General features: G+C 38.9%; 1 protein-coding gene and 1 pseudogene across 9 annotated transcripts in view; both read right to left on the bottom strand.

The window, feature by feature from the left end:
• Positions 1-692: 692 nt before the first annotated feature.
• On the bottom strand, positions 693-31,410 carry LOC114701628 (annotated as a pseudogene).
• An 11,585-nt stretch (positions 31,411-42,995) lies between these two features.
• The window catches only part of Inpp4b (inositol polyphosphate-4-phosphatase type II B), a 726,443-nt gene continuing 697,349 nt past the window's right edge, over positions 42,996-72,089 (bottom strand). For 8 of the 9 annotated variants that reach the window (XM_037206136.1, XM_037206137.1, XM_037206138.1 and 5 more), the window contains one exon: positions 44,429-45,805. In XM_037206136.1, coding sequence (XP_037062031.1) covers positions 45,631-45,805 — 175 coding nt within the window. In that variant the 3' untranslated portion in view covers positions 44,429-45,630. Of the gene's footprint in view, positions 44,395-44,428; positions 45,806-72,089 lie in introns of those variants that run through there. The other variant, XM_037206141.1, reaches the window with a different exon arrangement.

A 72,089-nucleotide genomic window follows, 5' to 3' on the forward strand; every position in this document is an offset into this window, starting at 1 on the left:
CTTACTCCAAAGTTCACTGTTTTTTTACTCTATACAACAATCCAGTGTTTTGTTTTGTTTTGTTGATGTATGTATATGTGTTTATGTTTGAGTCTGTATGATTGTGTGTGTACCTTGTGTGCATATAGTATGTATGATATATATACACATGTGTGTAAGGTTGTGTCTTAGTTAAGGTTTATATTGCTGTGATAAAGCACCATGACCAAGTGCAACTTGGAGAGGAAAAGGTTTATTTCAGCTTAGAGCTCTCAGATCATGATCCATTATTGAGGTAAGTCAGAGCAGAAATTCAAGATGAGAACATGGAGGCATGCACTGAAGGAAAAGTCCTGGGGTAACACTGTTTCCTGCCTTGCTCCTCATGATTTGTCTTCTTAAACCACACAGGACCACCTGCTCTGGAGTAGCACCATCAATAGTGGGTTGGACCCTCCCACATCAACCATTAATCAAAGACATTTCTTAACATGTGCCTATAGGCAATTTTATGGATGCATTTTCTCAATTGAGGTTCTTTTTTGCCGATATAACCAGTAATTGATGGATACAGTGGATGAGCCAGCCTTTTATTTCCATCATTTTCTTTGGGTGACTTCACTTAAGTTATTGATATGAGCCTGCCTTGAGTTTCTGTCACAGTTCATTGATAAGGGCAAAGCATTATTCTAGGAGTTAGTACAGGTTATCTTCTATCCTCCTCCCACCCCACCAATCATGTCCATCCCAGGGTCCTTGTCTTCCTTAAGAATTTCTGTCACTATAGCTTCTGTTGTGGCTAACTGAGAGGCCACCTTATCAGCAGCCAGTAAAGCTTTTCTTACAGCCTCTGTTGAATAACAATTCCCTTTCCCATTGTGTTCACAAAATCTCCAAGCACAGCTTCATAACCAACTTCTGAGGAACTTTGCAAGAGCATCCTCAATGAACAAAGGTTCCTCAACACCTGAATTCTTAGCAATGGTCACTGCAGAAATCTTGAGTGCTTTTGAATAATTTCTTTAGCTATTTTCTGATCTTCATTAGCAGGATTTAATGAGGCCAAGACTGTGATGGGATGCACTGATGTGGCATGCAGCCCCTCCTAGAACAATGGCCTTTTTAGCAGCTGTTCTTGTAGCATTGAGGTCATCCAGAACTCTTAACTCTGTGTTCTCATTCACTGGACATAACTTGTTCCTTCAGCCCCTAGCACAGCTAGTCCTTCTGAAGGTTTAGTGAGTTTTCCCCGTAGCCTTACCTCTTCATGTGCACTAGTTGGGATGTGTGATTTCTTTAATACATTTCTCAATTTGAGCTTTTCCACCTTTTCTTTTCAAAACATGACATCATTTTTGATGACAATGACCTCTCCAACTTCTAAGTATTGAGCCTGAACATCTTCAAGACTTAGATTCAACCCCACCTTCTCTAAATACTGCACCACCAATAACAATAGTCATAATTTCAAGGTGGTTGTTCCTATTCTCCCCAAACCCTGGAATTTTGACAGCTACAACCTGAAGACCAACTTTTAGCCTGTTTAAAGCCATTGTGCTTAGAGCATCTGCATCAATATCTTCAGCAATTTTGACCAAGGGCACCCTTCCGATGAGCATTAGCATTGTCAAGAGCATGTACAATGGACTGAACACTAGACATTTTCTTTCAACTCAACAGAACACAGGCATTTTGGAATTTACATTTTTGAGCTTTTGATATATTAATAAAATGTGGTTAAATGTATCCTCCATCTAATTTCATGCCTGCAATAATTTCCAATTCATAATTCAGGGTTTTCCCATCCTTCATTGTGATGATGCCCTTTCTTCCAACCTTTTTCATTACATCAAAAATGATGTTTCAAATGTCTTTGTCTCCATTTGAAGAAACTACAGCAACCTGAGAAATCTCTTTCTGATTGTTATAAGCTTAGACTGCTTTTCAAGTTCAGCAATTACAGCATCAGCAGCCAGCATCACACCTGTCCTGATTCCACTGGATTAGCACCTTTGCTGTGATTCTCGAGTCCCTCCTAGGCAATAGAGCATGGCAGAGTAGTAGCAGTCATGGTGCCACCCAGCTTCTTCATTTGTTAGTAGTAACATCTTGAACAAGTTTAGCTCTGACATTGCAGGGGACCATGGGAATATACAGCAGGTGACGACTAGTGTTTGACAAGTCAACCCACTAGACGTATAACTTTCTGATGGGGAGCCCCACCTGGCAAAGCCAGAGGGTCACTGGCTGTGGAAACCGGTTGTTTTCTGTCTGTAACTTTCTCAGGTGCCACCATTATACCACCCTATAAGAACAGCTGTGGGGTTCCTTCCACAGTCCATTGATAGTGTGTTTTACATCTTTGGGCATACTTACAGTTGTGGATGGTCAGGTTATGATTTCTGTTTAAGATGTATAATTCTGATGTATAAATTAATACCACAATATTCTTCTTTACTGACACAGGAAAGAAACAGCTTTGTCTGTTTCAAAGACAGCTAATTTTAGACTTTAGAACAAATTTAAAGCAGACTAAATTGCCCCTGCAGAAAATACAATAACTCACTCTCAGCTGTTGTTTATTGCTAAATCAAGACCAGGCAGTTTACACTGAGATATAGCTCCTTGCAGTAGTTCTCTTTCTGCATGTACCCTGACTGCCCAAAGTTCAGCCAATTGTTTAATGCCTGGGATCCCTCACCAACTTAGAGCTAAGTGCATGAGTCAATGTGACATCACTATCCTAAGAAAAACTATGTGACTTATTTTGTGTTTTGAGAATGGATAGGGCCCTGAAAATGTAACTTATAATTGTCCAGAGTTTGGCTGTGAGGCAACCGTGTTGGTGTGGAGAGAGACAGCTGTGTAGAGCTATGTGAGACCCGCTGCAGTGTGTGTGTGTGTGTGTGTGTGTGTGTGTGTGTGTGTGTGTGTGTGTGTGTGTGCTGAGTGAGAGATGAAGAAGAAGCATAAGAGAAGTGTGTAGATGGAGTGAGTGGGTGAAAGAGTGAGTGAGTAAAGAGTGAGTGAAGAATGCAGAAGTATGTGTGAAATATGTGTGTGAGTAAGTGAGAGAGAGAGAGAGAGAGAGAGAGAGAGAGAGAGAGAGAGAGAGAGAGAGGTGCTGCAATGCAGAGGAGCTGTGCCTAGGAACTGTGTAAAGTGCTGTATGGTGGCAGAGCTATATAAATAAGATGTTTAGCTGTGGCTGGGTGGAGATTTGTAACTGTGTGGAGGCAAGAAAGATGAAGCTGTAGAGAAAAGATATGTAGAAGAGAAATGTATGTAAAAGAGAGATGTGTGGCCATGTGAAAATGTGTGTAAAGATGTGTAGCTGTGTGCAGGCAGCAGTGTGCAGATAGATAGCTGTGTGGAGTCAGAAACCATTCCTAAGATGGTGTAAAAGAGAAAGTTATCAAGAAAGCATGTGTTTCCCTATTATTTACCTCTCAGACAGAAAAAGGCTAGCCTTCAGATATATAAGAATTTTTCCTATGCCCTTGCCACATTTGAGGATTTTCTTACAAACTCAGGAGGTGACCTTGGAACAGGTTCTCCATAATGCCACTGATATGATACTTTTATGTTTATCCTTTAAATCAATTCACTTGACAGCTGTAACTCCTCTTGGAGAATACTATTTTAAGGTGTGCTGCTTTTGTTTATGTTGCATTTGTTTAACTCTGTGAAGCTGTGTTACTGTGCCTGTCTAAAACACCTGATGGTATAATAAAGAACTGAATGGCTAATAGCAAGGCAGGAGAAAGGATAGGTGGGGCTGACAGGCAGAGAAAATATATAGAAGGAAAAATCTGGGAGAGAAGAAAAGAGCAAGAGAACAAGGAGGAGGACTCCAGGGGCTAGGCCACCCATCCACTCAGCCACCCAGCCACACAGCTACACAACCAGCAAGCCACAGTGTAAGAGTAAGATTTACAGAAGTAAGAGAATGGGAAAAGCCCAGAGGCTAAAGGTAAATGGGATAAGTTAAAGTTAAGGGAAGCTGGCTAGAAACAAGCCAAGCTAAGGCCAGGCATTCATAATTACAGCCTACAGAATGGGGAAAGATCTTCACCAACCCCACATCTGACAGAGGACTGATATCCAGAACATAATTTTGTTTTGTTAAGGTTTCTTTTTTTTTAATTTTATTTTTCCTTCTATTTTATTTTACAATACCATTCAGTTCTACATAATAGCCACAGATTCCCTTGTTCTCTCCCTTCCTGGTCCTCTATCTTCTTGATTAGTCTATTATTTCCAACATCTTGGGGCACCTGGAGTAGATTAATATTATTAGGTAAAGTAATGCTACATATACCTTGAGGTAAAACTTTACTGGAAGTACAGGTGGGTAGGGGAACCGAACCTTAGTCCTTTGCAGGAATAGCAAGTGCTTTTAACTGCAGAGCCAGCTCTCCAGCTCTGATTATATACTCTTAACTTGTGAACCGTGTCTTATGGGATCATTTTGGAGAATGAATTGTATTGAAGACCTGTTCATACAAAGAAACAGAGAAAATTGCAGAGTGACATTTAAGGATCTGGATTCTATGAAGAATCCTTCAGCTTTCACCATGAAATTAACTGCTTAGAACTCAATCCTCTATGTTCTTTTTTATCATTTTTTTAAATTTATTTTACAATACTATTCAGTTCTACATAATAGCCACAGATTCCCTTGTTCTCTCCCTTCCTGGTCCTCTATGTTCTTGATTAGTCCATTATTTCCAACATCTTGGGGCACCTGGAGTAGATTAATATTATTAGGTAAAGTAATGCTACATGTACCTTGAGGCAAAACTTTACTATTATTGTCAGCAAACCAAAGACTGTCTATGAGATCAGGTCTGTGTCCTATCTCATGCTTTACCACGTTCTTTATGAGAGAATGAATTCACTCTGAGAGTTGCTTTGTCTTTAATGAGATGGGGAGACCTGTCTTCTCATATACACATAGCTATTGGAGACCACCAATACTCAAGGAATGGACTCTAATAAAGGAGGCTGACCAAATTGACTAAGATTAAGTCAAGAAAAAAGGTCAAATCTTGGTGGTGTATGATCCTTAACTGTGCCGTTAACTAAAGGGCATTTATTTCTCTTTCACATTTACTGTCTGCTTTATTCTGAGACTTGGTCTTACTATGTAGCTGAGGTTGGCCTATACTAGTTATCCCCTTAAGCAACTATCCTCTTGAGGGCTGGGGACATAGCCTGACTTACTATTAGTACCTTTATGTCACCAAAAAAGATGTGTTTCTGTCAGGTTCTTACATAATTTCCAGGCTTGATTTTGGATACATTTGTACTTGTAGTAGGTATCTTCAGAGATTGATAGATTTCCAAGAAACTTTCATGTTCCTGATCTACAGAGCAGTGCCCCAAATGGCTAAACCCACAACATACTGAAGCAAGATTTCCATTCAAACTTGAACAAAAAATGAACGTCTAAGATTTAGGATATGACCCTTCAAAATATCCTCATGAAAATCACCAAATGTGCACCCTCAACATTATTTTCAAGGCGAGTCATTGGGTTATTAGGCCTAGAAAACTTCCGTTCACATTTACTGTCTCTGGTGGTGGAGAAATATAGAATAGCTTCTCAATTTCTCATGGCTGTAAGTAGAGTTAGCTTGGCAGAGAAGTCGGTTCCCTCATATGGGACCTCTGAGCTTGATAAAATGAGTTATGTTAGCAGATTTTTAGCACTGGACTTAAATAGATCAATTTCACCAATGGGAAATCACCTTTAATCAGTACATACACATTTGGATGATATTTGGCAAAAGATTTGACTTAGGGCACAGTCTTTGAGAGCAAGCAGATTTTTATTTCTACAAATATCTAAAATCTTAATAAAAAACATATTTCTGAAATCTTGTGACTCATTCCTAAAATCTGGTATTATTGTTTGTACCAAGGCTAGAAGAACATAACTCTTCTTAGGTATTGGTGGTTAAAGAAGCCTGCAGTAATGCATTCCAATTATATACAAAGAGGAGGTCAGCAAAACAGTAGCCAAATGAAAATAAAATGTAACTTTTAACTTGTTCACTTAAGTACTGCTGGAAAGAGAATACACTTCTAAGGCTACTCAAAACCTACTGACTTTTAATGTGAAAAGAAGTCTATGAGAAAATTACATGGTAATTATGAATAAAACAAGTTCTGGATTCAGACTTGATGATAAATTTCAAATTTTCCTCTTTCCAGTTAATATCTACATCAAGCAATTGTTTTGAAGATTCAATGATATAGTTGACATTAAGTGTTTAAGACAATATTTATAATATTTATATGACTATAATAAATGGATACTTCAACTCCCATTCCAATTTCTTTAAAATGGAATTATTTATTTATTTCAATAACTTGGATTTTTTCATGAGTCTTATTCGCTTCCTTATGAGGAGTCAACAAATCACTGAGAACAATACAAAAACTAAGGATGTGGAAGAGAAGCCCTGCTCTGAATTCTTGTGATGTAACTGACAGTAGGCCAAGTAATCTTTGTGTTTCATCTCAAACTTGTCCTGAAAAATTAATGAAGAAGACCATAACAGCAGAAACAGCTGTTCAACAATCATTAGTAGATTCTCCCATCTAAGGTGTCTACTGGGGGATAAGAAGTCTGTTATAGACTCCTCTTTATTGCTGTTGTTATTTGGAAAGTCTTGGAATCCACCTGCCAATTAAGTATCTCCAGGCTTCATAGGCAGAGTGCATATCCACTATATTTGAACATGTGGCTCTATAACTCATTATGTAAGCTTGATTGTTTTCTCTCCGATATGTCTGAATGCTCTTCTACACCATAGAACTTCAACAATGCTATTTCCTTTACTAATGATGTCCAAACATGTTAAAATAAATTGCAGGGAGACACAGTGGGAAATGAGGCTTACCAGGTGGAAGATCAAATGGAATTAAGCTCTTGACTAAATGTCTGTAAAATTGATTTGACTTAATAAATTTGATGCAAATTGAGTTGTATCTTTTGGGGGGGTGCGCACACATACATGTCTTTAACTTGCCAAGTACATCTTTCCACTGTCCTCTTAGAAAATCTCATGAATAAATAAATATAAATTGGTCATTTTCATTTTAAGAATTCACACTTTTATCTGCAATTGAAAAGCAAGTATAAGGCAGCCTGAGTGCGGACAGACTTTAAAGGCCATGAGGAACTGAGGCTGCCCAAAGATAGCTCTGATTGTTAGGTTGACATGTTGTTTTTGAAGTTAGGGTTACTCTAAGTTCATCTCAGGTTTCTTTTAACATCTGTTTATTTGTGGAGGGAGCAAGCATGATATGGCATGAATGTGGAAGGCAGAGGACAGCTTGCCGGAGGCAGTTCTTTTCTTCCTCCGTGTGCACTGAACTCAGGTCTTCGGGCTTGGTGTCAAGTGCCTCTACTTACTGAGCCGCCTAACTGGCACCATCACAGGTTCTTCATTAAACCCGATTACTTTCCCTAAACACTTTTTTGCTGGGGAAGGAGAAATTCCCATACTTGTGTAGACCTTCAAGTTGTACAAAGAACTCTGGGGTTTCAGTTGTGAAACATCTACCATTGAATCCTCTGTGTTCCCGTGAGTATCCCCTCATTCATACTCCTATAAGTAGCACCACTAACCTCATTAAATGACCAAGTTTTACTTTGATAGTATCATTTCTCTTATCTGTCATTGGTGCCCTATATGGTTTGAATAGTGCTCTTTTGTTTCTTTGTTTGGTTTGTTGTTGTTTTTTTTTTAATTTTTAATTTTTTTTGTTTCTGCATTCCAACCAATGTTTCCACTCCCCTCTCTCCTGCCAGACTTCCTTCTCAGCTCTCCCCCACACCATCCACTCCTCCTCCCCTGTTTTTGTTCAGAAAAGGCAGGCCTCCCATGGATATCAGCCAGCCATGGTATAACAAGTTGCAATGAGGCTAGGCACCTCCTCTTCTATTAAGGCTGTAGGAGGAATGGGTCCCAAAAGCAGGCAATAGAGTCAGAGACAGCCCCTGCTTCCACTGTTAGGAGTCTCACACAAAGACCAAGTTACAGAACTATAACATATATGTAGAGGACCTAGATCAGTCTCATGCAGGCTCCTTGGTTATCTGTTCATTCTCTGTGAGCCTCTATGAGCTTAGGTTATTAGGTTCTGTGAGTTTTCTTGTGATGCCCTTGACACAACTGGCTCTTATAATCCTTTCTCTCCCTCTTTCACAGGATTTCCCAAGCTCAGCCTAATGTTTGGCTGTGAGTCTCTGCTTCTGTTTCCATCAGTTGCTGGGTGAAGCCTCTCTGATGACAGTTTGGCTAGGCACCAGTCTATGAGTATAGCGGAACATCATTAGGAATCCTTTCACTGACTTTTTTTCTAGTCATGTTTGGTTCTATTCTAGATCTCTGGGGTAATATACCTCTTCATCCTGGCCCTTGGGAGTGAGTTCTTTCTCTTGATATGGGTCTCAAGCTGGGCCGATCATTGATTAGTCATTCCTACAATTTCTGTACCATCGTTACAGCACATCTTTTAGGCTGGACAAACTGTAAGATGAAGAGGTTTTTGGCTGGGTTGGTATCTTAATGCCTCACTGGAAGTCTTGCTTGGTTACAGGAGATGGCCAGTTCAGGCTCTGTATCCCTCCTTGCTAGGTGTCTTAGTTAGGGTCACCCTCATAGATTTTGGGGAGCTTCCATTGCATTAGATTTCTAGCTTGTCCTAGAGATGACCCCAGAACCTCCTAGTACTCTCTTACTCCATCCTCCCTATACCTGATCCCTTATGTTCCCATCCCAATCCCTCCCACCCAGACTCCTCCCCGATCCATCAGCATTGTCTATTCTATTTTCCCTTCACAGTAAGATTCATGTGACCCCCTTGAGCCCTCCTTGCTACTTAGCCTCTTGGATCTGTAGATTGGAGGATTTATTCACTCTTTAGTGGGGGACATCTAGGTTGTTTCCAGTTTCTGGCTATTACAAATAAAGCTGACATGAATATAGTTGAGCAAGTGTCCCTGTGGTATGATAGAGCATCTTTTGGGTATATTCTTAGGAGTGGTATAGCTGTATCTTGAGGTAGATTGAGACCCAATTTTCTGAGAAACCTCCATATTAATTTCCATAGTGGCTGTACAAGTTTGCACTCCCACCAGCAATGGAGGAGTGTTCCCCTTGCTACACATCATTTCCAGCATGTGCTTATGTTTTTGTTCTTAGGCATTCTGACAGGTGTAAGATGGAATCTCAGGGTCCTTTTGCTTTGCATTTCCCTGTTGGCTAAGGATATTAAACATTTCTTTAAGTGTTTCTCAGCCTTTTGAAATTAGTCTGTTGAGAATTCTCTGTTTAGATTTAAACCCATTTATAAATTGGATTATTTGTGGGTTTTTTTTTTTTTTTTGGTCTGGTTTCCTGAGTTCTTTACATATTTTGGATATTAACCCTCCTGTCAGATGTGGTGTTGATGAACATCTTTTCTCATTCTGTAGGCTGCCATTTTGTCCTTTTAACAGTGTCTTTTGCCTTACAGAAGCTTTTCAGTTTCATGACATTCCATTTATTAAATGCTGATCTTAGTGTCTGCACTATTGATGTTCTGGGCAAGGAGTGGTTTTCTGTGACAAAATTTCAAGGTTATTCCCTACTTTCTTTTCTATCAGATTCAGTGTATCTGGTTTTATGTTGAGGTCTTTGATCCACTTGGACTTGGGTTTTGTGCAGGGTGGTAGATATGGATCTATTTGCATTCTTTTACATGCCTCATTCAATTAGACCAGCACCATTTATTGAAGATGCTTTCTTTTTTCCATTGTATTGTTCTGGCTTCTTTCTCAAAATCAGATTTCCATAGGTGTGTGGATTTACATCTGGTCTTAGATTTGGTTCCATTAATCAACTTGTCTGTTTTTACACCATTAACATGCAGTTTTTTATTATTATTGTTCTGTAGTACAACTTGATATTATGGATGGTGATAACCCTAGAAGTTCTTTTATTGTACCTGATGTTTTAGCTATCCTGTTTTTTGTTTGTTTGTTTGTTTGTTTTTCCATATGAAGTTATGTATTGTCTTTTCAAGGTCTGTAAAGAATCGTGTTGGAATTTTAATGCAGATTGTGTTGAATTTGTAGATTTCTTTTGGTAAAATGGCCATTCTTACTATGTTAATCCTACTGATCAGTGAGCATGGGAGATCTTTCCATTTTCTGATACCTTCTCCAATTTCTTTCTTCAAGGACTTGAAGTTCCCATCATACAAGTCTTCCACTTGCTTGGTTAGAGTTGCCCTAGATATATTATGTTATTTGTAGCTATTGTGAAGGATGTTGTTTTTCTGATTTCTTTCTCAGCCCATTTATCATTTGTATTTAGGAGGGCTACTGGCTTTTTGAGTTAGTTTTGTATTCAGCCACTTTGCTGAAGGTGTTTACCAGCTATAGGAGTTCCCTAGTAGAATTTTTCAGGTTGCTTATGTCTACTATCATATCATCTGCAAATAGCACAGCAGTACTTTGATTTCTTCCTTTCCAATTTGTATTCTCTTGATATCCTTAAGGTTTTTTTTATTGCTGTAGCTAAAACTTAAAGTACCATATTGAATAGATATGGAGAGATTGGACAGCCTTGTCTTGTTCCTTATTTTAGTAGAAATGCTTTAAGTTTTTCTCTAACTGATAAGATGTTTGCTATTGATTTGCTGCATATTGTTTTTATTATGTTTAGGTATGTCTCTTGTATCCTTGATCTCTCCAAGACTTTTTATCATGAAGGGGTATTGGAGTTTATCAAAGGCTTTTTCAGCATCTAATGAGATGATCATGTTTTTTTTTTTCTTTCAGTTTGTTTATATGGTGGATTACATCGACAGATTTTTGTATGTTGAAGCATCCCTGAATCTCTTGGATGAAGTCCACTTGATCATGATGGATGGTCTTTTTTATGTATTCTTGGATTCAGTCTACAAGTGTTTTATTGAGTATTTTTGCATCTATGTTCATAAGGGAACTTGATCTGTAATTATCTTAATTCTATTTCTTTGTTGAGTCTATGTGTGGTTTGGGTATTAGGGTGACTCTAGCCTTATAAAAAGAATTTGGCCATGTTCCTTCTGTTTCTATTTTGTGGAATAATTTGAGGAGTAATCATTTTAGCTCTTCTTTGGAAGTCTGGTAGAATTCTGTGCTAAAACCATCTGGCCCTGGGCTTTTTTGATTAGGAGAATATTAATGACTGCTTCTATTTCCTTTGGGGTGATAGATCTATTTAAACTGTTTATCTGATCTCAGTTTAACTTTGGTAAGTGATATCTATTGAGAAACTCGTCCATTTCATTTAAATTTTCCAGTTTAGTGTGGTATAGGTTTTTGAAGTATGACCTAATGATTCTTTGGCTTTCCTTGGTGTCTGTTGTTATGTTCCCCCTTTCCTTTCTGGTTTTGTTAATTTAGATATTATCTCTCTGCCTTTTACTTAGTTTGGATAAGGGTTTGTCTATCTTGACTTTCTCAAAGAACCAACTTTTTGTTTCATTGATTCTTTATATTGTTCTCTTTGTTGCTATTTTATTGATTTCATTCATAGGTTTGAATATTTCCTGCCATCTATTCCTCTTCATGGTTTCCCAGATTTACTGGGTGATTCTCATGTGGAGTTTTTTAGAATTATCATTTCCTTTTACTGATGAAACTATTTTTCTTCTATTGCATCTTCAACACTTAAGATTCTTTCTTCTATCTCTTATAATCAGGTGATGATGCTTGCCTCTGTAGTTACAGTTCACTTACCCAGATTTTTCATTTCTTGAATTCCTCCAGTATGCATTTTCTTAATTGCTTCTATTTCAATTTTCCTTCACCTGTTTGTTTTTGCTTTGCTTTCTTGGCATTTTCTAAGGGATTTATTTATTTTTTCCAATATTTTATTAGTCTTCTTCTCGATTTCTTTAAGGGGGCTTTTCATTTACTCTTTAAAGGCCTCTATCATCCTTACAAAGTTGTTTTTAAGGTTGTTTCCTTGTGCTTCAACTGCATTGGAATATCATAGGTTAGCTGAGCTCTAGTGGTACCATATTGTCTTGGCTGTTCCTGATTGTATTTTTCATTGCCATTTAGGCATCTATGTTTGGGATAATTATTATGTCTAGGCCCTTATTTCTGAGACTGTCTTTGTTGGATGGATGTTTTTCTTTTTTTTTTTTTTTTTTTTTTAGTCTTTATGTCTTAGATATCTGGCAGCTGGAATGGCCTCTGATCTAGTAAGAAGTCTCTGTCCAATTTGGGAACTGGCCTTCTGTAGGTTAGCTTGGCCTTCGATACAGCATGGATTCAGTCCATAATCATCATGGTGGGACATGGTGGCATGCATTGGTACAGGACGTAACTTTCTGAACAGAAAACCATTAACACAAGCACTAAGATCAACAACTAATAAATGAGACCTCATGAAACTGAAAAAAAAAAGCTTCTGTAAGGCAAAGGACATGGTCAATAGGACAAAATGGCAGCCTAGAGAATGGGAAAAGATTTTTACCAAATCCACATATGATAGAAGTCTAGTAACCAAAATATAGCCAAATAACACAATTTAAAAATGGAATACAGATCTTGACATAGAATTTCTAACAAAATAATCTTAAATGGCTGAGAAACACTTAAAGAAATGTTCAACATCCTTCGACACCAGGGAAATGCAAATCAAAACTACTGTGAGATTTCACCTTACTCCTAATAGCTAAGATCAATAACACAAGTTACAGCTCATGCTGCTGAGGATATGGAATAAGAGGAACACTCCTCCATTCTTGGTGAGAGTGTAAACTTGTACAGCCACTATGGAAATCAACTTGGTGTTTCCTTAGAAAATTTGGAATCCAGCTACCTCAAGATCCAGCTATACCACTCTTGGGCATATACTTAAAGGACACTCCATCCTACCACAAGGACACTTGACCAACTATGTTCATAGTTACTTTATTCACAATAGCACAAAACTGGAAACAATCTAGATGTCCCTCAACTGAAGAATAGATTAAAAAAATGTCTGACATTTGCACACTGGAATATTACTCAGTTTTTAAAAAATGACATCATGAAATTTGAAATTAAATGGAAGAAATTAGAAAAAATCATCTTGAGTGAGGCAGCTCAGACCTAGAAAGACAAATATGGTATATATTCACTTATAAGTAGATATTAGCTCTTAAGAAAATTATAATCAAGCTACAATCCATAGACCCAGAGAGATCAGGTAAAGAAGAGGGCCATAGCAGTGATGAATGGGTCTCCCTGGAAGGGAGAAATAAAGTACATTTTTTGTGTGGACTGGGGGCAGGTAGGGATGGAGGTAGAAGTGATCAGGTGGAGGGAATGCAATGAAGAGAGTGTATGGGGGTAGAGCTATCTGGAATTTGGGGATTCTGGGGGTGGGTAGCATAGAAACCTAGTACAGTGGAAACTTCCTGGAATCTATGAATGTGATCCTAATGAGGACTCCTAGTAATGCAGGATATAAAGTCTGAACTGGCCATTCTTCATAGCTAGGCAAGGTTTTCAGTGGTGGGAGTTGTTGACTGAGAGGGTTCAGTGTAGATTCCTAAGAAACCCAGGCTAATTCTAGGACAGAGGGTTTCTCTCCAAAAAACTGACAATTGGTCACAGTGCCAAGCACACCATACACACAGCTCATTGAATGTAGAGTGGTTGAGCAGGTATCTGCATGGAGCCTTCACTGCTATGTTCTAGTTTCTTTGGCACAGGAAGGTACTTTGCAGGCTATGGAAAAAGAAACTTGGATATCAACCCAGCCACAAAACCCTCCACTTACAATTTGTCTAGCATGCAAGATCTGCTTGGGTAATGGTGGCACAGAAATTGTGGGCCTGGCCAACCACTGTCTAATTTAAATTGAGACCCATGCCACAGGAGGGACCCCATGCTCAACACTGTCTGGATGGCCAGGAACCTGAGACTGGATAGCCCAGGGACCTAAAGTAGAACCAAACATGACCGGAAAAAAAATCAATGAAATGATTTCTAGTGATAATCTGCTATATTCATAGATCAGTGCCTTGTCTGATCATCATCAGAGAGGCTTCCTCCAACAGTAGATGGAGCAGGTGCAGAGGCCCACAGACAGACATTATGCAAAGAAAGAGTGTCAAAATTGGAGGCCTCCAATAAGGTCCTTCCCCTCAGAACTTGGGGAGTCCATCAGAAGAGGGGAAAGGGAGATGGTGGGAGTCAGAGCTGATGCAGGACACCAGAAGTTGGCCTATGGAGTCAACTAAGCAGGGCTGTCATGGGCTCACAGAGACTGCAAGGTTGGCACCAGGTCCTCTGCTTACATGTTATGACTTGGTGTTTTGTGGGACTCCTAACAGTGGGAACAGGTGTGTCTCTGACTATTTTGCCTACACTTGGGACTTCTTTCCTCTTATTGGGTTGCCTTGTCTAGCATCAATATGAGGACTTTTGCCTTGTCTTATTGTATCATATTTTGTAGTATTTGGTTGTTGTCTTTTGGAGACCTGCTCTTTTCTGAAGGGAAACAGAGGGAGTAGGTATGGTTCTAGGGAGAGGAGCTACGAGGAGTGGAGGGAGGGGAATCTGTGGTCAGGATGTATTGTACGGAAGAGGAATTTATTATCAATTAAAATAATTAAATAAAAAATTTTAAAGTAGAAAAACCTGTACATCTGACAAGGAATTAGCATCTAAAATATATAAGGGATTCCAATAAATCAACAGCAAAAGCTAAAAACCAGAAAAATGAGTATTTTAAATAAATAGGATATTTCTCAAAAGAAGATTTACAGTTAACCAACAGGCACATGCAAACAAACAAACAGACAGACAGATAGACAAACAAAACAACCTTACTCACTCAAACATCACTAGTCACAAGGGAAAGGAAGATCAAACCCAGAATGAGATATTACCTCACTACAGGAAAAATGACTATTTCCTTATCAGAAAGACAAATGATGTAAGTTCTGGTTAGAGCTATGGAGAAAAGGGCAGATATACATGCTGTTTATGGGAATGTAAATAATGCAAACATTATGGAAAATAGTATGGATATTACAAAAATATTTTTTTAAATATTGGTACTAAAGAGATGGTTCAGCAGTTAAGAGCATATACTCCTCTTCCAGAGGACCTGAATTTAGTTCCTAGAATACATATCAGGAAGCTGACAAACATCTGTAACTCTAGTTCTGGGGCATGTAACACCTGTGTCTTCTGTTGTCACTCTCTTCATGTGATTGTAACCCTCTATAATGGAAAATAATGAACATATATATATTATCATATATATTTATATTATATATTAAATTATATATTAAATTTAATGTGTATGCACACACACACACATATAAATAAAATAAAACTACCCAAATAATCCAATGCTTCCACTAATGGTCACTCATCCAAAGGTAAGGGTCAATGTGTAGAAGAGACCTCTGAACTCCCAGTCTGTTGGAGTTAGAGTCATAATGACTTAGAAATGAAACCAACAGGGATCCCTTTACTTAGTGAAGTGATGAAAAAAATGTGGCACTATGAATAAGACAATGCTCTTTGCCCACAATACAGTGGTTTTCTGTCACTTGTGACAGCACAGATGTCGTTAAATATTCCTACACTACATGAAATAATCCAGACACAGAAAGGCCAGTGCTTGTGACAATTTCCTGTGGGATCTGAAAGTGCTGATCTCAAGAGTGCTAGAGGAAGAACAGTGGTCAGAAGAGGCAAGGACAAATGGAGTGGCATGGGGAGGTATGGGGAGGGCTGGGGAGGGCATGGGGAGGGCATGGGGAGGCCGTGGGGAGGGCATGGGGAGTGTATAGGGAGGGGATGAAGAGGCGTGGGGAGGCCGTGGGGAGGGCATGGGGAGTGCATGGGGAGGGCATGAAGAGGGCGTGGGGAGGGCGTGGGGAGGGCATGGGGAGTGTATAGGGAGGGGATGAAGAGGGCGTGGGGAGGGCATGAAAAGGGCGTGGGAGGGCATGGGGAGGGCGTGGGGAGGGCATGAAGAGGGCATGGGGAGAGCTGGCCAATGAGTACAAACTACAGATAAATAGAAGTAAGAAGCCCTAGTCTTTTCACACTGTCAGTAGACTGTACATGAAAATTGCACAGTGTCCATTTTAAAAGAACAACAAAAGAGGTTTTAAAGTATAAATAAATGATAAACAGTTGAGGGACTATATATTTTTAAACTGTTTTACGCAGGATATAATGCACACATGAATAGAGAAGCATCAGTTGACTCCCCTATAAAATGATTCCCCTATAAATAAATGATATATATTTATATCAAAATATTTTTAAAAATTATAAAGCAAGTCATGTAATAGCTTCTACAAAATACAGTTTAGATTTGTAGATGGGCATTCATGTCGCATATTCTAGGCTAAATGAGTTAATTCTCTTTGTTCATTTCCTTGCCACTGAATTTAATAAAGGAGAAATTAGCATGGCTGAGTGGCAGGTGCCTTGTAGGTTGCCATGGTTTCTGCATCACCTTCAAGTGCTATTCTGGAGTAGCATCAGCAAGCAAACTCTGTTGAACATTCTGAGCAGGTTCTTCTCTTTTCTTTCTGAAAACTCATTATGCATCTTAATATGTTTTAAAGGCTCCCCACCCCCAGTAGTCTCGTATTAGTTTCTGGCTCCAAGGAATTAAGCCATATAATGCATTCTCTTGCTTACATTTGTTTAAGTGCTTTTCATCCCCTCTGGGGAACAGTACTAAGCATTGGTTCCAATTTGATCTAAGCAGTTTGAACTATAATATATGCAGTATCTATGACATTTGGGTTAAATGGCAGATTAAAAACTTAAAATTATTCTGTTATAGGGACTCACAGGTTATATTTGGGAATATATGCTTATGCAAATACATATATGCATGTAATGATAACTTTGAAAAAAGAGGCCATGAATTTAAAGGAGAGTGGAAAGGGGTATATGGAAGGCTTGGAGAGAGGAACAGGAAAGATGAAATGTAATTAAAATACAATCTTGGACAAGACAAATAAACAGAAGGAAAAGAGGCAGAGAGAAGGCACAAGAATCAGATACCCACTAGCTAGAACACTAAGGAATCCCATAAAATCACTAAACTGGAAGCCACAATATATGTGCAGAAGACATTGGTGTAGACCTGTACAGGCTGCTTCAGTCTCTGAGTTCATATGAGCTTCGCTCAAGTTGATTTAGAGGACCTTGCTTTCTTAATGTCTTTCACCTTCTCTGGCTCTTACAGTTTTCTACCTCCTCTTCCAAGGGGTTTCCTGGGGCTGAGTGTTCCAAGGTCTCTCACTCTCTGTGTAACATCTGGCTGTGGGGCTCTGTATTTGTTTCCATCTGCTGCAGGAGGAACCTTCTCTGATGATGGCTAAACAGAATATCATTAGAAGTCATCTTATCACTACCCTGAAGCATGAATCTAATTTTGTAATACTCCATTGTGTACATTACTACGATTTCTTTATCCATTCACTGTTGAAGGACATCTAGGTTGTTTCCAATTTTTGGCTATTATAAATAAAGAAGCTATGAACATCATTGAGCAAGTGTCCTGTGAAAGGATAGAGAGCACCCCAATGCCTCAGAGTGGTATAGCTGGGTCCTGAGGTAGATGAATTCCCAATTTTCTGAGGAACCTCCATATTGACTTCCATAGTGGCTTACAAATTTGCACTTCCACCAGCAATGGAGGAGTGTTCCCCTTGCTATACCACCATCATGAGCTGTCACTTGTGTTTCTGTTCTTGGCCATTTTGACAGGTGTAAGATGGAATCTCAGTTGGTTTGATTTGCATTTCCCTAATGGCTAATGGTATTGAATATCTCTATGAGTGTTTCTCAGCTATCTGAGATTTCTCTATGGGGAGCTCTCTGTTTAAATATGTAATCCATTTTTTAAAATTGGATTATTTGTTTTTGATGTCTAGTTTCTTGAGTATGTATATATATTGGAAATTAGCCCTCTGTGGGATGAAGAGTTAGTAAAAATCTTTCCCCATTCTTTAGGTTGCTGTTTTGCCCTATTGATGGTGTCCTTTGCCTTACAGAAGCTTCTAAATTTCATATGAGGTCCCATTATTGATTGTTGGTTTTAGTGTCTGCACTAATGTTGTTCTGTTCATAAAGTCATCTCCTGTGCCAATGCATTCAAGGCTGTTCCCCACTTTCTCTTCTACTAGGTTCAGTGTAGCTGGGTTTATGTTGAGGTCTTTGATACACTTAGACTTGAGTTTTGTACAGGGTAATAGATACTGAAATATTTGCATTCTTTGACATGAAGACATTCAGGTACACCAGTACCATTTGTTGAAGATGCTTTCTTTTTTCCATTGTCTATTTCTGGCTTCTTATAAAAAAAATCAGTATGTGGATTTATGTCTCAGTCTTTAATTTGATTGCATTGATCAACCTGTCAGTTTTTATGCCAATACCATGTGGACTTTTTGTTTGTTTGTCTGTCTGTCTGTCTGTCTGTCTGTTTTTTTTTTTTTTAAATACAGTTTCTCTGTGTAGCCCTGGCTATCCTGGAACTCACTTTGTAGACCAGACTGGCCTAGAACTCACAGAGACCCACCTGCCTCTGACATTAGAGTTCTGGGATTAAAGTTGTGTGCCACCACTATAGTGCCATAGTATAGCTTGAAATTAGGGATAGTGATATCTATGGATGTTCTTCTATTGTAGAGGATTGTTTTAGACATTCTGTTTTTTATTTGTTTGTTTGTTTTTCCATACAAATTTGAGTTTTGTCCTTTCAAGTTGTGTAAACTATGTTGGGATTTTTATGGCAATGTGTCAGATCTGTAGATTGCTTTTGGTAGGATGGCTATTTTTACTATTTTAATTCTACCAACCCATAAGCAAATGGAAGATCTTTTCATCTTCTGATATCTTCTTCAATTTCTTTCTTAAAAGACTTGAAGTTTTTGTTATACATTCTTTCACTTCCAAGGTTAGAGTTATTCCAAGATATTTTATGTTATTTGTGGCTATTGTGAAGGGTGTTGTTTCCCTGATTTCTACCCAGTTTATTTGTCATTTGTGTATAGGAGGGTTACTGGTACTTTTGAGTCAATCTTATATCCAGTCACTTTGCTAAAGATGTTTATCAGCTGTAGGAATTTCCTGGTAATTTCTTTTTTGGATTGCTAAATTATACTATCATGATATTAACTGCAAATAGTGATACTTGGACTTCTTCCTTTCCAATTTGTATCCTCTTGATCTCCTTAAGTTACCTTATTGCTCCAGCTAGAGCTTCAATTACCATATTAAATCGATATGGAGAGAATGCGTAGCTTAGTCTTGTTCCTTATTTTAGTGGAAATGCTTTAATTTCCTGTCAATTTAATTTGCTGTTGTTTACAGGTTTGCTGTATATTTCTTTTATTATGTTTAGGTATGTCCCTTGCATTCCTAATTGCTCCAAGACCTTTATAATGTGGGAGTTAGATTTTGTCAAAGTTTTTTTTCAGCATCTTATGAGATGATCATGTTGTTTTTCTCTTTCAGTTTGTTTATGTGGTGGATTACATTGACAGATTTTCATACGTTGAATCATCCCTGGAATGAAGCCTACTTGATCATGGTGGATGATCTTTTTGATGTGTTCTTGGATTTGGTTTGCAAGTACTTTATTGAGTATTTTGGCATTAATGTTCATGAGAGAAATTGGGTCTGCAATTCTCTTTTGTTGTTGAATCTTTGTGTGGTTTGGATATCAGGGTGACTACGGCCCCTGAAAATGTATTTGGCAGTGTTCCGTCTGTTTCTGTTTTGTGGAATAATTTGAGGAATAACAGTTTTAGCTTTTCTTTGAAAGTCTTGTAGAATTTTGTGCTGAAACTATTAGGCCTGGGCTTTTTTTTTTTTTTTTGGTTGGGAGACTTTTAATGACTGCTTATTTTTTCTTCAGAGTTATAAGTTGTTTAAACTGTTTATCTTATCTTGGTTTTACTTTGGTAAGTGGTATGTATGGAAAAAATTTCTTTTAGATTTTCCAATTTGTTGGTATACAGATTTTTGAAGTATGACCTAATGTTTCTTTAGATTTCTTTGGTGTTTGTTGTAATGTCCCTTTCCTTTTGTTTCTGATTTTATTAATTTGGATAGTCCCTCTGTGTCTTTTAAGTTAGGTTGATTAAGATTTTGTCTCTCTTGTTGATTTTCTCAAAGAACCAACTCTTTATTTCATTAATTTTTTTCATATTGTTCTCTTTGTTTCCATTTTATTAATTTCAGTCCTGAGTTTGATTATTTCCTGCCATCTACCCTCTTGAGTGAGCTTGATTCTTTTGTTCTAGAGCTTTCCAGTGTGCTGTTAAGTTGCTAGTAGAGCATTAAATGAAAATGAATGTACAATATACCCAAATTTATGGGACACTATGAAAGTGATGCTAAAAGGAACATTCATAGCTCTAAGTACCTGCATAAATAAATTGGAGAGTTCTCATACATTTCTCTTTTGAGAGCATGCAGAGTACATTCTTGTACCAAATACACTGGAAGGTAGATTTGAAAGATGTATGTAGGTATTGGTTTAGCTTTGTCTTCATCATCAATGAGTTGTGTAGGTGTTGTCTTTGGCAATGGACCTTGCTGTCAGTTTGTGCAGAGCAACCTATTGCCTGGCAACAGCCTGGGTTGTTTGGTGATTTGGTGGCTCCCTTTGAGCCAACAACTCAATTAGATATAATCCAGTCCTGGTACTGAAAGCTTTATTTGGTGACAAGAGGTGGCCAATTTGGACTCTGTCTCCCCATTATTTGGTAATTTCAATCTTTTGCTTAATCTTATTATGTTTTATTTTGCTATTTTTTTAAATGAAGACTGAACCTAGTCCCTAGGGTAAAAGCTAACAACTGAACTGTCACTTACACCTTCTGGGAGAGGAAATCAGTTTCCTTCAATAGAATGACACTAGGTATATCAACCACACCAGGACAGGCCTCCTGTTTAGGAGCAGTTGACTAACATTTAATGGACTACACAGTCTTTTGTGTGACAGTTTGGTGGGTTTGGGGAAGATGGGTGTGGTTTTATTTTGTTTTCTTTGTTTTGGAATGTTCTGTCATTGTATTGTGGGGGTTTTGTTTGTTTGTTTTGAGAAGGAACTCAAAGTTGGGTAAGTGATGAGAGTGAGAAAATCAGAAGAACTTAGGGAGAGGGGAGGGGAAAAATATGATCAAATGTTTTTAACTTTTAAAATTGTTTTAAATAAAAAAAAGAAAAATATGCTAAAAATAAAGAACAACACCAAAATCTTGTTATAAATATTAAGGAGCCAGTTAGAAGACTCAGTAGGTAAGGGTGCTTGTCACCAAGCATGGTGACTGGAGTTCTGTCCCTGTAACCCACAGGGTGGAAGTAGAAAAGACTATCACAAAAGTTATTCTTTTGTACACACACACACACACACACACACACACACAGAGAGAGAGAGAGAGAGAGAGAGAGAGAGAGAGAGAGAGAGAGAGAGAGAGAGAAATGAATAAATGTACATTTGTTTTTTACTATGAAAACTGAATATTTACATGTAAAAGAATGTAAATTGGTCTTTATTCATAGCCTTTATAAAAATGAATTAACCTTTTAGTGTTTTTTGATTGCTTGGGAGTTTTACGCATGCATGCAATATGTTTTGGTCAAGTCTATTCCAATCCCTCACCCCTTCCCATTCTTCTTCTTTTCCTTTCCACCACACTTCCTTCTCAATTTAACCACTGAGTCTACTTAGTGCTACAGATGTGCACAGGTGCAGAAAGAAAATGCTAGAAGAAATAGTAACGTGAGAAAGCAAGAAAAACAAACACATGTGTTTGTGTGTCTTTTATTAAGGAATTCGAATTTTATCCCAATGCAGATATTTTAATTAGTTTTTTTTACAATTTTTCTTTTTTATTATATTTTTGTTATCTAAATCAATATTAAAATTTAAATATATCTTGACCACATTCTTCCCTTGTCCCAAATCCTTCTAGACCTTAGCCTCCTTCCTACCCATCCAATTTTAAGTTCTTTTTCAAAAAATAAACAAAAACTCAATATAACAAAAACACTTCAAAACAAAGAAAACAGAATAAAACCAAGTCCAAAAAGAAAAAACAAAACAAAACATCAAACTACAACCAAATAAAAGCACACACACAAAAATTATGTAGTCCATTGTATGTTGGTCAACTACTCCTAAACATGAGGCGTGTCCTGGTGTAGTCAATCACCAGTATCAACCAACTGAGGAAAATTGATTTTCCCTCTCCCAGAAGATATAAGTGACAGTTCAGTCATTACCCTTTACCAGAGTGCTTAGATGTTATTCCTTCACTCATTCATTATTAAAAAAAATAGCAAAATAAAATATAATTATATAAAACAAAAATCATCACTTTGAAGATGAACATGTCAAGCAACTGAAGGAAAATTGTCCAAGAGAAGGCACAAGAGGATCCACTGCTTAGTTTCCAATCTCATCCCATTCTCTTAATGGGTGGCAAATGTGCTGGTTATTCTAGACATGCCACACTTCCGGGTTCCGATAGGAGAAAGAACTGATCCGGGTGTGTAGTCATGCTTGTCTGTAAAAACAAGACAGAGCAAGAGATTACAAATGAGAAAGAGGAAAACTAGGATGTACTCTCTGATTTCTACCTTTTTGTCAAAAGTCTCAATTCATTGTTGAGTTCCTTGCACAGTTTGTAGACTTTTTCATTCACGTTATTAATTTTGTGTCCATGTGGCTAGCTTTCTCACCCAGGTGGCTGATTCTTCTCCAGATCTTGTATTACCTCACTCATCTGTTCATTTGTATCCTCTTTGAAAACAAAGATCATTTCACAAGAAAACTTTCAAAGTAGCCAACTAGCATTTTTCATATTTCTGATCTTTGCATTGGTTTTTCATGTTTATGTGCTTCTGTATTGTGATTTGTGCAGTCTTTGGAATGAATATCTCATCTGGGGTGCATGAATATTGTATGTGTGTGTCTTATTCTCATCTTCCCACGTAAATGCCAGGATTGTAGAAGCTCACACCAATGTGTTCATTTTTTCATGGGAGTTCTGGGGATCCTAGGGATTAAAATAAATGACAAAAGAGTATGATAAAATAAGGGGATTCAAACGCAGGCCCTCAGGCTTGCTCAACAAGGGCTTTTCTCTACTGAGTCATTTCCCAGTTCATATTTGTTAATTGTCCTGATGAGTAGCCCTGCCAGATGAGGTGCATTTCTGGTCCAACTTAGAGAGGAGAAGTCCATCCCTGTGACAGCAAAAACAGTAAACCAAAACAAATTAGATACACAGTTTAAATAGAGTCAAGCCAAGCACTCTACTACACCACCCATGATGAAATATGTTGTACAGGGCACTATGCAGTTAAAAAATTACATAGATAAAGTAAAATAATAATCACACAAAAGAAAGAATTGGCAAGCAAAGTGAAATGGGAAAGATAAATGTAGGCAGAATATGATGGTATCATAGACATATAGAAAAGAGGAACAAATAAAAACCAACTGTTATACAGAGAAGAAATCTTTAAGCAAAATTACTTAGATATATGAAGATTCCAAAACTTCATAAGTTGCATTAAAATAAAACAAATAATAAAAGACTGTAATAAAGGCAAAAACATTCAAGGCAAAAGAAAATGTAACCAAAATCAAAACCATACAACAACAACAACAACAACAAACTCTAACACAAAAACAAGGGAATGCAATAGCTTCTTTCTGAATTCTTGACCACCAGAGCCTGCCAGCTGGAAGGCTGTTTGCCGACATTGGAGGCTCTTCTCTTTAGACTCTTCCAACCTGTGCTGTACCCAGAGCTGGTTGTGGCTCAGAAAGCTGCTGAGCAGTGCTACTATCTCCATTTTCTTCTATCATTTCTGTACCAAGATAAGGTTTCAAAAACCATAAGCTTTGCAGCTAGTGGACCTGCTAGTTTCTCACTCACTCAAAAGCCTCCCGGTTTGTACATGTTGTGACAGCTAATGTCAAAGCTATGAGATCTCTCCCTGATGTATTTGGGTGTGGATAGGCAGATAGAACACTGAGATCCATCACTAGAAGACCCTTCTTGGTCTTTCTGATCTTGCTGATCACAGTTTTAAATGTGTCATGTGAGACAGCTGAAGTCAGGTCCCCTGCACGTATCTTTAGAGTTTTCATCCCGGAGTGGAACACTGTATGCCTTTCTGAAGCTACCAATTGTTTTTGTTGAAGGGCATCAGTCTCCACTGCAGTTATCCTTTCAAAAGCAAACAAGTGAGATCATGAACTTATAAATAAGACCTTCATGACTCAAGCTTCATGTCTGTTGAATGTCCCAGTGTAGCTCTCCCAATCCACAGCAGCCTCATGTGAACATTCTCCTAAATAGGGAAGGGAAATGCTGACTTCCGGTTTCCTGGCATGTAACTGTCCCTTGTCATCCCACCCTTAACCAGTTCAGTCTTAAACAATATGTTCCCTCTCAACATGGTTCTCAGCCATAACACCCTAAGGCAACAAGTATAACAAAATGAGGGTCTTCTCCACTGACTGTCCATGCTAGCAGGGTGCCTGTCTTGTCCAAAGGCCCAGCTTGATTGAGGACAGTAAGAAATGTGATCTAAGCCTGTGTTAGAACTTTTAATCTCTTGACCAGGGCTCCCTGGGTTACCTTTTAACATTGCTTCTGCTTCCTCGTCCTCTGTGGGGTCACATGGTAGGAGCCAGGTGATCCATACTTCTCTTCCTCGGTCACTCTCTGTTTTCAGCAGACGTTTCAGGTTTAACTATTTGTACCTTTGGGATTAAGTCCACAGACTGTTTTCTCTGCCCGCCGTGTTCACTGCATCAGACAGCGGCAGCTCTTAGTTCACTGTTGTTCTAGTCTTGTTTCTCCTGCTGTGATAAAACACCAAAATTTCCTTCGGGAAGAAAAGTTAATTTTAGCTTACAACTCAAGGGTCACAGTCACCACTGAGGGAAGTCAGGGCCAAAACTCAGAAGTCATGGAGGGCGCTGCTTCCTGGATCACACTCTGCCTTGCACTCTGCTTGCTTTCTTCTACATCCCAGACCCACATGTTTATGGATGGCCCCTCCCCCAGTGAGCTAGGGCCCCCTGCCAATCATCAGCTCAGACAAGCTCTCACAGATATGGCCACAAGTCAATCTGATCAAAGCAATTCAACTGAGGATCCCTCTTCTGAGGAAATTTATGTTATGTCAAGTTTATATAAAATCTACTGACTGTAACTATTATATCCCAGAACCATCTTGAATGAGCTTCCACAAGATGTTCTAGGTCTAACAAGAGCAGAGATGGTCTCCTCTTTTCACGAATCTGTTGCCTGTCTCATTTTGCTGTTCACTGTAACTAATAAATCCACAGCGAAGCTGCAGCAGTCTGCAAACTTAGTACCTCCCCTTCCTGAGGCTGCTCTAAGAGCAAGTGAAGACCCATAGGGTGGCGGAGAGCCACCAGAAATTCCTTGAATGAGTCAGGACAGATTGCAGATTTCCAAGGCCATGGGTTTCAATCTGAATTTTGTTTCCTATACAAGTAAAAGCAGCCACATGGTTATAGATTTAACATTAGTGGTTCTGTGACGAGACCAGATGACTCTGTAAAGTTACTCACCTATGAAGATCTAAAACCTGAAGACTTCTTGTAAATTATGATGCAAAGATCGTTGAATAAATAACTTTAAAGAGCAAATCGTGTGATTATTTTCTTATGAGTTACAAATCCATGGGATTTCAAGTATTCACCATTTCTTCATTCTATTTAGTCTCAATTCAATGCCAGGCCTTCATGGCTGGGGAGAGGCAAGGTTTTTCCAGCAGGTCCCATATGGGGTCTTCTGGGAACGGGTGTAGTTCTTTTAGGTACCAGAAGTTGTAGTAATTTATAGACAACTTTCTCATGACCCAGGTTTTTGAAGCATGGAAAGTCTTATTGAGGCCTGTTTCTATAATACCTGGTGTTGGGAAAAACAACCCAGAAATTCAAATGACACCAAAAGAGGGGGGGAAACAAGAAAATGGTAAATGTTTTATTTATCTTAGTCCTATTATTGTCCCATTACTGTTGGTTTTCTGGAGGGTTCATGATTTATGAATCTAGTCTCAGTAAGTAGAAATCTTTTAAATGATTGTTACCACACTTGGAGATATAATCTGGAGACCCAGGGAAAATTCAGCACTGAACACTCTATTCTCACAGTGGGCAGTACTAGAAACATTGATACCATTTTACAAGGAGTCTGGAGGTCAGTACAGACAGACAGGAAGTGACAGAGAGAGAAAATCAAATCAAATGGCAGAAAAGCAAGGAATATAGGTGTGGGTAGACAGGAAGTTGCTCGCATTTGGAAGCTGAGGTATCAGTGAGGTGCAGTTATCTGGTGGCTGTTCCTCTGATCTCTCTCAGGCTTTAAGCCCTATATCTGTCTCCGTGTTTTTTTTTTTTTTTTTTTTTTTTTTTTTTTTTTTTTTTTTTTTTTTAATAAGACTGTTTAGAAATTCGTCTATAGTTCTCTCCTGTTTTGTAGGTGACTGTATGGAATTTGATAAATGATTAACAATACTTTCATGGCATAATGCAGGACAATTTCACCACCCTACAAATCCTCTGTACTTTGTTCAAGACCATGCCAGTGACATTTTCATTTTCTTCAGAGTTTTGCCTTTTCTGTGGTCATAAACTCATGTCATACAATAGGAATCATGGAATATATAGGTATTTTAGAGTGGCTAATTCCCTCTAAAGATACGCTGTTGTGGAATATTATTTTCAGGTCTGTTACTTTTGTTTATGCTGTGGAACAGTTGTCTAATGATGCAAAGATGTGTTGCATTTTCTTTGTTACATTTGTTTAACTTGGTGAAGCTGTGTTACTTTGCCTGTCTATAACACCTGATTGGTTTAATAAAAAGTTGAGTGGGCAATAACAAGGCAGGAGAAAGTATAGGTGGAGCTGGCAGACATAGAGAATAAATAAGAGGTGAAAAGGGGGTTGGGAAGAAGAGAGAATCAAGGAGAGAGAAAAGAAGGGACCAGTCACCCAGCCACATAGCCAGACATGGAATAAAATGGAAAGAAAAGATATACAGATATAGAAAAGGTAAAAAAAAGCCCAGAGGCAAAAGGTAGATGGGATAATTTAAGAAAAGCTGGCAAGAAACAAGCCAAGCAGACATTTATAAGCAAGAATTAAGTCTCCATGTGTGATCATTTTGGGGCTGGATGGTGGATCCCCCAAAGAGCCTAAAGAGTAAAAGTGTAAAAACAACCAACTACAATATGCAATTAAGGTTCCTCCATGTCCCTGTATATTCTAAAAAGTATGGTGTTCTCAGTGCTTATCATTTTGTTGTTGTTGTTTTTTGAGACAAGGTTTCCGTGTGTAGCCCTGGCTGTCCTGGAACTTACTTTGTAAAACAGGCTGGTCTTGAACTCAAAGAGATCCACTTGCCTCTGCTCCTGAGTACTGATATTAAAGGTGTGTGCCACCATACCCAGCCCTAGTGCTTATCATTTATTCAGGTTTGGGACAACCCCTTCTTGTGCATCCACTTAAATACATTTGGTGTCGATTCTTCAAACCCATCTTTGCCCTTTTGAGCACATCTTTCTAGTATACCATCCTATACTGAAATTGTCATTGCCTCCATCCTTCTTATAAAATGCAGAGTTTCATCTTGATCCATTGTGATGGATTCCATCCCTCTGGTCATGTTATCATCCCTTTACCCTTGTCTGTTGAAAACTTGACCTCAGATAAGCACTCATCAGAAAGCCTGCCAAGGCTTAGGGAGAACCACACCTCAGCTGTGAGCAGCTTTAGGAAGGGAGCTGAACTCTCATTCTATGAAAATGACTTATGTAAATCTCAAAGCAAATGATACTACATATATTTACTTTTATATTTTTTCTTTCAGATTCTGGGTTTTAATTGTTACTTCAAACTATTCCTCCTGGTGGATTCAAGGTTTCTGCTCTTATGCATTCAACATCTTTAGGATGCATCTGTTGCTTGTAATCCGTGTGTTACTGAGTTTGTTGGTGTGTGCTTGTTTGTAATAGTGTTTTATGAAGCATTGTATTTCTGAGGCACATGATGTTTGCATTCTCCCTTTGAATTTTATAAACTTGAGACTTTTTCTTTCTCTAGCTTAATCTTAGAATTTGTTGGTTGATTTTCTTAAATTTTTAAATAACAACTTTTAGACTTACTGTTATTTTCTAATTTTTTTCCTGTAGTATATTTTATTTTATTTTCCCTTTGCTCTTTATTATTTCCTTACTTTGCTGTCTTTGATTTACTTGTAGTTCCTTGGGGTATAATGTTAGGGCATTTGTTGGAAACTTTCCTGTCATTTGATGTAGGCTGTTATTGTTCAAATAGTATCTCTTGCATCCCCGTTGGCATCGGCTCCCAATTTTTACTCACATTATTGTTTATCTAGAGAAACTTTGAAATGTTCCTCTTGAATTCTTCCTGTGGTCACTTGATTTATTCTTTCAGTTTACTTAGTTATTTAATTGGCATGTTGTTCATTTTTCACATATTTGTATGTCTTCCAAAATTCCTCATATTTCATAAAATTTTGGTCAAAAGCAGTACTTGGGATGGTTTCAGTGCTCTTAAATTTGTTAATAGTTGTTTGTTTCTCAGCATATGGCCTATCCTGGAGAATGTTCCATGTGCACTAAAATGATTTTGTTACCTACTATTCATGCATGTGAAGAAATATATACATATGAATATATATTCTTTATTAAATTGTTATTTTATTGATTCAAGGACAACATTTAACTATTGAATTATTATTTCCTTTCTTTTTGTTTATTCTTTCATATTTATTACAATGTTTATGATTTAGAGACTCCCAATATTGAATGAATGTATTTATTTGTAATTGTTATGTGCTTATCTTTTTTTGCTTTGTTTGGTTTTTTTTTCAAGACATTGTTTCTCTGTATAGTTTTGGTGCCTATCCTGGATCTTGCTCTGTAGACCAGGCTGGCCTTGAACTCACAGAGAACTGCCTGGCTCTGCCTCCCGAGTGCTGGGATTAAAGGCATGCACCACCACCACCCGGCATGTGCTTATCTTAAAGCAATCCATTTATCAACATTCTTATTTTATGTCTGTTGGCTGCTATATCCATGGTATATCAGCTTCCATCCCTTACCTTTTAGCTTAAATATGTCCTCTAGGCTAAAGTCAATCTTATTACTTAGAGCTGATCTATTTGGTCTGTGTCTTCTGATTGGACAACTTAGCCATGAACATGCAAAAATAATAATAATCGGTTTGATGGTTAACTTTGACTATCAATTTAAAATGGCTTCACAGAAGTATAATTTTATACAGTATATGAAACTCATTTGAAATGCAGAATTTGGTGGTTTCCTCCATGCTCTCATGTAGGACTACTTTGATTTCCATTTGCCTCCAATGATCAATATTATAGGCATCTGTTCGTATTTTTACCAGTGAACTACATATCTCATTTATAAAATGTGTCATTTCTAATGTTTTGCTCATGATAGTTTTATTTTCTGACTTGTCAATACTGAGGTTTACTTATATTTGTAATTACAAGTCATGGGTCATACACAGCTTGCATACTTTTTCCCATAGTCCAGCTGTCCCTTATGTCAATAGTGTGACTGTAAAATACATATTGCTAATTTCAGTGAACTTAAATTGATCAATTATTGTACTTTCATATTTTGTGTTTTTGATATTATATCTAAAATCTCTCTACCTCACTAAATGTTCAAACTCATTTTTGTTTCCTAGAGAATTATATCATACTTTGGGTTGTCTTTACATTTTTAGTGAAGCATATGTAGTTTGAAGCTTGGTGAACATTTGCCTTCATGAATATGTGAAAATCTATCTTCCGTTTTATTTTGTTGCTTTTATATCTTTGTAAATGCTTCTTTTTATTTAATGTGGGTTGATGAGTTAGAAAATTTAGTATAGGCAATTACATATCTATGTCTGCATTTATCTTACGTTCTTCAACTTTGTTAGTTTATGTATCACTTCTTTTGTATAAATTTCACTAGACTTTCTACATAGTTGCTTTTTTCTTAAGAGAGAGATAATTTGAAATCTTTAGAAATTTGTGTGTTATCTCTTGGGTTATTTCACTGATTTATTTGTCTAGAACCTTCAATGCAATGCCCATTAGAAGTGAGAATAGATGTCTATATCTTATTCAGATCTCAAAGAGAAAAAAATCAGTTTTCACATTAAGAGGTTCATTAATTTTTTTCAATGAATGCCCAGTGTCAAAGATATTGCTCTGTTGTTTTTAGTCCCTTGGACTCAGCTGTTTTTTATGCTGCTGCTGAGGAAGACATTACATATTGGTCCTTCTGTAATTGGTTCATATGAACAATCATGCTGATTGGATGTGGAACATCAAGCCATACAGTCCTTGCACTAATTGCCAATTATTACATTTGATTTCCAAAATTTTTCAGAATTTTGCATTTATTTATAAGTAATATTAGTTGTTGTGTTTTCCTCTCCCTGTAGTGTATTTGTTCATAGAAGAGTAACACTGGCTTCCTGGGAGATTTGGGAATATGCCCTCTTTCTTAGTTCTATAAAATATGATTTCTGTAGGTAGGAAAATATCAGAAAACAAATAGGTATTAGGTAAACTATACCTGTTCTCTTCATCTTCCCACACTGAACAATCAAATCACAAAGGCAGTGCCAATAGTCTATACATCATGGAGGACAATAAATTCCATGTCAGAAGTCAGTGCTAATAAAGGTGAGACACAAAGTAAATTTTCATAATTATATTTTCTTTTTTAACTATACAAATAAAATAAATTCAAGACAGCGTTTCCCCCAGGAGGCAGTCCAGGACTTCTAAGATCCAACATGTACTGACAAGGAATGTTTCAGAATCCCCCAAAGTCAGGTTGGTTTGTTGTTCCCAGCCGTTACGGGCCACAGAGAAGCAATTCCAGCATTGTTAGTTAACATAGAATGAAGAACAGAAAACAGACAGGAATTCATTTGTCTTTCACTATGGCCTACCCCCCACCCCAACCGCTGTGTTCTCATGACATGGAACGCACAATGGAATCACCTTGCACATTCATCTTATTGGTGACTCTAGAGTGTAGCTGTGAATTATCTGCACCTTTCCTTCAAGAATCCTCCTTAAAATAGGTTGGTTTTTATCTGCAGCCTGGATTCTTGATATTGGAGCTTCTACAAATTTATATCTGGGAATTTTCTCACTACTTTGACTTTGTAAGTGGACTTACCTTTCCTTTGTGTTATTTCCTTGTGGGAATTGGTACTTTCTGGTGATAAAGACATGACAAAGCTGTCATTAAATGCACTCTGTTCATTCACCATAGATACAGAGAGGAAAATCAAACTGGCCCATCAGTCTCCACACAGGATTCAGTGATGAATAGAGTCCATTTGGTGAGTTATATGATTATTGAGAGGCCAAAGATCTTCTATTTTGTTGATCATGAACTGAAATTAACTTGCAAGCATGGAGTTGGTAGAGTCATTCTAAAACTAAGTAAATATAATATAATTCAAAGCTACAGTCCATGAAATGTACACACACACATACACACACACACACAGAGAGAGAGAGAGAGAGAGAGAGAGAGAGAGAGAGAGAGAGAGAGAGAGAGAGAGAGGGAGGGAGAGGGAGAGGGAGAGAGAGAAACACTTAACAAAACACTTACTGCTATTGGAAGTGGTACTTAACATATACTGAGAGCTTGCCTTATTATATTTTCATTTATGCTCTGCTCCAAATTTTAGATTCACATCTTTGATTATACTTATTTGACTTTCTCCTTGGGCTGCATGACTAAGAGGCAACTGAACTCATAATATTCAAAGCCAAACATTAGTTTCTCCCCCAAATTTATACAGATTAGTGCATCTGCCTCTCAGTATGTGATTACTGCCTTCCTGTCAGCCGGCTCATAGACTAGTTCTCCTGAATCACCTGTCTCCTCTCACTGGTCACACCACCCTTCAACGGGACTTGGCTCTTGCCTTCTAAATGCTGCATCAAACTCTCTCCTTCTCTTCTTTCAAACCCAGTCCATGCCAGTCCACCTGTCAGTATACACTTCTCCAGTTGCCTCAGGACTTTGCAGTTCGATTCCCTACAATCTATTTTCTGTACAACATTTAGAATCTTGGAAAATATAAGCTGGATTCCTTTAGTTCCCGCTCAGAATGTTGCATTTACTTCTGATTGCATATGAAGCCTGAATCCATTCCTATAGTAAACAGACTTCTGATAACTCTGATCTCGACTCTATTTCATCCTTCACCATTGGTCACTACACGTGCCATCCTTTGTGTGTTCCCATCTTCTTCTGACTGAATGTTTCTCCTCCTCTATAGCTCAGTGTAGATTACATCTTTTTGAGAAGACTGCCTTTACCTACTATCTTTAAAGAAGCAACTCCTAACTAAAATGAGAATAAATTTATCAAGCCAACTGTAGTGTGTTATACCTGCAACTCAAGGTAGAGAAGAATAAATACAGTTAGAGGTGACCCTGGGCTACATAGTGGGACTGTTTAAAATCAACAAAATCAAAATCCTTAGATAATATTCCTCATATCTTATTGCAATTAGTACTTGTAGTTTAGCTAATTTTCTTTTTAGTTGGTGCCTACATTAGACCAGACTGGAAGATCTATTAACAGATAAGTCATTACTCTTACACGCCACAAAGCATGCTAGATCTAGAGCAATGCTAGATTCATGATGCTCAGAGACCTTCTGACTGTGGCTGTGGCTGTCAGAGGCCATGCAGGACATCAGCAGGTAGCATTAGAACTCATGGAATGTGGCTGGGTGGTTGGCAAAGCCATGTCTGAGTGAGCCTTGGAGAGGCAAAGCCCCAAGGACTATGTGTTCTGAGGATCTCATGCCATTATTGAGTATAGCTCTGATTGTTGCTGTCAGGGTCACCACATTCCTCATCATCTGTGGGTTGTGTGAAAGCTCTCAGGAGGTTTCTAGCCCCTCACTGGAAAGTGTTACTGGTACTTACAATAATAGTGATGGACTTTTTCCAAACATTGCTGCTGGAGCAGATTAATGATTGAACCACCACCCTTAGAAAGAATTCAGACATGTAGATTGTTAGGAAGGTTAGCTTAAGATGTTTTTGTTTATGGCTTTGAGGTAGAAAATCTTGAGGAACAAATTACAGTTTATAAAGACACATTTTTGATAGTTGAACAAGGGATTTGTTGAGGTCAGAGAACAAGAAAAATGAGAGCCTGGCTATTGCTGGCTGGCATATATTTCTTGATAGGATGGGTTGGTGATCAAGGGTGATGATTAATCTTTGTACCCATTTCTGCCCTCAGCTTCCTGATATAAAAAACTGTTGATAAGTGGGTATGCACCCTGAGGATTTATACATAGAGCTGACTGTTTTTCATATGTAAAAGTTTAGGTTTATGATTATTTTAAGAATTTGTATAAGATTGCTTTTTAAGATAAATAATGAAGTGATTGATCCCTTTTTTGTAACTACAAAATACATGCTGCCAGCCAAAGAACTGGCTGTAAAAATCCTGAGCCCTCTGCTCCCCTCCTCATGAGGGAACACCTTTGTTATCTCATTCAAGAGTTAAGAAAGAGGCAGCAAAGTATCATTATCCTTGTTGGACTTCCCTGAAAGGCTTAAATTAACTGTAAATGACTCTACAGGACCCCCTGAGAAAGGTAAAAAGGGGCTGGTGGAACTTGCTGCCACCACTACTGTAAGTGAGGCCCACCAGCAAGGGCGATTCATTAGGGAAAGAAAATAAAGAGTTAACTTGCAAAATGCTTGGTGGGTGTGGGAAAATAAGTTGGAGTGGTTGCTCAACTTCAACTAACAAAGAAAGCCTTGCTGACAGCGTCTGCCCTGCTATATCTGGCCCTGAAACTAAACCAAAAATTTCAAAAGGTGATCCCCAATGTCCACCTTAATCCTAGCACTCTGGATAATTCTATTTGCTCATCTCTCCAGCTGTTTTCCCCTCTTCATGCTCTAACCACTTGTCACTCCCCTCCTACTGGGTAAGTGTCATTACCAGGTTCCTGCTTTGTTTATTTTTACTATGAAAGCCAGCATGCCAGGAAGCTTCATGTCGCCCTACCAGCCCCCATCACATGGAGAGGGACATTTCTGTCTGACAAGTCATTCAGTCCACTTAGAGATGTCCCTGATTGAAACTCTTATTACCAAAACACTTATCCTCTCTGCTTCCTCATACTTCCTCTTAGCCCCCTCCTGTAACTTCCTTACCCCTCTCTAAGAGCTGCCTGCATTCTCCAATTCTCATTTAACCCTGAAAATCCTTCTAAGGGTGGTGGTTGAATCATTAATCTACTTGAGCAGCAATGCTTGGAAAAAATCAATCACTACTATTGTTAAGTACCAGTAACATACAGTGAGGGGCTAGAAAGCCCCCCGAGAGCTTTCATACAACCCATAAATTATGAGAGATGTGGTGAATGAAGGCAAGAACTGTAGCTATGCTCAGTACAGCATGAGGGCCTCAAGATACATAGTTCTGGGGCTTTGCCTCCCCAAGGCTCACTCAGTCATGGCTTTGCCAACCCCCCAGTCATGTCCCATGAGTTCCAATGCTGCCTGTTGGTCCCTTCAAATGGCCCCTAATATGTGGCTGAGGAGCAGAGAAATCCCTTCCCCTGGCATTTCTGAGGATCTGGGTTTGATCCTAGTGCCATAAAATTATATTAAATAAATATATAAAGGAATGGACATGAGGTATGATACAGATAAAAATTAAAAACAAAATGAGATTGATTCCGTTTGAAGGAATATTATAAGATTTCTGTGTTCCAGCTCAACCATCCCATTCCCTTATGTTCTCATTCACCATCCCCTACCCTCCATTGCCCACTCCTCATCCCCAGTTTACTCCTGGAGATCTCATTAATTTCTCCTTCTCAGGGCGATCCATGCGTCCTTCTTTGGGTCTTCCTTGTTAGCTAGCTTCTCTGGAGATGTGGGATGTTGTCTGGTTATCCTTTGCTTTACTTCTAGTATCCACTTATGAGTGAGTACATACCATATTTGTCCTTCTGAGTCTGGGTTACCTCACTCAGGATGATATTTTCTAGTTCCATCCATTTGCCTGCAAATTTCATGCTGTCATTGTTTTTTTCTGCTGAGTAGTACTCCATTATGTGTATGTACCACATTTCTGCATGGCAAGACAGTTGTGTAGCTTGATCTGCTTGGGAGGCCCCCTGGCAGTAGGATCAGAATCCATCTCTGGTGCATGAGCAGGCTTTTTGGAGCCTACTACCTATGACGGGACACCTTGTAAAGCCTTGAGGCAGGGGGAAGGGCTTGAATTTGCCTCTACTGGATGTGCCTCCCCATGGGAGGCCTTGCCTTCTTGTGAGGGGGAGTGGGGTGTGGGTTAGGAGGGGGAGGCTAGGGGGGCGGGAGGAGGGGAGAGGGGAATCTTTGATTGGCGTGTAAAATGAATGAAAAAAATGCTTAATAAAAAGATAAAATAAAATAAATAAAAATAAAAAAGATTTCTCTGGAATTAAAAGTGTAATTGTTTAACCCGAAATGTGTGTGTATGTGTGTGTCTGTATTTGCACTTAATGCAATGACTCCCATTTTGGAAGTCAATGATTTCCCTTAAAGGGAAAGTGAGGCCAAATTGTAGAAATGATTAAATAACAAACTTCACTTATTTGGGGTGGAACTACAATTATAAGGGTAATGGAAAATGCATTTGAAAGAAATCCCTTTGGCAATGGAAGGGGGAGGCATGCTTACAAGGCTCTGTGTTGGTAACATTTACAACCTTAGTGACAAAAGGAAGATAACACACACCAACAGACAAGGAAGAGTCAAGGCTAGTTCAAGCTTACAGGTCTTTGTGACTACTACACTGATCCCTTGAATAGACAGGAGGGCTGTGCATAAATCGGGGTGAGAACAAGGCAATTATGAACATCCTAAAGCAGGGACATCCACTCACAGAAAGCAGATACCCTGAAAGACAATGCCAAAACACAGCTTACAAACATAAAAGATAAATGTGATAACTAGCAAAAAATGAAATAGGAGTTTGATTTTAAAGAGTATTATTATTTATAGCAGAAAATCGAATGCTATATTTTATAAAGGGAATAAGATAAAATCATCAAAACAGACTTTGAATTCATCCATCTTAAGTAAGTGCTGTGGCTTCAAGGACTCTAAGGAGCTATCAGGAGCCACCGTTGTTACTTTGCAGTCAGGAAGATGTGGTTTGGTGTCTTCTGCCAACACTGACATCACAGACACCCCACGCGGGGAGCTGGGGAGTTGAGCGTAGATGAGGGAATCCACTCAGGCTTGCCTGCGTGCCCACACGGGTGCAGAGAAGCCGTCTCCTGCCCCTGCTGCCTTCTGTGTGGAGTATAGATGGATGCTTCTCACAGAACTTTTATAGTATCCTGAGCAAACATGTGGAAGCAATGAAGTTTTAGGTTTTAGCCCCTGTATTTCACATACGTGGTCTGCAGGGGTGTAAAACATAATGAGGCTGGGATTTTGAGTGACAGCAAAGGAGTAGATCTCTGCCCCAGAGCCACTGCTGTCGGGACCATACAGGTATACATGCTTTTCTTATACCTCACAAAGTAGTAAGCCATATTATTGCCCTCATGTTATAGATACGTAAGAAGGTGAAGACATAGAAACATTAAGTAGCTTGACATATGCCCTCATCTAATGAACAGGGGACTGATGGTTTCTCTCTAGGTACAACCACTCAGAAATGCACATTCCTTAGCTTTGTGCTAGAGTTTTCTCCTTGGAAACAGTAGCTGTGAACCTGAAGGGAGAGCAAATTGAGCGAAGATGAAGAATTCACCTAGAATTTAGGGTATTTATTAGAGGCAGGAAATGGATACAGAAGGCAGGAGATACAGAGTAACTGGGGCTGAGGACATTTAAAAAGGAATAAAAACTACAGATGGGTTTAACTGTCACCAAGGATGTGGTAACTGATTGAAGTTTATGATCAAATGAAGAGGGGAGAAGCCATCTTTCCAGGACAAAGAAGCTGACTATTTCACAGTTCACAGTTCTGAAACTCGGGACCACATTGAAGAGTAAAGTCTCATGTACAGGAAGGTATGTGTGATGTTAGCAAGATGGGGTCATCCCCCAGTGTCCTACTCCAATTGACTTTCCCCATCTCTCACTATTTGACTTAAAGATTATTGAAGGAAATTTTCTTAACCCATGGTTTTTATCAAAATCAAGAGAAGAGAGAACTTGGTGCTTGCCAGTAAATGGACAGGTGGACAGAGCCACAGAACCATGTCTTGGTTGCTGCACTGGCACAGACAGGTGTTGACTTGACCAACAGCAATTATACCCAGACTTCCTCCTGAATCCACTCTCCAATCAAATCAAAACAGTGTCCCAGAACAGTCTCTCTGCGTCCATTGTGGTATTCTTATCATGACTGATTTCATTCCCTTGTAAGAATCCAAGGGCCCACACACGGATGTTTAGGACTATTTCATAAGGCCATTCTCCAGTTCTCTAGTAGGCAGCATTTTACTGTAATGGACTGTGGGCTATCTCACATTACATCTACCTCCAGCACCTTTCCTGTGCGGATACAGAAAGATGCATTATTAGTAAGAACACGTCCTGACGGTGATGAGCTCACAGAAGAGGAATACTCTCTCTGCTGTATCAGCTATGTTCCTGAAACACACCAGACGGTAAAAGTTCACTCTTAACATATGCCCTGAGGCTCCCTCTGATTAATTCCTTTGCAAAAAGATCTAAATTAATGTCTTTGGAATTTGTCTTCTATTGCTATCTGCTCTAAAGAAGCACAAACGAACAGCTTGAAGAAGTCTCTAAGAAAAAGAATTAGTTTGATATGTTCAAATGACTCTACATTTAATCTAGACAACAAAGATTAATGATTTGCTCACTCCCAGCTGGGGAGCTGAGGATGGCTACTTGTGGAGGGAGAATCATATTTTTTTAAGAGTGTGGCCACTGGTAAGTTGCCTGTGCCCTGAAGGATGACCTTATACACACACATTGGGCAGCACTAATTGGACTCAGTGGGTTAAGTCTACCCTACCCTATCTTATCTTATCTATCTATATTCTGTCTATCATCATCAATCTATCTTACATATATTCATCATCTAAAATTTTTAAATAATTACTGATGATTCCTTAGTGTAGAATCATCACAGCTGTTTTTGACTCTGTTTGGGGATTGTGCTTGATGCTTCCCTTAGACCATGGAAGCCCACTCTGCCGGGAAAATTAGATTAAATAGTCATCAATGTAAAACATGCATTGCTATTGTGGTCTAGCAGAAGTGAGGTCTATTCTCCTTGAAATGTTATTTGTGCTATCCTTTTGTTATTTTCAATAATGTTTAAATGTTGCTACATGGATAAAAATAAAAAATAATGTATAATGGGGGAAAAAGACAGAAACATAAAAATAAAACCATATTTATTTCAACAAAAATATACACACAGTGAACAATGAATATGATTACACAAAATAAAACGAATGTGATATTTCTTCAAATGTTAATATAAAACAATCTATCTATTTGTGGCTCATTTCCTAGGAAAACACATTATTAGTTCATGTAGGATATATATTTAACATAAAAAGAAAGCAAGTGCTGACCTTTCAAATGAATATCACAAGACTCTGAAAATGCATTACATGAAAAGATAAAATGCTCACCTGAGAACACATGTGCACAAAGGGTGGCCTGTGCAGACAAATGACAGCCCTGCCTTTTGAAAAGTGTGAGGGTGCTTCAACACAGAGAAGCTATGATGTTGATAGTGATACAATAATTCCAAAAATTATGTAGATATTATAGACATATTGGCCAAATTTGAGTCTCTAGAGTCTGCTGATGAACAACGTCATGGGAAGACATACTGTTATATTGTGCCCTTTCATTACATAGGAATAATTTTAAATGTTTGTAGAAATTCTTCCAGTGCAGAATGGTATATATCTCCCTCTTTTAAATACTGCTGTTACTGAGAGACAGAGTATACTGGTGTGTACCTACAGCACATAGCTTGTAGACTGAAGCATTTTTACAAGTTGCATTTACGTTAATGCCCATGCTCTTTGGAGCTAAAGTCTGGACTTTCTTTTTCTTTGAATACATATGCCTGAGTATGTATTGGATTCATCATTTGAGGGGTTAATATCATCTTATATACATTCCTTTCTTTAGTTAGCATTTTCTGGTCTTCTTAAATCAGAAGTATAATTGATGTATTTTTTGTCTTAGAAATAAAATTCAAAGAGAAACTGACATGTCCCATTGCTCAGAAAGACAGAGTACAAATTCCTGTTCCTTAATTCCATACAATTCTCATTGTATTTTATCTAAAATGTTGATTTTTATCTTTCTATTTTTAAAGACAGTTTTTTGCTATAGTTTGCATCTTTGTGTGGAAAGATGCAAATGAAAAAAAAAACCTTCTAATTTCAAGCTGTCAGAGAAAGAAAAGATAAACTCTACAATGACATTTTACTTAAAAAGCTAATATCATAAATATGGGAGCATAGCTTAAACAATTGGAAGTGGGCTAAATGAATACGAATTTATGTTAAATCTGTCCATCAATCATGCAAGTTTTTAGAAAATTGAATGTCATGTTCAGTTGTGGGTAGTACACACTGTATACAAGCTTCTAGATAGTAGAGATGTTTGTGCCCTCTCTGCTTGCTTGCGGCCACACTGCTGATCAGTGCCTCAAACAAGTTTCTAAAACATGTGCTAAAAAGGGAACCCTGCCTTGAACACCCCCAAAAAGTTCATTTAGTTAATAAAAGATTACAAAATGTGTACCTCAGATTGAACTAAAGTAATATGCCATTTGGGGTTTAAATAGCTGTATCTGGTTGTCTTAGCATATTTATTGCCAGAGTCTAATGTATTTAATCAAACAGTTTGGGTTTCAACTGTGTTCAGTTTAGTAAACATCGGACATAGTGGTATGATTCTGTTTTCCTCTCTACAATGCTGTCACCATCAGTTTAGAAATTGAGATGGAGTGTATTTTAGTGATATTATGATGAGCTTAACATTCTCCTGACTTTAGTCCGGATGTATTATTTACAATAAGGCTATTTTGCTAAGGGTCACTTGCAGCACATTATTGGTAATTTTTAAACTCATCTCTCTAATTAAATAACCAAATATAAATAAAATATGTTTCCACTCTACTGTATAGACATGCAGGTTTCCTTAAAGTGGACAAAATCCAATATAAAATTATAATAATCTGATTAAAAACTACTTTCATTCAAAACCTTTCTAATAATCATAACCTCCTTCCAATAATTTGTTATTTTCGGGAGAAAAAGGTCGTAGTGGCACAGAGCCATGTACTGGTTGATAAATGCCTAACAGCTGGTATTTCAGGACATAAATAGTCTAGGTTATAGCCTTTGCCAGTTTTTGTGGTGTAAATGTTCCCACAGTGGCTGATTTCAAGATACCAACATTGTGTGGACTCAGGAGATTCACAATTGCATATTATCAATACAGCATTTGTGCAATACAGAACCACCAGAGCCAATTACATTAGAGCAAGGAGGGTCAAGACCATGATGGGAAAACCAGAGGCAGCTGACCTGCTCTAGTGGGCACTCACAGACTCTGGACTGACAGCTGGGGAACCTGCATGGGACCAAACTAGGCCCTCTGAATGTGGGTGACAGTTGTGTGGCAATGAGACCAGGACTTATCCCGGGTACATGAACTGGCTTTCTAGAGCCCATTCCCTATGTTGGAATGCCTTACTCAGCCTTGATGTATGGGGGAGGGGTTGAGTACTGCTCCAATTTGGTATGTCAGCCTGTGTTGACTATCCAAGGGAGGCCTTACCCTCTGTTAGGAGTGAATGGGGTTGGGATGGGGCTGTGGGGGGAATGGGAGAAGGGAAGGGAGAAGGGGGTACAGTGGTTGGTATGTAAAATGAAAAATATTTAAATAAAAAGAGAAATAAAAAGAAAAAATCTGGTTTTAGAAAAGCCAGGAAGTTATAAGCTTTGACTGTCATCTTTACTTTTAATAAACTCAGTTCATATCTTATGGTTAGCCAGACACTGTGCAGCAACCAGCTTGTACAATTCTTGAAAGCTCCATCATTCCTGTGAGTCAACTACCACCAGTTTTGACACCCGAGAGAATGTCTCTTGGCATAGCATCTTTACAGAGGGAGGGATTTGATTTGCTTAGGAAAATAACTCAATTTTCCCCCTTTACCATTCTGAGTTCTACTTTATGAAAACCACCAAAAGGGTGGGTGTACCATCCAGTCAATGCCAGCTTTCAAGGCTTCCCAGTTTGTCAGAAGCATTAGTATTATGAGTGGTTAGTGGCCATAGGGAGCATGGCCCTGACTGAGGCATGGCCTAATTTTATATAATTCATCAGCTACATCATGTAGTTACCAGGACCCTGCTGCATTGCCAGACTGACCAAAATGTTAGCAACTAGAAGATATTTTAAGCAGTGTGTGGGTAAACTCAAGGCAATATTTATGAAGAAAAGCAGAGGTGGGAATTCAGTGAGTTGGTGTACCCAAATATGGCCCTGTTTCAATCAGATATTTCAAGTATATATTTAACTGTCCAGAGCACACGTGCACACTCTGGACCTTTGGGTAATAATTATGGCTTTGTCTTTTTGTACTTTTAATATGTTTCTGCTAGGGCTCTGTAAATAGTTAATCCAGAATTGATACTTGCATTTGATGAGATTAGGAGAAAATCTTACTTGTGGGAAAGAAGACCGCATTGTTTAGAAATGTCATTTTTTTGATAAATTCTTTGCCTCAATGCGCTCTCCCTAGATATGGCCGCGGTACAGCTTTTCAGTGAAAACGTGGATAGCACAGCATGACAGTGGCTGATAGAACTGCGTGAGTACAAACCTGTGTTTGTACAAGGGCGACTCTGATTCTGAGAAAGGTCTTGGTAATGATGAGTCATGAAGTGCTTGTCTAGTGCATTTGGAGAAGTGATCATGTGTAGGAAATGAGGATTTTCTTGGTGAGATCTTCTACTCATCCTCTGTTCCCACAGGAAATGATGACAGTGCTGTCAATGACTAAGAATTCGTTTGCATGTACAGTGTAGACAGGTCCACCTTTCATGTTTCTGTACTAGCATTTGTTGACAAAGAAAAAAAATGTCCTATGAAATGTCATACAAAACTGGAAAACCTTATTATTGGCTTTCCAGTTAATAAATATTTAGCATATTTGAGTTAAGATGGTTAATCTATAAAAATATATAAACTATTATTGTTTATAAAATATTTATGAGCTACAAACATCATATAAGATGTCCTGGGATGCATATCACCAGTTCAGACACTAAGAAAAGCTCAGAGCTAGACACAAAGTTCCTGTGATCACAACTCTTTCTATCTCAAATCAATACAGTAATGAGAATAACCACAAATCCTACCACCTAGTCAAAAATCAATTAACAGATTACATTAAATCACTGAAATGGAGACTAGCTCTCAGAACACTAGGATAATTATTTCCATATTTAGATGCAACTTTCCCATTTTAAAGGCTACAAATAGTTTGGCAACTGCTTTGGCAACAGGCACAGGCCGTTAGCTAAAATAAGAAATGAGTAGTTGCATGTAGAAGCCTCAGGGGGTCATTGGCTGTTCTCAGCCTTTTGAAAAACTCAACATAGGACTAGAGACCTACCTAAAACTCCTTTACAGCAAGCATCTTAGGCAAATGGCTATCATGTTACTTGTGAAGACATGAAATACAGCCCCTTGAATGAAGTGATGACCAAGAAGTGTCTGTGGAGGAAACCTCTAGTGTCCTTAGAGGAGACGCAGCTTTGGACAGTACTTCCCACAGGTGAAAATGGGAAAAATGCAGGGTTTTTTTTTTTCATATCACTTTACCAAGCATCAACTCCAGTGATAAAACCTAATTTCTATTTGACCCTCCTCCTCTGTGTATTTTCATACATAGTGTAGCAATCCGCAGAAGACAGAAGTCATAGGTTAGGAAGTTTAAAAAAGTCAGATGGTAAGGGTAGCCATAATTGCTCTTCTGCAGTCATCTAAGTGACCTGCTTTAATTTACCCACTTTTTTGAATGATGGTCTTACACAATGTAGTCAGCCTCTAAGACAGCCACTAATCTGGAATGTTAGTGATTTTACATATGGTGGTATTTTACAATAAGGACAAATTTGAAATCTCGATTAACTGAAAAATACTGTGTAAATGTATCACTGTTTATGGCTCATGTATGTTATAGGGTTCTCCACTCTACATATATTGACCTATGATAGACCGCAAACTCACACTAAGAGGACTGCCAGGGAACACCGTATAGATATGTCTCTCACGTCTGTGAATTCTTCCAAATGAAATTCACGCTGCTGAGGATTTTCATTTTGGGCACCAACAGACACTATTCTTAAATTTCTTTGAAATTTTAGTTCCTTAAAACGTTTTCCCAGGACAGAGATAAAGGTTCTATGCTGCTCTATCCCTAGGTGGGTTTCTCAACCCATATTATAGTTCTTCAAAGATCCATAGTTTGTGTTATAGCTCCTGGCTGTAATCACACTTTCATGTACAGCTTAGAAGGTGGAATCACATCTGAGTTGGGTGACAAAGATGTGTGCAAACATATCTGCAAACCATGCCAGTAATCAAGGGCAAGGGTCACCATTACCTAATTGCATTTACTATATATGTTTTATAAAGCCCAATAAGCTAGGCTGTGAGGTTGTCTGGAGTCAAGAGTCTGAACTATTGTCATGTACCTTTACTTGCTCCTCTCTACAGCTTAGATGGAGTTTGACATTCTCTGAGTTACCTCTGGCACCATGGGAACAACCTTGTTTCCTCAGGACATGGTTTATTTAAATACACTTCAAACAGAATTGCATTTTCTGAACTAACCTCAACCAGTGAGAGTTAACACAAGGGAGAGCAGAGAGACAGGACACAGCAGTGCGGGGTCACTTTTGGAGTGAAGTATTGGTTTTGGTATGAGCAACACCCATGAGCGCCTCACCCCACAAACTCATAACAACATAAAACAAAAAAGACAGAGGTGGAGATCTTCCACAGTGTGTCTGTGTTCCTGCTTGTTTCCATGTTGGTAAACTTAGGTGTCAGCTTTTCCATAAGTGCCTTCTGGAGGTCGGTAGCACTTGGGGAATGCCATCAGCTGGAGCATGTTGAAAGCATACCTTCTGCATTTGATATTCTTCAGTACATTCTCTATGCGGCATCCTTCTCTGGTGAAAGGGGAAGAAGTACAACTTCATGAAACACGGAATAAATAAATACGCTTTATTTGTTCAATGCAGAGTTGCAGCAACAGTCCAAGTAAAAATAATAAAGATTCAACTCTACATTGTTTTCCCCACAAGTGATGATACATCTTACAAAATTAAATCCTAGGCCAGGCTCAATACCATTATTGCCTTCGGAAAGATATGATTAAGTTTCTTAACAGATATTTAACTTTTGATAAACTCTTTAAATATAATTTGCTCCACAATACAGCTATGCTTTAGTTTCATAAATATATCTGCCTTTGTATAACTTTTCCACAAATTAACTACCGGTCCCTTAAAACACATTAAAATCTACATGTAGCCCTAAGGATGCAGCTCTAGGAATAAGGCATTGAATTTATTAAGTCTGGCCCTATAGATTTTTAAAAGGAGGTTCTGTTCCTATTTGACTTTGTTGTTTTAGCTATGCAGTGAAGAGAGCAGATGTCTTTTTTGGCAGCCTGCTCCAAACGCCAGCTTCACAAAAGAGGAGCGCTCCTCAACCACGGTACAAAAGTCACAGGTGCTAAAAATGGCGCAGCAAGACACAGATGAGACCTTGTTAAGAAAAATAGAAAAGTAGTCTGAAAGCCAAATCAACCCAAACAATAGTTACAAACAGGTCAATTTAATTACAAAACAAAAATAGCCATTCTTTCCATAAAGTTACTTGACACAAGAAGGTTAAATGCCGCAATGAATAAGAGCCGAGGAGGAACAGAGTAAGAAAACGGACACATTTCTATCAGCTGATCGCAACTATGTTAGCACAGTGGAAAGAAAGTCTGTAACCTCCTGCTTCCCAGATTGTCTCCGGGGTTTTACTGGTGCACAATGTCAGTCCTAATTTCTCTAATAAATGAAATGGGAAGGGGAGGTTCAGAACTTCAAGCTTTCAGGATTCTATTTTTTGTCTTGTTCCAAAGACAGTAATTTTAAAACGCATCTTTAGCTACTTAACAGTGGGAAAACACTTTTCCGTGAACAAAAGAGCAAAATAATTCACTTAATGCATAGTACTTTTGCCTTTTAGGATTTAGGAAAAACAAACAAAACCACAATTCAAACATTTCCTTTTTGTTGTTGTTTTTTTTTTAAATTCTGTGAATCTGAAAGTGTATAAATATTACAACATTGTCCCCAGAATTAAAGTCCATTGTCGTTTGTAGAAAAGGAAAGAACACAGCATAAAATTTATTGGTATTTGGCTAGGAGTAATGCAAGACTTAAAATAAGCCACACAACGAGCAGGTGAGAGCTGACGAGAAGCAGGGCGACAGGGTAGAAGTGTCGAGAAGTCGGCTTGTTGTCAGTTAGACAGCCTGTCTCGGGGTCATCGGATTCGCTCAAGGCTCCCTGGGTTTGTCTGCTGTGAGACAGGAGGAAGGAGAGGAGAGAAGAGAAGAGAACAGCATTTGCAGAGCATCCAACGTAACCTTAGAGAAAACACACACATACCTTATGCAGTACATGTGCACCGCAAGTTTTTATGCTAAGCAGCCTCTGCATCTGTACATTTTTTTCTCTGTGCTACATGGACAAACATTTTTTTAAGAGGATATTTCCTTTGATTTTTGGAGGAAACAGCACGATGGTGATACTTAGAGAGGACAGAGCTACATGCAGAAGGAGGAATTGGGTGGGTACAATGGCACTGAATAAACAAGACTACGTGAATAAAATTAAATGATGGGACAGTTCATATAAAATGATCTGATAAATATACCATTGGGAAATGGAATCATGATGGAATGAAACACAGGATTTGGGAGACAAGTGGATATGTTTGGCACATTAAATATACCTTCTTTTGGTATTGTATCTGTGTAATGTATTTAAAGTTGTAAAGTGATTTCTCAACATGGTTTGGTCTTTGAAAGGACTGAAGCACCTGGCATGTCATCTTTGGCAGCCATATTATTAGTTTAAGAAAATCCCATGCAGAGCCCTCTGTTAGCTCAGTTCATAAATCATGTTGTCTTCAGCTCATCTTATTTACAGGGCCAAAGCTATCACTAAACCCTGTTTGCTGAAAACAGACAGAAGCATATAGCAATTCTATTTCAGGAAAGAAAAGATTCTCAGATCACGTATGTCCTGTGCAAGAGAAAAATATTTTACTTAAAGGCAGTTCTAATTATGACAAATCTAAAACACATAATCAAAATCTCATTATAGTCAATGGACAGAAGCAGTTTCCCGTCTATTAGCTTCTCCTGTATTTGGTCACAGTCACGGGCTGTCAACGTATGGGAGTGGACTGTACATAGGCTCCTCGGCCATGGCCCCTTTCTAAGCATGTGCGTTCCCTGAAAACTTCCTATACTGATTTTTGACCAGGTTCTGACACCACAGGGGTCACATTTGATAACCATCACAATCAGCTCACAGAGTGACATTTGAAACACTGAGTTGGTGGTCATGTGCCTGGTCTCCCTGCCCATTAAGACCTAAGCATTGTAACCAGAGACAGCTAGATGATCTGAAAAACGCGAGTCATTGAACAAAAGGGAGGTAATTTTGGACTGGCATAATTCATGTTCTCATGTTTACAAGAATTTGATTAGTTGTTCCACTTCCCCCTAAATGTCTGGTGAACTAGATTATTTTATTTTTGTTTTAATTTTTTTAAATATTTTTATATTGCGTGTTTGTATGTTTTTCCTGCATGTATATATGTGTATCATTTGCATACTTGGTGGCTGGGATGCCAGAAAAAAGGTGTTTGATCTCTGGAATTGGAGTTACAGATATTAGTGAGCCATGATGTGGGTTCTGGAAATTGAACCCAGCTCCTCTGGGCAAGTAATCAATATTCTTAACCTTGGAGGCAACTCTCTAGCCCAAATTTTACGTTTTAAAGATTTGTCTCTTTTTATTTTATGTGCATTAGTGCTTGTTTGCATGTATATATTTGCACCACGAGCAAGCCTGCTCACTGCAGTCAAACTGTACCCAGAGATGGTTGTAAGGCACCATGTGTATACCTGGAACAGAAACCAGGTCTCTTGCGAGAGCAGTCAATGCTTTTTGTTGTTTCTTTTTAAAATTTGAAATCACAATGTAATTCTCCCATTCCTCCCCACCCTTTCCTTCAGCCAACCCATCCCATGTCACGCACTTTCTCTCTTGTTCTCTCTCAAGTTCATGGTACCTATTACTTTGTTATCACACACACACACACACACACACACACACACACACTGAAGAAACTGGATTTATAAGGCCCATGGCTGCTGTGTACTTTGCCTGTAATGCTCTGGAGTACCCTGTGTTCATTCCCTTTGTGGACATTGCTTGATAACCTTCTGCTGACTTTGTCCCGCTGTATGAGGGACTGCACTAACTCTGCCTCATTTATCTCCTGGAAACAGCATATAAGGTGCTGTACTTCTTAGGTTTACTTGGTATAAGACCTAGCTTGAGTAAGACCTCCTGACTTCAACCTTTATCTTCTCTGTCTTCTATCTCCTTATCTTCTGATCTCCTGGTCCTCTGGCTAAGGAGAATGACCTGCTGGTCCAGGTCAAAATGGCATCCAAACAGAAAGAAGAAGTGCTGCCATGATATATAGATAAATAAAAGAAGTCAGCCTGGAGGAGGAAGCTCAAGCATCAGAGTAAAACATGGGAGAGCAGAATTTTCTCTTTCTCTCCCTCCCTCCTTCTCTCTCTCTCTGAAGATTTATTTATCATGTATACAGTGTTCTGTCTGCATGTATGCCTGCTCACCAGAAGAGGGCCCCAGATCTCATTACAGATGGTTGTGAGCCACCATGTAGGGCTGGGATTTGAACTCTGGACCTCTGGAAGAACAGTCCAGTGCTCTTAACCTCTGAGCCATCTCTCCAGCCATGGGATAGTAGAATCCTTAAGAGCACAGTTTTTCCTTTAGATCAGAGGTTCGCAGAGGACTACTGTCTTAGATTCCTTCCCTTCTTTCTCTGTTTTTTTTTTTTTTTTTTTTTTTGTAATGCATTGCTACGGTTGTTAGAGAAGTTCTTTCCTTTCATTCTAAAACTCTGCCCTTGGTTCCCTGAAGAAGATCCTATAAACTGTAGACAGAAATGTGTAGGTAAATATCAAAGACAAAATACCACCTACAAAGGCCACGAGTTTCCTATAATTAATTTGCATGATAGAATTTGATTAGAGATCGTTTAGACCCACAGCATGAAGTTGACTCAATTATGATTCAATAGTCCTGTAAATCTGATCACTATACCCCGAAACAGACTCCCAGACTTGAGATGGTGGGGGAGCGCCTTTTAGAGATAAAAGGCCTCAAGGATGAGAAAGCAGGGTCAGTTCTGGATTACTTTCCCTTCAAGGTGCCTCTCTCCAGGAGAGGAGAATGTTTCTGCTTCCGTTGACACAGTCTGAAAATCCCCGGAAATGGCCCTGTCTCATTTAGCTGAGGTAAGCCCCCTCCTCTTTCATCATGCAGGATTATTAGGTCTCCTATTAAAGCCTTCTGCTCTTCATTTGGGGAAACTGCCGGAGCCTGAGCCCCCTGATACTTGGGGAAAAAAAGAAGCATGCTTGAGGTTTCCACTACAGCAGGAAAAAAGGGAGTGCAATCAAAACACAGTGGCAGAAGCTGAGTGGACTGGAAGCCCGCTCAGGCGGCAACAGAGCACTGGGCTCCTTGGCAGAGTGGCCCACCCATGGGTCCCTGGGAGACCTGTCTCCCCACAGCAGGCCTGCTAGGGGCAGCTAGGTCCCAAGCAGGGCTGGTGGGGCAAAAGTGCTTGAGGGGCTGAGACAGAATCGGACAACTTCACCATGACAGAAGGTCTAGAACATTTCCCACACCAAGTGTCTTTTCTGTTTTCGCTCCTTTCATTCCACACATCGGCTTTTACCAGCTCAACTTTGGATGTTGCCGGGCTAATGAGCCCCCGCTTGTAAAGCAGAGCGTCCAGCGCTGCCAGAAACAGACCCTGACATCTGGGATTTGGCCCTCCATTTCATATTCAAGCACGGATTTTCTCTGTATATCTTTGCCGCCTTTCCTGGGCCAGACTGGCCTCTGACTATGGCAGGGAAAAGGAGGAGAAACAGATAGATAAATATAAAAAGTAAAAGCTGGCCTGAGCTGTTACCATTCCTTAGGGAGACTTGGAAACCTAACTCTCTCTTCCCCCTTCATTCATTCCTTCACTCGTTCTTTTTTTGTTGTGTTTTTGTTGTTGTTGTTGTTTGGTTTTTTTGTTTGTTTGTTTTTGGTTTTTGAGATGGATTTCTCTGTGTAGCCCTGGCTGTCCTGGAACTCACTGTAGACTAGGCTGACCTGGAACTTACAGAGATTCACCTGCCTCTGCCTCCCAAGTGCTGGGATAAAAGGCATGTGCCACCACCACCTGGCTTTTCTTCATTTCTTAAAAAAACAAAAACAAAAAACAAGCAAACAAATAAGTAAACACACACAAAATTATATCGCCTCTGTATACTACCTTAGTTCAGCTTCCTTACGTTAAAAGATATGATGCTATCATTTTAGTATTTTGTTTTTATTTTGATGGTTTATATGATATAATATAACACTAAGTATGATATATAACTAACACCAACAAAGAGAGCTAAACAGCAAATCTCAAAGCTACTGCCAAGATGGGCTCTGCTGGGTCTTAGTCTCACTAAAAGACATTTGCTCCAAGAAGGCCTTCTAGGCCAATTTTATATAAAAAGTGAGGGGGACTTGTCTATATAGCTATAAAATCTCTTGGTATTAAATATAAAATTTTTATAGGGATAAAAGAAAAAAATATTTTAATAAATGAAGATTTATTTATAATGATAGAGATATCCATAATTATAAAGTAAACTAACTGAAGTACATTTATAAGTTATAAATGTTCTAGTAAGGTCTGTAGGCATATAGATGATAAGCTTAAAGATAATGTGTATGATATTAAAGTTTATAAGATCTAAGATTAACAGTTACAAACAAAACTGACTATAATGTACATCAAATCAAGGTTTATTTAAAAATGACTGACTATTAAAATATCACATAAAGATAAATATATCAGACCAGTGGAATTGATCCTTTGTGTATTTCTCATATGAGGCACTACACTGCTCTCTTTGGCTAAACTGGGGACTCATCAATCATTCTTTTTTGTCTGTCATTGGTGATTCAATACAGATATGTCCTTCTGTATGAATGACATGTATGGCCTATGACTTTGGAGTCTGTGAGAAATCTGAAGTATACTTTCTCATACATTGTCAATTCATTTCTCACTTAAGTTTTTCAGTTTCTAACCACCCACATGTTTCCTCATTGGTGGACATTTCCCAGTTTGCAGTGAGAATCTGGTGCCCTGGTTACAGAATGGTAATCCTTCCTGGGTGCATGCTTCATCATGGTTCAAAAGAACTCTGCCTCTGAGTAGATGAACTAGAGTGCTGATTGACTTGTCCTGGAGCTGTCCACCTGGTCTGGATGAAGATAAGTTCCTTGATTTCCTCATTGGCTACATCCTGTTATAATGTTCAGAGAAAAAGCTTCAACTGACTTTTGGCTATTAGCTACCTCTGAACAGTGGGATCGTCTATGAGACTTAAAGGAAAAAAAAAAAAACTATAACATGGGGAATCTTATCATTTGGACTCACTGCTTATGTCAACCTCCCTTATATAGTACTAAACAGGACTTCCTCTATTCCAGAAAATGAGAGACACTGCTAAATTACCTGTATCAATTGTCCCTTCACTGGTTGTGAAGTTCACAGAACTTAGAGTCTTTTAAACATTCAGGCACCAGTAACTCATCTGGCCTTAAGAAATAAAATAGGAGCAGCTGGACCAATCCAAGGCTTTCTCACAGGCCCTGATGGAAGGACAAAAGGAAGCTAGTTCTGGTCCTTACTCAGGATTGGACTTGGCAGGGCCAGTCTGGGGCTAGGGCCGGAACCTTGAAGAAGTTAAGGTTTCAGTTTCTGGGAACTTGGCTTTAGTCCTTAAAGAGACTGGAGTTATCAGTCCCAGGGCCGCTGTGTGCTTGGTCCGTGATGCTCTCCAGATACCCTGCTTCTTTTGTGCAGCATTGCTTGACTAGCCTCCTGCGGACTCTGTGCTTTGCACGAGAGATTCTGCGGACTCTGTTCCATCTCCCCCATGCAAATACTACATAATTGTAATTATAAATATCATCCTTACTAATATGTCCTTCTGACTTGTCAAGTTTTAAAGTGAAGGTTATCTCTGCAACTTTGACATTCTTCTTTAGTACTCCCATAGAAGAACATTCATCTATTGAAAAGCCCCTCTCTTCCTTTCTCTTTTCTTTCCTTCCTTTCATTCCTTTTCTTCCTTCGTTCTCTTCATCATCACTATCATCATCCTCTATCAATCTTGTATCTACCTATCTATCAATTTATTGCAGTGCACATGATACATTCTGATTGCAAATTCAGGTTCAAATGCTATCTACAATTCACGAGCATCAAGTACAGAAGTGCCTTGTTTCCTACTGAGGTGATCCTATAAATAGATACTACTTGAGGAATAGAGCACTCAGACTAAAAGAAAATGGAAAAACTAAGGGTGAGAAAATGTTTTCTAATAATGGTCCTTACTCCAAGTTCAGAGTGCTAATTTAGATCAGATTGCATCACCCCACCCCAAAACTCAAAGAAACACTTTATATTTTCCAGTCTGAATGCTTCATATGCTTTCCAAGTCAACATTACTAAGTCGAAGGGTTTTGTTTCTGGAAGGGTAATTTTAGAATCAAATTAATTTGTTGCTTATTAACTTCTATCTCTAGAGATTAGAGTAATGCATTAAAATTGCCTCCCATATAATCATGATATTACTCAGCTAGAATTCAAAATGGTCTGGCCACGGAGCTACTTGAGGTGTGAAGGTGGTGATGTGCAACAGAGCAGACAGGTGGTCTTGGAACCACCTCCCTTATTCCTGCCAAATATAGCATGAATGGACATTTCATCATGGACACCAATGGATTTTTAAGAACTCTGCTTGTACAAAATGTGAAGGATGCTATCAGCAATTGTTTCACCAGGATATTATGGTAAGTAATTAGTGGCTCTCTTTCAAGGCACCCTGACAATTCAGTGCCATTAGTGATAGCTAGCAGTGACTGTGTATCACCATGAAAGCAAATCTCAGTGGTGTCTGCAGAAGAAATGCCACATGATCAGACATTTAAGGGCAGTTGAATATGAAGGCTATAAAATAATCCCCAAATCCCTGTCAAAAGAACCACTTAAGATAAGAACAGGAATGAGTCAAAGACATGTCTCACTTTTAAATGCACTGCTGTCTACAAGAGTAGATCATTCCTCAAACAAACCACAGCACACATGACTCGATAATATTTTCTTTTTTCCTGTTTTTGACAGTTCGGAAGGTCTTAACCATTCACCACCGGTATTCTCTCAAATCATTCAGAACTCTGCACTGAAAATTCAGATGCCTTGCTTGCCTTGTGGAGACAATTATTCATTGAGAGTTTTGCTATTTGATATTGTGTTTCTTCAACTGCTACATTACTTCAGGCTCCCCAAAGGAAAAATCAGAAATTAAAAACAATTGAACACAAAAACTTTTCTTCTGACCAGCAAACCGAGACCATTACACATTTAATCATCTGCTTTAAGTTTGGAGCTGTGGAAATACCATCCTGACATTATGACCCATTATTTTAAAGCCAATATCTTTTTTTTTTTTTTCAATTTTGTATTATTTATTAGTTGTCTGTGGTTTATTTGTGCATTTTTTTTGATATATATTTTTTATTTTACAATACCATTCAGTTCTACATATCAGCCATGGGTTCCCTATTCTCCCCCTCCCACCCCCTCCCCTTATCCCCAGACCACCCTCCATTCCCACCTCCTCCAGGACAAGTCCTCCCCCGAGGACTGTGTCAACTTGGTAGACTCAGTCCAGGGAGGTCCAGTCCCTTCCTCCCAGACTAAGCCAAGTGTCCCTGCATAAGTTCCTGGTTTCAAACAGCCAACTCATGCAATGAGCACAGGACTTGGTCCCACTGCCTAGATGCCTCCCAAACTGATCAAGCCAATTAACTGTCTCACCTATTCAGAGGGCCTGATCCAGCTGGGAGCCCCTCAGCCTTTGGTTCATAGTTCATGTGTTTCCATTCATTTGGCTATTTTTTTCAATAATTGAGTAAAACTGAAATTTATTATATGCCACAGTCGTCCTAGGGACCTCCATGCTATATATATATATATATATATATATATATATATATATATATATAGCCTCTGTGGTTCTATGGGTTGTGGTCTGATTGCTCATTTTATATCTAGAATCCACCAATGAGTGAGTACATACCATAACTGTCTTTCTGGGTTTGGGTTACCTCACTCAGGATGATTTTTTCTAGTTCCATCCATTTGCCTGCAAATTTCATGCTTTCATTGTTTTTCTCTGCTGAGTAGTACTCCATTGTGTATATGTACCACATTTTTTTCATCCATTCTTCCGTTGATGGGCATCTAGGTTGTTTCCAGGTTCTGGCTTTTACAAATAGTGCTGCTATGAACATAGCTGAGCATGTATCTTTATGGTATGTATCAGCATTCTTTGGTATATGCCCAAGAGTGGGATGACTGGGTCTTGAGGTAGTTCGATTCCTAATTTTCTGAGAAACCGCCATACTGATTTCCACAGTGGTTGTACAAGTTTACATTCCCACCAACAGTGGAGGAGTGTTCCCTTTGCTCCACATCCTCTCCAACATTGGTTGTCATTGGTGTTTTTGATCTTAGCCATTCTAATAGGTGTAAGGTGGTATCTCAGAGTCGTTTTGATTTGCATTTCTCTGATGATTAAGGATGTTGAGCATTTCTTTAAATGTCTTTCAGCCATTTGTAGTTCTTGTTTTGTGAATTCTCTGTTTAGCTCTTTAGCCCATTTTTTAATAGGACTGTTCAGTGCTAAAGCCAATATCTTAAAGAGCTTTATTTGACTCAATAGTCACTTATGAATCAACACTTACAAAGAACCATGTTTTAACCCCCAGTTTCAAACTGTATAAGAGTTTAAATAGTCACATTAGTGTAAAATAAATGTGATGCATGCTGGGTACCCATGATAGCTTTGGGAATGCTACAAGCAATCAGAGAACCAAATACCCTCACATTAAAAAAAGACTTTAAAGAAATCTTCAGTTTGAATCTAAACACTGAATACTGGAGGAACTAAAGCCACCCTTGGGCTTCTATGCAATAAGAAAAGGAAAGCTTCCTTAGAACATAATTTCTCTGGTCCATATTTTATTTATATCATAGTCTCAAGTAAAGAGAGAAGTTTGTTTATATTTTTTTTCTTTTTCAAGTTAGCTCAAGATTCATGAGACTAGATGACTCCAGATAGACTCAATGAGTATGCTAGGTCTGTACCACACATACAAATATACTTGATGACAAATGATCCTCCAACACTTTTAAAACTTCTGGGTTATTGTTAGAATATTAAGAGAACAGAACTACATAACAACTGTGTGAATATTTAAATGCATATTCAATTTTATTAAATTATATCTAGGAAAAGGTAATTTCTATTGACCTAGAGGTAAGGGAAGCCTTTATGGCCAGCCATAGGGTCACCAGCCATATTTAAAATCTCTTCTTTCTAATGTAATTCCAGAAGTGAGTTCAGAATGTAATGTTAGCATTTGAACTTTAAGAACAGTTCTGTTCTAGGGCTGGAGAGATGACTCAGGCTTAAGAACACTTGCTGCTTTTGAAGAGGACCTGAGCCTGATTTTCAGAACACATGTTAGATGGCTCAAAACCACCATCATTTCCAACTCTAGGAGATCCATTATGCTATTTTGGCCCATGTGGGCACGTGTGTGTGTGTGTGTGTGTGTGTGTGTGTGTGTGTGTGTGTGTGTGCATACATGTGTTCATGTATATATGTGCCTACACATACACACACACACATAGATGAATGCATCAAAATAAAAAAAATGTAAAAATAGTATTTCTAAATCTTCAAAGGAAGTGACTTGGAAGACACAATTTTATTTCTACAGTAGTCCAGGCTATGTTAGGCAGTGTTTCTGGCATCCTTGGAATGAAGAGGAAGTGTGTGAAGCAGAGAAAGATGTATGCAACTCATTCTTCCATGAGAGAACTATCTTTCCTTCTCTATGCTTTATTTGTTCCTTACAGATGACCAAAATGGAAATGTCATCTCCAGACCATGGCCAAGCAATGGTAGAGACTTTGAAGCCCATCTCTTATTAAATAATCTGCATCCCTTTCCTGTCGTGACTGGAGTCCCTGTAGACATGTGTCCTGCGATCACTCAGATGCAGGCAGATGCAATGTTCCAGAGGTCATGTTTTCTCTCCTAAAAGCACAAGGAACAGTTCACCAAGATATAACAGGTCAAAGGAAAATTAGAAGAATTCCAAGCAGGTTGAACTTCTATTTGGGCAGCAATGTAGTTATCATTCAAATCTATTTTGTCTCAATTTTGAGAATTCAAATGAACTAAAACTGACCTATTAGCTAAAGTAATTTGATTTTCCTTGATACTACTTTTGGGTTCTGTTTCGATGTTTTCGTTTCACAAAATACATAGACAGCAGATGATGCCTTCTTGGGAGTGGCAAGCACTTGGCGGTCATACCTTCGGGTGTGTACAGATTATTTAAAAAGAAAGTTCACACCCTCAGAGTTATAATTTGTGAACATATGGCAGGAGTGACCATATATACAGTCTAAACTTTCGTATTACTGTAAAAGAAACAGAATGGGGGGGCATGAGGAGTTTTAAGTATAACTGGTTTTGGTCTTTGGACTTTAGAAAGGAGAGCATTTGGATCAGGTCCAGAAAGAAATACTATAAATGAGTAAAGGACCAAGGAGAAACATTTTGGTAAGTTTTGTGTGTATAAAAAGCTAATGGTCAATGTGCAGGTTATTTTTGGTGTATACAAGGAATGGTGAAATGAATTTGATGTATCCATTTGAGGTTTGCTCTCGATTTTTCCTTCTTTTTTTTTTTTTTGGTTTTTTGAGACAGGGTTTCTGGAACTCACTTGGTAGCCCAGGCTGGCCTCGAACTCATAGAGATCCACCTGGCTCTGCCTCCCGAGTGCTGGGATTAAAGGCGTGCGCCACCACCGCCCGGCTGATTTTTTCCTTCTTCCTCATGTTCTTTGAGGCTGGAGTTTAAAGCATGTGCCCCGGGGATGTTCAGCAGTATTGAAAGTATAGTCTTGCCTGGACTAAATAGATTTGCCTTCTTTCGTGACAGAGGAAATGTGAAGTTTCCACTGGGAAGGACAGTGCACAGTGACAGGATGTGTGAATGCTGAGGGAACAGGAGAAGAAAAGGGAGGAGAGAAATGGAGGGCCAGAGCACACACAAAGCACCGCCTTGGCAGAGGATGCAGAGACGGAGGCTGGTGCCAGGAGGATCTTGTGAACTGGCAAAGAGTGCACCCAGGGGACAGGCTGTGGAATGTGGAAGGGAGGCTAAACCATGAGCTTTGGAGAGCTCAGCCATGCTCTCCAAAGACGCGTATGTGAGGATGGACTGGATGCAGTGACGTGAAGACGCTCGATGGCAGGAGATAGGAAAGGCGGGTCAAACTGAAGACGGGTGCAGGCAATGCCAAGCTCTAGTGCCAGGCAAAACCCATGGCAGGACCAGAGCACAAAATCAGAGATTGTCTTCTCTAGGCAGAGATGAGCCGAAATGTCCACTGCCACTATTTCAAAGACATTAAAAAGAAACATGTGCTCAGGAGATAGCTCAGTGGGGAAAAGCATTTGCTGCCCAAGAGTGATGGCCTGAGTTCAGATCCTTAGCACTCTGTAAGCATCTGGCGTGCCTATATGTGCCGATTACCTCAGTACTCAGTGCAGGTGGGCCAGACACAAGGAGGCCTGCTAAGGCTCATGGGAGTTCCAGAGTTCTATACCCTGCCCTATAGTCTCCTCTGACCTTCCAACATGAGTGCATGGGCACCTGCACACAAACACACACACACACACACACACACACACACACACACACACACACACCCCACATACAAAGAAACAAAACCCCAAATACATTACACCTTAGTGGACAAAATAAATAAGGTACTTCTGCAAAGCAAAGGGTACATACATAGAGATATACACTGTCTAGTAACTATGTAATTATGATTTCATTTGTAAAGAAACTCCAACAACATGCCTTAGTTCTAATTGATCCAAAGAAACGGACCTAAGAGTGGTCACTAAAATACTGCTAACATTTATTTCAAATGTCAACCATTGTAGGGTCACCCTCTAATTAATAACCTCCTGAAGTTTATAATGATATACTCCCAATTAATAGTCAAACCCCCAGGCTTCTATCCGTCTTGATAAACCTCAGCAGAAAGTAATGGGGCATGGCTGTCCTTACCCCACTTCCCTGGAGGGAGCAGGATGCCCAGCCTTGTAGCTGCCTCACTCTGGCTCTTTCTGAAACTTCTAGATACAACCAGATGCCATGCATGTCATTAGACTGAGCCTACTGTCTTTTCTCAGCAGCCAGGGATGTGAGGCAGATTTTGGTAACAGGGCACAGTGCATATAAAAACATAAGCAGGAGGAACATGAGAGAAAATAGCGCAGCTTCTTCTTATCTAACTCCATTAAGTCTGAACTTCTTCCTTTAAAATGAGAACATTCACGTCTCCCACAGGATTTCTGTGAGAATTACACAAAAGCACACAGCACTTTCACAATAGTAAAAATGAGTAAATAAAGCAATTTTAAAGTTACCTTCTGTTTCTCTCCCCTACATAAGTCTTTTGTGTGTGTGCAAACAGAGCATGTCCTGAGAAGGCACGAGGCTGCTTATCTCTTTCTTTCTGTCTCTTATGTATTAATGAAGAAGCATGAGGGATGTAGGGCAGCACTCTTTTCATTATGGATGAGCCAGGGTCACCCTTTATGTTCAGGCTGGTCTGGAATTCATTACAGACCAGGCTGGTCTCTAAGTGGCCTCAATCCTTCATCTTCTGCCTCCCAAATGCTGGGGCTGCAGGTATGTGCCACACTCAGTTTCTACTTTATTTCAAAATGGTCCCTGAATTTCTCCTTATGTTATGCTGATGAATCTTAAAATTGTGTCTCTAGCTGTCATGTCTGAATTCTGCTGTTACATCCAGTTAGTGTCTAGCTAGCATCACAAGGCCAACATTCACCTCGGTGCCTGCTACTCAGCTTACGTCACACCTTCCTTCTCATGAAAGATGCTGCGCTTCGGATGGAGACTGTAGAGTGCTCCCCAGAGGCTACTGCGCTTGCATACTTGGTCCGAAGCTAGTAGCACTGATGTGGAAGGTTCTAGAACCTTTAAGAGGTGGAATCTTGCTGAAGGAAGTGTGTCACTGGGCTTTGAGGTTGTTTAGCCTGGCCTCACTTCCTGTCCATCTCTTCCTGACTGCTGATGCACTGTGGGAATGGAAGTGAATAAACACGGTCACCCACCTGACGAGAACTTTCGGCAGAAGGGGCGGCGGTAAGCGCTAAGAGGAGGCAGTGTTTTCTCAGTTCATTTTCTGTTTTTCTCTGTGCCCTTTTGTAACAACACTGAAGATGATCACCCGGGTCCAACAGAACCATCATCTGTGCCACTTAAAACAATGTGCCACAGTAATGCTGGAAATGGCCGTGCTGCTTGCCAAGCAGATGGCCATCAGGAAGAGTAAAAATACCACCCGGAGCCAATTGTGGTAATTGCTCAGAGCTAACTTTTCTGATTAAAATAATAAGTTGTTGCAGCAGCTTCATTCGAGAATTACCAGGAGAAGTCTATGGGTACCACTGATTCTGTTCCTAGCTATTTCTTAGTGCTTTGCTGCACATCATTCAGAAGTCACACTCTGGATCAGCTATTGTGTTCAACTGAGTAAGACAGTCAGGCAAGTTTGGAAAGGCGTACTTTTCCCTGGCCCTCCCCCTCCACTATAGTCCTCTTCTGTTTAGATTCCCTATAAATTCCTTAAAGCCTTTCTTCCACTCACATTGGTGGCATTAATAGAGACTCCCAGTGGCCCTCTTCCTCCAGCCTCTGTGTTTTCATCTGAGGCTCAGAACGCTAAGGGGGGAACACTGGCTCATTAGCAGTCTAAGGGGCACAGGACTGGGGCTGTGTGCAGAAGAAATGCATTAATGAGACTCTGTAGCTTTACCACACACATTTCTGCTCTCACATCCTATCTTTAACAGAGGATTCACTAACTCCTCGGCTTTTATAGACCATGGGGGCTCCTGAGTGCTCTCACAGCCCCTTAGTCCTTAGGATTTACACACTGTGGGGCCCATGGCCTATTCCTAACAGAGAAGTCCCTAATGCCACAGGTTTTATGCACTATTGAGGCCAGTGGCCCATTTTTGTGCTGAAATGCCTCCAAGGACTGGGAGGAGCAGAGGTCACAGGTGTGATTGAGCTGTCTCTGCCTCAGTAGACCTCAGGGCACATAACACTCCTTTCCCTACATACTGATGAGTCTGGCAGGATGGCTGCCACGGTAACAAACCACAAGAACGAGAATTCAAAGACCTGCCGCAAGAAGAGCAACAAGTGTAGGAAAGTGGCATCACTAGGGCTTCTTTGCAGTGACAAGCACCATGACTGACTTGAGGGCTCTCCCCACATAAATAAACTGTGGTCAGGATGTATGTAGTATATGAGATATGATTTTAAAAAAGATTACAACAATATTTGAGACTACATCAAGAAGTATATACATGCACGCAAAATTCTTAAGAGGGATTGAAAATGAGGTAGAAGAAATCAAACCAACAATGTAATCTATGATTGGTATTTAAGAGTTGGCCCAATACTTGACGTTGACTAAAGGTGAATGTTATGTGTGGTAGATATTTACTAATACATTTCTTTCCACAAAGCTGATTATATCAACAAGCAGGAATCCATTTCCTAGGCAAATTAATGGATGGTGATTTACAAAGAACTCTAAAAAGACAAAGTATCAAGAAACATGGAAAACACTTCAGAAACCACACATAACTTCCCCAAACCACAAATTAATTATCTAAAGGGCTTTGGCTTAGTATTTAGGAGGCCCCATGGATGTTAGGAACTGATTTCATGTCATTTCATCAAATGGCTTACAATTGTCGAGTTCTGGAATCATAGAACGTAAAGTACTTCCATTCTTTTCATTCCCTTTCCTAAATAAAAGCAAATATTTGGTGGGAAGCCAGATGACAGGAAGTAGATGATAAAACTTTGTATAAATGAGATTGCAAAGACAATTTAGTAGTGACCCAGGACACTCTTACTTAGAAATGGAAGGATAAAATTCTAGTTCCTTGTGCTTTGGATGGCTGCATTCTAATAAATGTCATTTCAACGGAAGACTCATCTATCTCCTTCATTACCTAAAAATACTTGCCCTGTAGAAGCAGTAATAAAAGGCAATAAAAGATTAAAATGAAAATGTGCATTATTACCCTGTAAATTTCTATAGTTCTATAAATATTGGGATATTTTTTGTCCTAATGAAAATCAGTATACACAACACATAGTAATTCTACTATGAAATGATGCTTACATCCCCGAGGACAAGACACTTCTAGGATGGAATCTGGATTTCCCTTTGTTATTTGTATTGTTTGGACAGGATATATAATTTTGCTTTACATTAATATAGTGTTATTGAAAATAGGGAAGATAATTGTATCATTACATATGAGTTAATGTGAAGCTACATAATGAGTGTGAAGAGTCTCTCTCTCTCTCTCTCTGACACACACACACACACACACAAATCAGTCTTACACTTTACCTTGTCTGCCTGAAGCTTTTATGTATGTGTGTATACATATATACATATATACACACATACCCGTATTAGTATGGCGTGTCTGGAGTACTTGAAGTCACTGAGAATTAGGAAGTGCAATTATTGTGACTATTGCTATAAATATTGATATTTATTTATTAAGAAACAATGAAATTACCATGAAATATTTCTATTACTGATTAAAATATTTTGGAAAGCATAACAGGTAAATTCGAGTAATGATGCCACAGTAAGAGTATTTATTATCCATTACTGTTGTAGTCTTTAGATTTATAATTATGAAAAATTCATATTGTATTGCTTTTTCTAAATTCTCTTTAAATTTTTCAACTCCAAATTTGATGGGATACTATAAAGGTTTAGTTTTGCTTTTCTTCTTATTTGGTCCTCAGGATTGAACCTAGACTTCATGAATGCTAGGTACGAACTGTCTCCCTATGCAATCTCCCTGCCATACATTCTGGCTCTTTTTATCAATAACCAAAAAAGACCTACTCAAAAATACTGCTTGCTTTTATCATGATATAGATCATAGTGCTAATGTTTCCTCTTCCATGTCTAATAGAATACTATTCACAGAGACACTGAATCAATCAATCTTATTATTTACTTTGTGTACCTGAAGTAATCATTGAGTTCTGAAAATATTTAGCTGTAATTTTTTCAATCATAAATCATTAATATGTATTACAGTTTTTGTTCAAATGTTTATATCTTTAATAATTGTGAGAATTTAATCTCTTTAATTTAGATAATGGTAATTGGAGATTGGATGCAGAATAAATTAGTAACATGCATAATAATTTATAATGAAGAATATTGTTGCATCTTTATTACTAACTTAGTTTATTTATTCCCCAGGAATTACTTATTGAGAATTAATTTATCCAGAAAGTATTAACTGATTACTTAAGTATAACTCATGTTCTCCCATGTTGATAAATATAAGCTAGTGCCATACAGATACAGGACACATATTTATAAAATAATATGGAATATTTTGCAGTAGAGAATGAATTGACTAATTCCTTATACATTAAAAATATATAACATATTTGTTTCATCTACTAGCTAAAACTTAGGCTCAAATTGCCTGGTGCCTTAGACAGAATTTCTATATTGCATCTCATGGGTGTGTAGAGCTGGGTTCACAGAAGTAAATTTCTTTATGGTTGGGTTTTTCTATGATTTTAGTGTATAAGTATAGTTAACAATATATAACTTGCTGGACTTTGGTGGTATTGGTTATGTATTTACCTTATAATTATTTAATGTACATTTTTGTTCAATTCACATTACCACTAATAGAAATAGAGTGGTCCCTTGGTTCCCTTGGGGAAATGCCTCCAGGATGCCTCCTGTGGTTATTTGATTTGGAGGGTGCTCAGGTCCGATATCAAAAGTATTTATATACAGAGCTACACATCCTCCAAATATTTTGTAGATTACTTACACTAAACTAATATCTTGGGAATGCTTATTAAATGGTCATTTTCTGATTAAATAATGACAAGGACAATAAGTCTAAATTTGCTTAATGTGGACACTTTTTACAAAGGGTCATCTGCAAGGGACAGAGGTCCCAAGAACCTGGAGATTTGGTTGGGAGGGACAGGCAAGGCCAGAGCAGACACTGTGAAAGGCCACTCAACTGCTCTGAAGGAGACAGTGGATGGATCAGACGTGTTTTGAGACACAAATCTGAGCCATGAATACAACATTGGCTCCTAGAAGGCAGTCAAGAGAGGAGCCTGGGGAGGGCTGCCAAGCTGGAATGAGAACAAATGGCAGCTTAATGTGACCTTCTGCTGTAAGTAGCAGGATTCTGCATTCTCTTCACACTAGCTGTGGTGTCAATACTGTTTGGATATGGGTGGGTAAAACTGTACATAGTGACTTGTGTCCTTTGTTCCATTGGTGATCACTACAGTTTCATACAGACAAGAGTTAAAATTGCATGTGAAGTTATGGCTCAACCTTTCAGAACATATACTAGTTAAAAATTTACCTGAATTTATTTCAATTATCCTCAAGAAACTGAAGAGAGGATTACCCTCACCTAGAAAACCAGAAGAGTAAATGACAATGATATAATGATTGCCAGTTTCTATCTGAATGGTACTTTAAAATTCCAACTGCAGGCCTTAACTGCTATGGCATTTCCCCTTTCATTTGGGCTCTAGCAACCATTCTTTAGCCTGCTCCAAGGTTGGTTATTCCACCTTGAATTTTGAACTCTTAAAATCATAAGGAGCCATGGTAAATTCACATCTACAGAATATATTTCATCATCTCAATAATAAAAAAGAATGGAAGTATCTTCCTAAGAGTTTAAATGGTGATAGGATTGTTTAAAAAATCAATATTTGTCTTTATTTTTAATTATGTGTGTGTTGTGTGTATCTGTGCATGCAAGTGTGTACATGCATGTGCCCATGAGTGTAGTGGCCTCACAATCCAAAAGAGGGCGTTAGATTCCTTGGAGTTGGAGTTACAGTTATATGTGCATTGTCCCGTGTGGGTGTTAGAGACTGAACCCCTGGCCTCTGCAAGAGCAGTATGGTTTTTAACCCATGAACCATGTGTCGGTCTCAGTAGTAAGAACTTTTAGGGGACTGAAAAACAAGCTCTGTTTCTTAGAAATATTTTATAGTTTCAGTCAACCTTTGTCCTCATGTAATTTCTTTGGATAACACTAGTTACTTTTAGTATATTAATTTGGAAACTTCTGATACCAGTCTTCTCAGGTAATTTATTTGTAAATGACAGTATATACTGCTGTGTATCCTCTGCTATGAAGAAACTAAAGTCAATCTGAACCTGGCTGGCTGCCCCATGCTAAGTGTGATAGTATGGCATTCATAACCCTTGCTTTTTTTCTGATTCTGAAGAGCTGGAAACAGCTGTGTCTGAGTGCTTTGCTGTGTGTGCATGAGATAACCACTGCTGGAAAGCCAAGTTCATCACAGCCTCATTTCAGCTTCTAGCTGGAAACTGAACTTTAACTGACCCGGGAATGAGTTTTGTTATCCATACTGTATAGTTTAGAGAAAGATGCATCATGGTAATAGGGAGAGTGATTGTCCCTGGGGCTGGTAACAGCTTGGGACAGTGCACATGTACTCACAGTGATCTAAAAATGAGATCATGCCGCAAAGTCTCATAGATACTTTTCTTCCTTGAGGATCAAGTCAGCCATGGTGCCTGCTTGACTGAGTTGGAAATATGTAGCATTACTTTTAATGTTCTCAGACCTCTTACTATGGTAGGGGACATGATTTGAAGAAGCTGAATAGAAAGCTCCACAAATTATGTTTAAACACATCTACTGACAGATAATGACACCATTGGGCAGTAAGTTTTGGAGATAGAGATAACAATGTACATAAGGTCAGTAAATTTTCATTATGTACTCTTTATAAGAGTGACAGATAAAAGCCTCTCCCTATGTGTGGCCACAGTCACAAATACCTGTGGTTGCTTTAATATCACTTACTTTAAATAGCAATCAGTTGAAGATACACAAATATTAAGTATATATGTCATTAGTTTGAAGTCTCTAGATTTCTGACATTGTTTCATTAATTAAAAATATTTATTGCATTACCTACTCTGAGAATTTATAATTCCAAGTGATGTGAGTCACAAAACTAACTTCTAAAAATACCATTTTTATACCATACCAGGTTCAAACTGGTTTCATCATTAAAAACACAAATAAGTAACCAACACTTAAAATAACAGAACAATTAGTACATTAGTAACAGTTACCAACTCTAAGAAGCACTGAAATAGCAATTCAGGTTCTAATTCACTGTTGTCATTTATAATGGGATGCATGGTGTTAAGGCACAGGTGGGCTTTGGACTGTTTATATGGAAAGTTAACTTAAAACAACTATCAACTTCTAGCTAATGAATAAAAGCAGTTTTTTGTCAAATACAAAAATTATTCTCTATCATTTAACTGATTGGGTTACATATTTTGTAGCTAGAATGGTATGACCATTAAATTATTATAAAATAATTAAAAATTGTACTGCACTATTATCTAACTCAATCTCAGGGCTTGCTACACACACTTAAGGCATTAGACATCATTAAGTGTGCTGGGTGGTGGTGGTGCACGTCTTTAATCCCAGTACGTGGGAGGCAAAGCCATGCAGATCTCTGTGAGTTCGAGGCCAGCCTGGTCTACAGAGTGAGCTCCAAGACAGGCATCACAGAGAAACCCTGTCTTGGAAAACGAAAGAAAGAAAGAAAGAAAGAAAGAAAGAAAGAAAGAAAGAAAGAAAGAAAGGAAGGAAGGAAGGAAGGAAGGAAGGAAGGAAGGAAGGAAGGAAGGAAGGAAGGAAGAAAGAAAGAAATCATTAAGTGGCCATTCTGAATCCCAAGGGTCATAACTAGCACTTGTTTAATGCTATACAGATACATATTTATTTTCTACAATGAGCTTCTATACAATGTTTGCAGAAAGTTTTGTTCTACAGAATGTGAAAATAATCTTTCAATAATTGAGAAAGGAAGACTCAAGCAACCAGAATTTTGTGAGTTCATATGATTTATTTTTTAAGTGAAATTTTAATTCCGAACACTTCTATATTAAATAAATTTGAATTTTATTAAGAATGTTAATTTTAGACTAAACTTTCATTAAATCTTTTTCTGTAAGGACCCTTTCATTTTTTTCTGTGAATAAATGAAGTTGTTAAAAGTGAGCTATTCAACACATCCTCCATTCAGGCATGCCTGACAGATTTGAGCTGGGAGCGATTGAAGGGGATTATATTCCAGCTGTAAGGAATATTCTAATCACAGACGTTGAAGATATGGCTTCTGTTTCAGAAAGCTTCATGACAGTATCACTGGCACTGGCTCCAAAACCTTCACAACACCCCAATCAAGTCCAGATGAACTTTACATAACCCTGTTTTCAGCTCCTCTAGAGAGTCCTGGTTCTGGCTAACACTTTCTAACAGTGCCTTCAGTTGAGTCCAAAAGAACAGTTCAGTAGTGATTCATAGACACTTTTATGATGGACAGATGGATGGGCTGTGCCTATCTTCTGCTGTGATTGGTCTTTATAATGCTAGATGTTGTCCTGTGATTAGTTAGAAGTTAAAGTCGGATTTTTATGCCATATTCTGGCCAAATCCACCTTTACCAGATTGTTCAACTCACTTTTGGAATCAGCTGACAGCCCCTTCTGTGCTGTTCCTAACTCTGCATTAAACACAATAAAACGGGCTTTTCTCAGATGATCTTTGCACACCCACTTGTGAGTCGTATCATAGATATCACTCTATGACCTAAGCTTATAACATACAGAGAAGGCAGACGCAGTGTCAATCAGAAACATCAGTAGCAGGGTCGGGGAGGGTAGTAGGCTGTGGAAGGCAGCTAAGAGAATGACTGGGGAAAAAGGCAATGGGAGCAGAGACAGCTGGGATAAGGTAGGGCCATGGAACAAAGAAGAAGGTTGTTGTCTTAGAGTTTGTATTGCTGTGATAAAACACCATGGCCAAAAGCAACTTGGGGAGGAAAGGGTTTTAGTTCACTATATTTCCATGTTACAATTCATTATGGAAGAAAGTCAGGGCAGAAACTCAAGGCAAGGTTCTGCAGGCAGGAACTGACACAGAGGCCATGGAGGAACACTGCTTACTGGCTTGCTCCTCATGGCTTACTTAGTCAACTATGTTCTAGCACCCAGAACTACTAACTCACAGTGAGCTGCACCCACTCATACCAATCATCAATGAAGAAAATGTACCACAGGCCAATCTGGTGAGGACATTTTCTCAAATGAGGTTCCCTCTTCCCAGATGACACTAGCTTGTGTCAAGTTGACATAAAACTAGCCAGTAGCCAGCATAATTGTCAAAAGCCAAAGTTGAAGACATTGCTCCTTGGAGGAGTTCAGGGTAGCTGCTAAGCACCAAAGGACCAGGGTTCTGACAGTTAAGGCTTTGGAACTGTACTCTGAGCTGCTATGAATGGTGTTTTTCACTAACTGCTGAAAATGAGATTCCAGAGTTCCTGGGTTCCTGATAATCAAATCTTAGGACAATAACCCTGCAATATCAGCAGCTAGCTCTGAAGATCTCCAGTTTCTAATGGTAGGGTGACAAGTCTCTGGGGTTGCCAGCCTCTAATTCTGTCAGTCCAACACTCAGTGAACCTTCAACACTAAAGGGCCACGGATTACCAAAACTAGAAAAAAGACTCCTTGCCTTCTCGGTATTTTTATACAACCAGGGAAAAAAGGACACAAGTCAACTCACTGCTAACATCTTCATAGCAAACTAGACCTCACAGTTCAGGAAACAGAAAGTGCCAACATGGTAAGATGATGTGATGATACTTGAAACAGAAATCTGACCAAGGAAGTTGGTGATAGGAAGATGAAGAAAGTCAGTCAAGAGTTTTTTGTTTTGTTTTGTTTTGTTTTTAAATTATGAAGACCTAAGTTCCAGGCCTCATAAAGAAGCTATGGTTGAAATACTATGGTCAGTAAAAAGGTACACCAAATTCCTAGAAACAGCTAAGCATAAAATCACACATGTTACAGGAAAAGAAAAACATCGAGTGCTAAGTTGGAAATATAACTTCACAAAGGGTTAGTAACCCAATCCTATCATGTCCATGATGAAGATGGGATGCACAGTTTAGTTGGAAGACTCTTCCATTCACCCTTAGAGGAATGAACAGTATTAACAGGAGTAAGCTAAGAAGTCCAACCAAATAGAGCCTACCTTTTGCAGTTCTCTCAAATCTTGGCTGCTTGGTATGGTGGTTTGAAAGAAAATGGCCCCCAAAGGGAGTGGCACTATTAGGAGGTGTGGCCTTGTTGGAGGAAGTGTGTCACTATGGGGGTGGGCTTTGAGGTCTCTTTTCTCAAGCTTCACTCAGTGTAGCACTCTCGGCTCTAGCACCACATCTGCCTGCTTGCTGCCATGTTCCTTGTCATGGTGATGATAATGGACTGGATCTCTGAAACTGTGAGCAAGGCCCCTCAATTAACTGTTTTCTTTATAAGAGTTGCCATGGTTGCCGGGCGGTGGTGGTGCACGCCTTTAATCCCAGAACTTGGGAGGCAGAGGCAGGTGGATCTCTGTGAGTTCGAGGCCAGCCTGGGCTACCAAGTGAGCTCCAGGAAAGGCGCAAAACTACGCAGAGAAACCCTGTCTCGAAAAACCAAAAAAAAAAAAAAAGAGTTGCCATGGTCATAGTCCCTCCTCATAGCAATCATAAACCCTAACGAAGATGCTTGGGAATTCCAAAAATGTTCAAAGTCCTCACTTTCCATGTGTCAAACATATTCATGACTGAGATGAGGACCATTATGAGAAGGTAACTTATTTTCTAAAATTGCATTATGCTATCTATGATGTCAGTATGCCCACATTCAAGAATGACAAGCATCATCAAAATGAGTGATTTAATAATTCAAGGATTTATGATGACTTTGTCATGTCATGAGTCAACAATAAGAAAGTGCAGCACATTTATATGAAGTGCAAAAATGACAAAAATATTGTATTTTAAGATAAGAATGTGTGCCTCAATGTGGTCCAGGCAAGACTATACTTTCAATACTGCTGAACATCCCCGGGGCACATGCTTTAAACTCCAGCCTCAAAGAACATGAGGAAGAAGGAAAAAATCAGCCGGGCGGTGGTGGCGCACGCCTTTAATCCCAGCACTCGGGAGGCAGAGCCAGGTGGATCTCTATGAGTTCGAGGCCAGCCTGGGCTACCAAGTGAGTTCCAGAAACCCTGTCTCAAAAAACCAAAAAAAAAAAAAAAAAAAAAAGAAGGAAAAATCGAGAGCAAACCTCAAATGGATACATCAAATTCATTTCACCATTCCTTGTATACACCAAAAATAACCTGCACATTGCCCATTAGCTTTTTATACACACAAAACTTACCAAAATGTTTCTCCTTGGTCCTTTACTCATTTATAGTATTTCTTTCTGGACCTGATCCAAATGCTCTCCTTTCTAAAGTCCAAAGACCAAAACCAGTTATACTTAAAACTCCTCATGCCCGCCCATTCTGTTTCTTTTACAGTAATACGAAAGTTTAGACTGTATATATGGTCACTCCTGCCATATGTTCACAAATTATAACTCTGAGGGTGTGAACTTTCTTTTTAAAATAATCTGTACACACCCGAAGGTATGACCGCCAAGTGCTTGCCACTCCCAAGAAGGCATCATCTGCTGTCTATGTATTTTGTGAAACGAAAACATCGAAACAGAACCCAAAAGTAGTATCAAGAAAAATCAAATTACTTTAGCTAATAGGTCAGTTTTAGTTCATTTGAATTCTCAAAATTGAGACAAAATAGATTTGAATGATAACTACATTGCTGCCCAAATAGAAGTTCAACCTGCTTGGAATTCTTCTAATTTTCCTTTGACCTGTTATATCTTGGTGAACTGTTCCTTGTGTTTTTAGGAGAGAAAACATGACCTCTGGAACATTGCATCTGCCTGCATCTGAGTGATCGCAGGACACATGTCTACAGGGACTCCAGTCACGACAGATACATTTATGTATCTATTTACTCACTCATTTTTAAGGTATATTTTCTTACTGGCCTAGACCTTACCACTAGGCTTGGTTAGCTGGCAAGTCAGCCCTGGGTTATTTACCTATCTCTGATTTTACAATGTTGTGATTACAAAGGCAGGCCACCATGCCTGGCTTTTCATAAATGGCTTCTGAAGATCAAACACAGATCCTCATGCTTGGAAGGTAAATATTTTACCAAGAAAACCACATTCCCTAGGCCTAGAAAGAGGTTTTCAAAAACAGAAATCTTTGTAGATTGCTATGGGTAGAAAATATACCCCCTAACTGGCAACGATGCCAGCTGAGAGGTACCTTTTCCTCATAGCCCCCAACATGTCCTATACATTCTCCCCTTTCTCACTGACTTAACTATTCTCTGATCTTTGCAGAAGGATCCTGTACACATGGCCATGGAGGAATATCTCTGTCACTGGTTATTCATATCTGATTCTCTCCAAACAGGTTTGGAGCTTTTTGAAAAGAAAGAACCTAGTACATGTTTTAGATGATTCCAGAATGTGGCATGATGTTTGTTAGACAATGTACAGCACCCTCAGACATTGCTCTCTTTGCTTTAGCTACATCCTGTGGTGGCTGTCTTCCACCACCATGGTCTGATGACCCAGTATAAAATGGAATATGTTTTCCAGCTTTAACACACAACCAAGTCTACCCTGTGTTGTCTGCACATTACACAAAGAAGCAGAGTGGAGAAGAGAATAAAATTCCTGTGGTAGATTTGCTCTTTCTGGTGGTTGGCAGATTATAGATGTAGACAGGCTGTACCCCAGCAAAGTTATCATGGCTCAGTGCTGTGACTTGTACCTTACTTCATCAAAATCAAGGGCATGGCCACTGCAACTTCATCAAGGGACACTCTATTCCACTTGGCTTAGTTGTGCTGCTTGTGTTCAATGGGGAATTGAAGGGACCAAGAACCAAGCTGCAAATTAGCTATCTCCCAAAATTTCAAATTTGGTCAAGAACTCATGGTCCAGTTTAATCCCAGAGTCAACTGCAAACTAGTCACAGAGTGGCTTCCTGTGGTGTACACTCCACTGGTTTTTAGTCTATGCTTTCATGATTTCACAATGTAGGTAACTCAGTACCCAAAGGCATCACTACTCTGGATTTACCTGTTAAATGATAATTTAGAGTACTTGCTTATTTATACAAATGCTGTTTGCTGAGCCCTGATTACTGATTAATTGGGCATCACTGGAGAGAGCCATGTTCTCTGAGAACTGGGAAGGCAGCTTAGCCAGCTAGTACTTTCCTGGATTCCTAAAACATACACACAAAAGCTATTCTTGACAGTAGGCACTTTTAAGTCCAGCATCAGGAGGCAGAGACACATGGATTCCTGCTGTTTGCCAGCTAGAAAGCCCTGCCCACTTGGAGAATTTCAGGCCAGTGAGAAACACTGCCTATAAATGAATGAATGAATGAAAAAATAAATAAAAACAATCAAACAAATTAATAAATGTGGCTCGCACCTGAGGAACAACACCACAAGTTGTCCTCTGGCCCCTACAAGCAAGTACATGCACATTGACACACACACACACACACACACACACACACACACACACACAACACCACATAATACATAACCATACAGAAAAATCAAGTATGTCCTATCATAAACTCCATCCCACTTCTTAAAACACAGGAAGCACATAATCCCCATTTACTTCACTGTTTTTATCTTAGTGATAATGCAATAGTAAAAGTGTATCTACTTGTATGTCATTGTGAAATATGAAGTAAAGATAGCCAGAAACCCTGCTGCAGAGGATACACAAGGCACTGGAAACATCTTTCTACTTAATTATCCAATGAGGCAGAGCACTTTTAAAAATGTTATACAGCACATGGATCCAGGAATAAAGACAAATACAAGCTGGCCACCTTCAGCTCTTAGAAGCATGGATTAGAAGAAAGAAGGCCTCTCTCCAGTACCTCATAGTCATAAAAACATGAGCAACTGTACAACCATATTCTTCAATCTTATTTCAAGACCTAATCCATGGGGTTAGAATAAGATTCTAGGAACTGACACCTTTGGAGGACCTGGTATGTACAGAAGGTAGGAAGGCGGGAAGGAAGGCGATGGGAGGGAGAGGAGGGGCATCAAGAGGAGTGAGGCAGCAGGATGAAGCTAGCCCTTTGACTCATGTTACTTTGTGTCATTCATATCCAAAACAGGCCATCTGATTTTTGCTTGTAAATAGTGGTA

Source organism: Peromyscus leucopus, chromosome 5 (genome assembly GCF_004664715.2).
Source record: "Peromyscus leucopus breed LL Stock chromosome 5, UCI_PerLeu_2.1, whole genome shotgun sequence".
Classification (NCBI taxonomy): Eukaryota; Metazoa; Chordata; class Mammalia; order Rodentia; family Cricetidae; genus Peromyscus; species Peromyscus leucopus.